Source organism: Corvus cornix, chromosome 1, assembly GCF_000738735.6.
Source record: "Corvus cornix cornix isolate S_Up_H32 chromosome 1, ASM73873v5, whole genome shotgun sequence".
NCBI lineage: Eukaryota > Metazoa > Chordata > Aves > Passeriformes > Corvidae > Corvus > Corvus cornix.
In genome coordinates, this window is record NC_046332.1 from 5,322,271 (window position 1) to 5,391,867 (window position 69,597).

At 47.3% G+C, this 69,597-nt stretch overlaps 2 protein-coding genes across 8 annotated transcripts in view; one reads left to right on the top strand and one right to left on the bottom strand.

Annotated features, from left to right (window-relative positions):
• Positions 1-297: 297 nt before the first annotated feature.
• BCL9 (BCL9 transcription coactivator) lies at positions 298-58,183 on the top strand. 6 transcript variants are annotated; one of them, XM_039555886.1, is made up of 10 exons: positions 403-464; positions 26,887-27,067; positions 43,456-43,538; positions 46,542-46,848; positions 48,426-48,739; positions 49,650-49,839; positions 50,308-50,407; positions 50,812-53,041; positions 54,652-54,912; positions 55,985-58,183. In XM_039555886.1, the coding sequence occupies exons 4-10, from the start codon at positions 46,796-46,798 to the stop codon at positions 57,100-57,102; spliced, it is 4,266 nt and encodes a 1,421-aa protein (XP_039411820.1). In that variant the 5' UTR covers positions 403-464; positions 26,887-27,067; positions 43,456-43,538; positions 46,542-46,795; the 3' UTR covers positions 57,103-58,183. The 6 variants fall into 6 exon arrangements, with proteins under 6 accessions (XP_039411802.1, XP_039411820.1, XP_039411792.1 ...); XM_039555858.1 differs by having other exon boundaries at positions 404-464; positions 48,423-48,739; XM_039555868.1 differs by lacking the exon at positions 26,887-27,067 and having other exon boundaries at positions 298-464; positions 48,423-48,739.
• Positions 58,184-63,329: 5,146 nt separating this feature from the next.
• ACP6 (acid phosphatase 6, lysophosphatidic) overlaps positions 63,330-69,597 on the bottom strand; it is an 8,313-nt gene continuing 2,045 nt past the window's right edge. For both annotated transcript variants that reach the window (XM_039563104.1, XM_039563096.1), the window contains exons 2-10: positions 69,486-69,597; positions 69,262-69,392; positions 68,576-68,655; positions 67,751-67,838; positions 66,193-66,325; positions 65,370-65,470; positions 63,989-64,084; positions 63,623-63,788; positions 63,330-63,508 (exon numbers count right to left, since the gene is read on the bottom strand). The exon at positions 69,486-69,597 is cut by the window's right edge and continues 17 nt beyond it. In XM_039563104.1, the coding sequence (XP_039419038.1) occupies positions 63,368-63,508; positions 63,623-63,788; positions 63,989-64,084; positions 65,370-65,470; positions 66,193-66,325; positions 67,751-67,838; positions 68,576-68,655; positions 69,262-69,392; positions 69,486-69,597 (1,048 nt within the window). In that variant the 3' untranslated portion in view covers positions 63,330-63,367. The remainder of the gene's footprint in view (positions 63,509-63,622; positions 63,789-63,988; positions 64,085-65,369; positions 65,471-66,192; positions 66,326-67,750; positions 67,839-68,575; positions 68,656-69,261; positions 69,393-69,485) is intronic.

The following is a 69,597-nucleotide window of genomic DNA, read 5'->3' on the forward strand; positions in this document are numbered from 1 at the left end:
CCTGGAATCCCCCGATCCCTCCCGGCGAGGGGGAAAGCGGGAGCCTGCCATGTTCGCGGGGACGCGGCGGGCGCCCTTCTCCCTGCCCCGCGCCTGTCACCGGAGTTGGGAGTTCGCATGGAGGAGGCCGGCGGAGGAGGAGGGAGGCGGGAGGCGGGAGGAGGAGGCGGGAGGAGGAGGAGGAGGAGGAGGAGGGAGGGGGCCGCCTTGTTTGTGGCTTGTCAGCAGCCGCTGGAGACAAGCCTCCATGTGTGAAAGCCGCTTGGCATGAATGCCTGGGCCGTACCAAGCGCCGCGGCGCCCGCGGGGGGAGGCGGCCCCGCCGCCCCGCCGCCCCGCGCAGACAAAAGGCCCGGCACGGCTTCCCCGTGAGTTGCCCCGATGCTGCCGTAGCGCCCGCCCGGCGCAGCGCCCGCTCCCCGCCGCCCCCGCCATGCCGCCCCGCGCCCTCGCCGCCTGAGCAGGTAAGCGCCGGCCGCGGGCGGGCGAGGGTTCGCAGCCGGCGCCGCCGCCCCCGGGGCCGCTCCCCGCCCGCCGCCGCTCCCCCGGCGCGGCTGCCGGCGGCGCGGGGCGGCTGCGTGTGCGGAGCGGGGGGCGGCCGCGTGTGCCGCCGGCAGCCCCGGGCCGCTGCCCGGCGCCCCCGCCTCGGCGGCGGAAAGTTTTGCGGCGGCCGTGGCCGCGGCGCCGTGCCTCAGTTTCCCCCCGTCTCGGTTTGCCCCCGGCGGCGAGGCGCGGGGAGGGACCGCGCCGGCCGGGGGGGATCCCGGGAGCGGGCGCGGAAGGGACAAAAAGCGCCTTCCACCTGTTGGCTTCTGTCCCGGTGGCTTTTATGGGGGTGGCGGGCCGAGGAAGGGCCGGGGGGAGAGCCCGGGGCGGCCGCCGGCCCCGCTGCCCCGCGCCGGGGAGAAGCCCCGCGGGGGAGGGTGGAAGCCGGGGTCTTTTGTCAGCCCTCCATCCCGCTGCCTCCGGAGGCAGGCAGATCGCCGCGGGGATGGGAGACGTTTTTCCCTCCTGGATGTCGGGAGATTAGATGAGATGTATTTACAGTTGCCGTTTATCAGCAAGTAAATACCGAGCTCGGCGTGAGAGCAGCAATATGAAGCCTGCTTGCTTGCTCTCTTGCCGGAGGTTTTGTAGCTGTTATCCTACTGTTGGTGAGGTGATAATGTGCAAGAGCCAAAAAAAAAAAAAAACCAAAAAAACAACAAACCAACCCCCCAAAAAAGGCAAAGGGGAGAGAATCCCTGCTCCTCACACCCGGGCTTATCACAGTATCGGTACTGGGTTTGGTTAAATTTGGAGGGTTAATTTTTCCTTTTGCCATGAGACACAGAAAGCCTCCTGAAATGCTAGGTGCATCCTCACGAGGTCTTTTAAGTTTGTCATGTGCCATCATTCAGGTTTCATTGATTCTAGTTGTTTTGTTAAAAAATAACCTACAAGAATCTGAGCTGCACAAATGTTCGTCATCCTAATGTCCTGACACAACCTATGCGAGGCAGGAGCTGGAAGAGGGGGAGAGAGTGAGGATATGTGCTTTCCCAGTCAAGGCTGGGAGGAGAGCATCATGTGTTGAAGAATATGAGCAAGAATGGGAGATGGGGGAGGGAGTCTAAATTGTCCTGAGACCCTATTCAATCCAGCAAGGAAGATGGAGGATCTTGCTGCTGCAAAAAAATGTACGGCAGAAATCTCAGCCAGCTTCTCTCTGACTTGTTACCTCCCTTCAAAAAAATAAATAAATAAGCAGAAAAAGAATCAAAGCAAAACCCTGTGATTTGCTGTAACGTTTTCCATGATACCTTTATCCCACATGCCTTACAGTCAGTCCAGTGATGGAGGTATGTGAGAAGCAGGGAGAGAGACTCTGAGGTTTATCGTCACAGGAGGGGGAGAAGTATCAGATCATGTTTGAAAGGAGACTTGTCAGGCAATGAGGTAGGGAGGAAAAATGCCTGTTCTAGGCAGCTGGACCTGGGGAGAAGAAGGAGGTGGCTCCAGCACCTACGGTTCTGAAGCTGGGTGGAAAATCTGTGGAGAGGGGATGTAGACAGATGGGGGAGCGGGCAGGAAGGATGTCTAAGGAAGACCTTGGACCGTCTCCTTGGAGGGCTTTAAAAAGAGGGGAGATTTTGAACTGAATCAGGGCACGAGCAAGGCTAAAGCACAGCTAAGCTAAGTGTGATGTAGCAGGACTTCTCAGTATGGAAGAACACAGAGGCTGAGTTTTCTGACTTGGTGGAGTTTGGGGCATTTGGTAAGGGGAAGAGATTTTTGTAGCCGGGGTGATTGTGACTTGTGCAAGGATTGCAGCTGAGAGGATTGAGGAGAGAGCATGTGGCTTGCCTTTTGCATAGGTGGCTTCTCTGGTAGAGGGGCCTTCTGTTAAAATGTCTGTAAATTTCTGTTAATTTTGCTGGACTCTGTCAATAGCAAGGAGAAAATCAACTGTCCCTTGTGAAAGTAAGTGTGGGGATGAAATAAAGCTTTACCACTTTACTGATGTTTCCATGCACCTAGCACCTCCACACACATGGAAACAGCAAGTTTGTGCAAACACACCTGCTTGTGTCGCACATCCTTCCTCTTGAGGGCCAACACGCTCACGTTGTGAGCATGGTTCCTGCACAGACATGGCCCAGCTCTTGTGTTTTCCTCAGTTTACAGAATAGTTTATTCCATCAGCCTGGTAGCAGTAGTATTTGACAGCTGACTTTGTGTTAGCACAAACTGCATGTGAGGTGGCTGAGGCTTGAAACCAGTATGTGACATGTTTTAGCTTTTCCACTCATGGCAGCATTCCCATGATGGAGCAGGGACACACCACAGGCATCTCACATGCACAAATAAAGTGTTACACACATGCAGATGCAGAGGACAGGTCTCAGGTCAAATGTACTCCAAGTCACTCTCTTTGAGAAGAAGCTGAAGCAGCACCAGCTCGTTGCAGGCAGAGCTCACACGCTGCTCCCACACACACAGATCACACGCATGCACGTTACACCTCTCCTCTCCAGGATCACCTGTTTGAATTCCAGCTGGGCTGGCAGCACAGGGAAGTTTTGCACCCTCCTGGATGGGGATTTGATGGCCTTTCTTTTCCAGCTTGGCACTGGACGGGCTTGAGCCACAAAAGCTTAACAACAGGGAACACTAATGAGCCCCTGCTTGGCATGCTGAGAAGAAAGGCCAAGGGCTGAGTGGGCATAAAAACAGTGGCATGGAGCCCCTTGGCCAGAGTCTGAGCCTTGGAATGAAGGCTGGGGAGGGAGCAGAGCCTCTGGAGTCGGGAACAAGACGGCAGCACTGCAGCAAAGGCACGAGAGGAGACCATGTTGGGGGGAGGAGAGCAGGCTGCTGTTTCCACATCATCTGAAAACTCAACCTGCTGTCAGGACAGAAGGAAGGCTTGTGCATATTTTATGTCACTTTTCTCCTTCTAGGACAAGCTGCTGATCTGATCAGCTATGCACTTTAAAATCCTTGACGCGCCAATCAGCAAGTATGACTCGAGGCCAATAACCAGCCTTGGCCTCCTGCCTCCGCTCCTTTGTGGACATCCCATGCCGCCCTTCCCCGGAGAACGTGTGCACAATTAAACCCTGCACAGCGTTCCTCAACTACGGCATGGGATGTGACGAGCTGCATGGAGACGGGGACAGAAAATGGCAACGTGTCAGGGCTGGGGGGGTGGAGGCGGGGAGGGGAGTTGGCCATTTCTTCTGCTGTTTGCTGATGTCTGGAAGGAGACTAAGTGGGTAAATTGGTTTTCCTTTGAACTGGTGGTGTGGTGTTCCAGTCAGCTGCTCTTTCTTCAGAGGTCTTCAGTGGCAGCTCAAGAGTTGGTGGGGCTCGCAGTAAACAAAATGTATTTCACTCCTTCAGCCTGAATTTTGCTGGGGGCTGTCAGACAAGAGGATTTCTCCTCAGCAGTTAGTTATTCAGTGCTGCTTCTGCATGGCAGAGCCACTTGAGCCACTGACATTGCTTCTGCCCACTGGAGATGGGATGCACTGAGGATGCAGGCACTGAGGATGCAGGCAGCCCAGGCACTTTAGTTTTGACAACAGTCTCTCACACACAAACATGTAACTCCTGTGTCCCATAAGCCAACTCACTGCCCTGCACACCATTTTGGGACACATGGGGAAGCAAATGTTTTTGCTATGTGATGCAGAGTTATGACCCTAACTGACTTAACATTGGCCCTGCTTTATCCTTCATTTGTCCTGCTTGAGAAATGGCCATCGGACAAAGAGGTCTCACAGAACTCGAGATCCTGGCACTGATCTGATGGGCAGCCTTAGGGAAATTGCCTTAAAGCTTGTGTGGACCTTCTTGCTGCAGTCTGTGAGATGGGGTAATGCTTGCCCACCTCCCAGGTAGGAGCAGCAGCCCAAGGGTTGTGTGTGCCTGTGCAGACACCACGGCGGGCTCACACGCCAGCCCATGGACAAAGCGTGTGGTTTTGCACCGAGCGTGACTCATGCGACGATAAATTTTGCTCGAAGTATGCGCACACTCGGTGCTCTGTTGGACAGTGAATTCTGTTTTGTCCTTCCAGCAGAAAACAGCACAACTTGCCAGTGACATGGACTGGACATGTATTCCCATAACAACAATATTACAAACATATGGTAAACCTGGTGTAACAACTGCTGTCCGTGTCTCCACGCAGAACAAGGAGCCGGTTAACAAAAACTTGAGGCTGTCTGAGGCTGTATCTCCCCAGACTGTGATCTCATCAGCTTTCCCAAGCTAACCTCAACCTGGTCACTGCTTGGATTGTAAGCTTGGGATGGGTGGGGGGGTGAGAGCAGTTAGCAGGAATGGCTATTCGTGATTCAGACCACTTCCCTGTGACTCAGAACTGAACTATCCCTCGGTAGAGTATTTGGGGATAGTACTCTTCAGATGTTGAACATCAGTCTAGTTCTTAGAAGTTCTGCAGTACCCGGGCTTGCTTGCTTGCACAACTGGGTTTTTCCTCAGCATCTTTTGTGGAAACAAAACCCTAAAAACTACTTCTGACTATTAAAGACGCCATGGTAATTTTTGCCAAAAGAAGAAGGGGGAGTGGTCTTAGCCCTGGGCACTTTGCCAGATTCGAGCTCAGGAAATTGCAGTCTATCTAGGTAAAACTCCCCATAGTTTAAATGAAAAAAAAAAAAAAAAGTATTCATCTCTTACTGTCTTAAAGGGTAAGCACTGCGTTCTCTGGAGCCTTAAACAGACAGTACATTCCGGCTGGAGAGGTGGTTACAGTTGCTTGCTGGGAGAAGATTTTTTTTATGCAAAAACTGGGGCTTTTTTTGCATTTTTGGGATGCTTCTAATCGCAAAATGCTGTATACATTTTAGGTTATTGCAAAGCTTGAATGAATATGTGGCTCAACATACAAATGCAAGGAAATATGCTGGTGTGGCGTTTGCCCAGGGAGCAGGCGCAGCCAGCAAATACACATCTTTTCTGTGGCAGAAAAATAAGGACCAGTTTTTTAGTCTTGCGCCTGTGCATCTGGGGGCTGGATTTTGTATGTTTAGCAGCAACTGCTTTTGTAAGCTGCTGCTAAGGCACGTAGCTGGCTGTGTGCAATTGCAGTGATAGAATGTGAAAATGCAACTACACACAGACCTGTAATCTTGCATGCAAAATACTGCTGGTCTAGTTCTCCAGGTACCAAAAAATGGTCTGAGATTGTACTTGCCTTTCCATTTAACTGTGCTCACCTGCATTTTTCAGGTGACAGCTGTGTGTATGGAGTGCTGAATGATTATCCTTTCTATTTTTGCTCCAAGAAGAAGGAAATTAAATCTTTACTAGTGATCATGGCAGTGCACGTGTTGTGATAAGTCCAGGATGGAGGTGGCTGGGGGGTTGCAATGAAATTCTGTAATGCTTTGAAATCCTGGGGAAATGCACGGGTGGAGAAGGAGAGCAGAGTGAGCTTCTGTTCCCCCTACAGATGAGGAGTATTGAACTGCTGAGTTTGTCAGTGCTGTCAGGATCTGGCCTTGCCTTCTGCCAATCCCAGTACTTCCAGGGCCCCCCAGAACAGAATGTGCATTTGGGCACAGGTGGATGCAGGGCTGAATATCCACGCTGGGAAGGCTGTCCTTGGATATTCCAGCCCAGGACCCCCAAAGTGTGAAACAGGTCTTCTCCTCCTCATTCAGTGATGTGTCTCAGCCCTGCCCCGGTGAGATGCAGGCAGATGGTGGGGGCGGGGGGGACACACACAGGAGAACAGCTCACTTTCTCTTGTGCTTCACTCTCCAGCTTCTCTGGTGACAGTGATAACAAAGGGCTGCTCAGCATTAGGTGATATGGATCTCTCTCAACCCACTAAACTTGAGTCCTGCAGGCTTCTCACTAGCCCTTGGGGCTTGGGTGTCATTGTACCCTCCCATCCTGGGGTGGTCTGGGACAGTACCCCTGGGGACTGAAGGCTGAACTTTCTCCACGAGTTTTGGAAGCATGAATTTCTTCTTACTGAAGCCTGTGATTTTATTTTGAGGTTATTTCTTGCCATCCTGGGTCCTTGACTGCAATCACTTCCATTTTGCATGCTGCTCTTTGTAATTGAATCTATCGATGTATATTTAATCCACTTGGCACCGTGGCTGGTAACTAGGCACTGCTTCCCAGCCTTCTGTCACTTGTTTTCACAATTACTGCCTGAAGTTGGGGTGGCCTGTCGCTCAGCTCTTTGCCCAGTTGCTAGACTGCCTGGGAAGACCTGTGCTTGACAGTCAGGTCCACAGCTGGTACAGCTCCCATCCTTCCATCTGGATGCCAGCCAGGTGTGTAGGACTTGGGTCATAGAAGCTAAGCCTGTTGGGTTTAATTCTCCTCTCTGCCACTGATTTGCTTTGTGTGATCACAGGCAAGTCCTTTAACCTCAGATGGCCTCAGCTGGGTTATCTACTTCAGAAAGGTGTTGTAATGCTTAATTATTGCCAGCTCTTCAGAAACCCATGGTGGGAAAAAACTGCATTTTATTCAGAAATATTGCTGACCTCCCTGGCCTTTCTAAGCCACCTCGGTGGTGCTAGGAGATACTATTTTTCCAACCTCAATAATGTTTCTTCAATTTTTCATCTGTACATTCTCCCACTCTCTCAGCTGCATGTAAAAATGCCAAGCTGTCTGAAGTCATGGAAATATTTTTATAAACTTGACAGCCATGGCAAACATTCCTCCTTGGCAATAAACAAACAAGGTGCACAACCTGCCATTAACATCAATTTATAGCAGAGAGACCTTCGTCACTCATTGATGAGGGAATTCTAGACAATTCTTGTGCTAGCACGCCATAAAGTAGTGCTGTCTGAGATTAGGAAAATGTTGGATCCTTTGGGTTCCTGTGTGCAGGGAGTAACTGGGAAGCTCTGTTTGCCCAAGTGCGTGCAGGAGTTCAAGCAGGCACCAGGTATTTGGTTTATTCAAGGCTCTTACAAATGGTGTTTGGCTTGGGTGTACGTGTGCTTGGGGGCTTGGTGTTTGTTTGTCAAACAACAAAAAGCTTGTTGTCCATAGTGGCAGCTGAGACCCAAAGGTAGTACAAATTAAACTGGATAAATTTTAGACACCCAAAAAAAGAGCTGCAAACAAAAGACATCAGTGAGCACTGCAGGAGCAGAGCCCCCGTCGTGCAGCCTCCTGTGCACCCCCCTTCCATTTTCCTTGCAGCTGGCTGTGGGCTGGTGGGGTCGGCAAGTACCGGAACCCACACTGCAACATCTTCTCCCCGTGGGCACTTCCCCACGTAAGCACTCAGACAGCGCTCGTTTTGGTGTGTTCTAGGTTAATTTACTCTGAATACATCTAAACACACATCTCCAGGGACGTTGGTGATGCTGGCAAAAAAACCCAGGTCCCCCTCTTTTTCTTACATTACTTTGGGTTATCTCTCGCTCTTCTAGCAGGCTCTCTTCCTACCATCTTTGAGTAGTGGATTCTCTGTGGTGTGCTCAGGAGAGAAAAGTCTAGACTGTTCTTCACCTGTGTCTTTGATGGAAAACTCATAGGGAGCTAAGCCTCTTTCTACCACCTCACTCATTCACTGCCTCTCTGTCTCTGTGCCGTAGTTCCTCCCTTCTTCAAATGAGGATGCCAAGTCTTCACTCTGCTTCCACAAAACCTTTGAAAACTAAGGAGAAAAACATGCAGGGCATTTGTCTTCCCTCTCCAGGAAATCATAAATCCCTCCCCTCTCCCCTCACCCCTCTCCCTTCTCCTTTCCACCTTTTTTCCTCTCTCCTCTCTTCTCTCTCCTTTTCCTCTCATTTTAAGAGTTGTTATTATTATATTCTGTCCCTTTAGGTCTCCTCTACTTCCACTGCTCTTGCAATCTGTCTCTCTCTGCTGTTTCCATATCCCCTTCTATTTGCAGCTCTCTTCCTTCTGTTCATGTCATTTTCTTCTCTCACCCTGTATCTTCTACCCTCCCCCACTATTCATGCGCCGCACACTCCTATCTCTTCCCTCTAGTTTATCCTCCAAATTCCTCCCTTATGTGTGTGTCTCCACGGTGGACCCCTTTTTGTTGTTGCCAGCTGCCTGTCCCTGTGGCCTGGCTGCCTGGAAGCTGCCAGAGGGGTGGGCTGGCCAGGCCTGAGGGAGAAGGACAGGGCATGGGATCAGCTGGACAGCCCCCTGCTGCAGCCGTGGCCAGCCAGGCAGGATGGGGGTTGCCCTCTGAGGGAGCAAGGTGAGACTCCCTCCATGTGTGTGCCGCCGGCTCTGGATGGAGCTGCCTGGAGTCTCGTTCTGAGCTGCAGCACAGTTGTCACTTTAATGTCTGAGTACTTTGTTTCTGCCTGGAAGCTTGATGAAGTCTCCAGTCTCAAATGTTGTTTCCTGACGTCACCTTACCTCCTTGGACATGACCTTGTGACTTACTCTGGTCTTGACCTATTGTCTTGTTCCCATTCCCCTGACTTCCCTCTGGCTCTAGACACTCTGTCCTGAAAACATGGATTGTGCTGTGTCTGGCTGTGTGTTGACATCTCTGGTTGTTGAGAGGATGACTGTCCCACTGTGCCACTTCCAGCTGAGTTCAGGACCCCATGCTGTGCCAGGGAAAGCCATGATGGAGGAGGCAGAGGATGAGCACCAAAGGTTTGGGAAGCCCTCTGCATCTTGATGGAGAGTTGCATTGAGCCCACAAGGCAGTACCCAACAGGTCAGGACAGCTGTGCTATGTTCCTGGCAGACCTGTGCTTAGTGTCCTGCTGTTGGAAGAGGACAGGATCAACAGGGTCACTGCAGTAGGGAGAACCCCTCTCCCATCTGCCTGAGAGAGCCACCTGATCCCACAAGGAGGCTGTCCCACTATCTGATGTGGGATAGAGTTTCCTCCAAGTCAGCCAGAGTGGTTGCGGTGTATTTAACCACCTCTCTTCAGGGACAGGATTTTGGCTGTAAGGATCATGTCCAGCAGCAGCAATTGAAAAGTGGTGGTTTTTTTATATCCCCTCATGGATTCTGTTTTCTTCCCACATAGGGAACATGTGGCATGGAGAAGTCCCTTTCTCAGGGCAGGGAGAGGTGGCTGCATCTAGGCTGATGGGAGAGACATCCAAATCAGGGCTCATGAGGTGTTCCTGACGGCAAGGCACAAAGAGATCAAGCAGATGGCCTTGTGCTGAAGTTCATCCAGTGTCCTACAGGACAGGGCATGGTGACTTTTTGGCCTCCAGTGGAGTTTAGCTCTATTCCTGGGTAGCACCACATTTCCCCCTGCCAGATGTCACTCAGTCCCAGGCTCATTAACGTCAGTGAGCCTCAGCTCCCCTGACCAGACAGTTCCTGACTTCTCCCTTCTGTCTCTGCAACACTCTGACCCTTCCTTAGCGAGATGATCTCCCTCATGCTCCATGCGAGGTGCTGTGCACCTTTTCCCATTTTTCCCACAGCCGTTTTTCTCCCTCTCCATACCTGCTTCACCTGTTTTACCTGCTTTTTCTCTCCTGCTCTGCCTCTGGGCTAGGTCTCTCTCCAGACTCTGTCTAAAGCCCTCTGCCTCATTTGCCTTCCCATCTGGCTTCCTTGTCTCTCTGGTCATGCCGTGAGCTGTCAGCACCCAGGGGAGGACCATTGCAAGAGCAGGGCAGAGACTGGAGGGTGTCAGGGAGAGCAGAGCAGGAAGGCGGATTCCTAAACCAGGGTCCATCATTTGCTGGTGCCTTTGGCCTCTGCCAGGTATGTGCTCTTAGCTACATGGCAGAAGTTCCCTTTTCCCAGAAGTGTGATTTTCCCATTGCTTCTACTTCACTATTGGCAAGCTCCTGAAAGGTTAATGAAGTCATTCACTGCAAAAGGAAAAAGCACATCTTCCCATGTTTTGCATAAATTAATCTTGGAGATTATGGAGCAGCCGGTGCACAGGCCACAGGATATGCAGCTATGTCCTTGAATCTTGTCACCCAAAATGCAGCTCTGGGAGTATCACATAGGTGATACTGTCCACTCCAGTCCCTGATATCAGCTTAGGCTAAAATGTAGGTAAAAAGCTGTGGCCTCCTCAGTCATCTTTATTCATGTTTCATTGTGAAACAGGGACTGGGGAGGAGGTACCCAGGAATGCCCACAAGCCCTTCCTCCCATTGCGGTGGATCCTTGTTTCCCACAGATCCTCTTTAGAAAATGCCCTGTATCAGGTTTCATTCCCCCTGGATTTTTTTTCTGCCTGAGAAGTATGCAGAAAGTCATTCAATTGGTTTTGAACCACATGAGTGGGAGCAGGAACCAACCCCAGAAGATAAGTGTTCTGACCTTTACCGCACTCAGATAACAGAAAATAATAACAAATAAATACATCTCGTTTCTAAACCTCAGACTTAGGGATATGTCCCTGCCTTATTCAACAAGAGCCTGAGCCCCTGGGAGGGCTGAGGTTACGAACCTGGTAGCTGCCTGCAGTAAGCAGCAGCCCCTTTGCTTTCCTTTAGTAAATGAAGCTGGAACCAGTCCAGATATTCAGGATGTCAGGGGACAGGGCCAACATCCCCACACTCCTGCCATCTTTCTGCTGGGACCCTGCATGTTTTCCCATAGCTAGTGTACTGGGAAAATGAGAATTTGTTTATTTCTTGCCTGCGTGTGTTTCTTTGCACATTTTGCCTCTTGTTTTCAAATACAGGGTTGACCATTTAGGGCCATACCGGGCTGGCCACCAACTAGACCTATGCATGTATGCAGACCATGGATAAGATTATGGGATTTGCTCAGGAAAAAAAGTGTTAAAACCTCCAAATCAGTGAGTGTTTAAAAAAAAGGGAACCTGTCTAGAAGGAGGACATGCTGAACTGTGGCTTGCAGTGAGCTCCCCAGGTCTGGGTCTTAGGTCACTGACTCAGACTTCCATCATCTCCGCAGATGCCCCTGGGGAGGTCCATCTGAGACAGCCTCTCTCTGCAGGCCGCTGGTGACAGTAAATATTTGTACACTGCATGCTGAAGTGCTGATATGGGGCTGGAGTCCCATTGTGCAGTGTGCTGTCCAGACTCTGGAAAGAGATAGTCCCTGTCCTGAAGGACTTACTGCAATCCCAAATTAGAACATTCTTCGTGCTTTCTGTAGTGGCTGTGACTTGATGTTCCTTCGGCAGGATGTTGCTTCCCTTCCCTCCTCTGTGACGTGGGGAGATTGTTTGCTTGGTTTCTGCCATCCAAACCACCAGCAACTGAAGAGATGCCTGTATGCAGACTGTGGGGAGGATGCTGGGAGGTTTCTGGCACTCTGTCAGTGTAAAGCACCTTATTTATTAGAGTCTAATGCCCGTTTGGGATGTACTTCTGATCTAAAGCTCCTGAATTCCTCCCTTTTAACGCTAAAGAAGCCATTCAGAGGCCCCCTGGGCCCAATGTGTGCTTCTGCTAAAGACTGCCCTGATCATATATCTACCACTGTCTTGCCCAGACTTCGGGTTCAGTGGTTTTGTTTTCATTAGAAGATCTCCTCCAACTCACCTCTTCCTTCAGGGGTTCCAGCAGATACCCAAATAAATATGATATTCAGTGGGCTGTGCACGTGTTTCCACACGCTGTTGCAGTACACGGAAACGTGCATTTTCAACATGCAACCTGATACGTGCCTGGATGTTTGCATTTGTGTTGTGTGGACGCTTGCATTCGTGTCTGCCAGTGTATTTGGGCTGGAGGAGGTAGCAGCAAAGGCTCTGGCAGCTGGGAAGAAAGGAATGACAGGCTTTCTAGGGGAGGGAGGAGAGAGTTTGGTAGCTGAGATGAGGATTGGGTAACAACTGGAGGGGGAGATCAGATTTAGGATCCATGTTGCTCACTTAAGAAAATAGGAGAAGAAGCAGTACATTGTTTATTGGGGATTGTGTTATTCCTGTGCATTATTTATTAGTCTTCTGCTAATGGTACTGCATAAAGAAGTGGCACTTCTACAGAAATTTCACAGACAGCTGGAGGATCAGTTCCAGGAGGTATTGTAACCAGGTCAGGTTGGTGTAGGGAATCCTGCTGGGCTCAGTTTTGACAGGCTTTGGAAAAGAGAAGATTGTTCAGGAGGCATTTGGAGGGGAGAAGGGAGGGGGAAGTGTCTGTGACTCACCAGGGAACAATGATCGCTGTGAGGATAAAGGGGCAGGCTGGAAGAAGACCTGGAGACAATGGTGAATTCCTGGGTTCAGCGGCTTCAGGATTCCAGCCTGAAGTAGAAGAAAGCATGAGAAAATGAAGTGTTTAGAAGGAAGCTTTAGGAGTAATAAAGGCAGCTGGTGAGAGAAAGGCAGAAGTAAGGAGAAAGCAATGCTGCACCTTGAAGTGGGTCCTGTAAGGCTTGATTTTGAGGCAGGGGTTGAAAGAATGGATGTGCAGAAAGAGGTAGCCTGTGCAGTGACTGAATGAACCCTTCCTGAGTTACCTGTAGTGTCTCTTAGCACAGACATGCTGGTTTGCAGCCTCTGCAGACACAACAGGCAAAGCAGAGGTGTTGAGGTACCCAGGGACAGGAGAATGTGTAGGTTTGTGAAGTTTGGAGTGCAGACAGATGGGTGCCAGCATGGATGCCCCCAGCCAGTTCTTGGATACTGGTCCTTCCTTTCATTTGCAAGACGTCCAGTCACTTGGAGAGGTGGGACTGGTATTCTGGTAGGTGGCATTCTTCTTTCACTCAGCCATGAATCTGAAATCAGCCAATACTGGAGGAGGAAATCATGCCACTGGTGCAAACTGTCTTTGGGTGAGAAGCTAACTCATAGTCCCCAAAATACCCAGACAAAATGTAAAGGTTTTATTTTTAAGGTTTGTTTTACCCCACCACGTTCAACCATTGGGCGGGGAACACCCTCCCTACTGCTTGTGACTTGTTACCATGAGCCAAGAGCAGGTCTAAATGGAAGTTGCCTTGGTGACACTTCAACCTGAGAATCTCAGTGCTGAGCTGGTGCAGAATTTTGGGGCTGGGGGGGAGGAGGAGAAACCGCAACATAAACACAGCTTCATGGGCTGTCCTTTCTTTTTCTGCCTGCAGTATGAAGCCTACTTTGTTAGATACAGTCACACCATGAACATGGGGAGTCCTGTAGCACAGACAGTAGCTCCATCGGCGAGAGTCAGCCCCTGCCCTCAGCCATCACAGCTGGGCTACCATTACTGGTGGTGTTGGGATGCTAGTTCTAATTTTAAGCAGGATTGATGCAAATCATTCAATGAGTACCTGCAATAGTTGGTGTGTTTGAGAGTTGTTTTGGTTTTTTTTTTCAGTTATTGTTTTAACACTGCACTGTACCCTTCGACAAACCTCCTTATTGTGTGCAGCAATCCTGGGGGTGTGGGTAGTGCTAAGTGCACTGAGAGCTGTAACAATAACGGTGTGAGAGTGGCCTGGAGGTTTGGAATTAACCAGGCCATGATGGGACACAATTCTGTTAATCCACTATGTCAATTAGAATAGAAGGTGACTTGGGCCAACCAACTGAAATGCCTTCAGAGAGTGTTTCTCCACCTTGGGAGAATGTGTGATCATCTGAGACCGCAACTTGAGTTCTAGCAGGGATTATCCATTCGGAAAAGACAGTCCGTTTTGGAAGTGAAGTGCTGGTGAGTCCAGGAATGATAAAATCACCCTTGGACTTTTTTTGTGTGTGTGTGAACTCCTAGAAGTCATCTATGTTGGTATAAATGAGATCATTTGGCCTAATTAGTTCCAAGCTTAATTAGCAGTAATTATCCCAACATGGGAGTAATACTCGAGTAGGAAGTACTGAGTCCTCGATTAGATAGATCTCTAATTGGTGTTACAATATTGTAATTAAAGCATGCTTGTACGCCTCTGCCTCTGCAAGTGATTTGTTTTATGTCTGATTAAGCAGGGAGTCCGGCAGCCTCAAGGAGGCCAGGACATCACCACTGATTGAAACAGTGTATTATTCTTTGTTATAGGAAAGAAATGATGAATCACATGTACTAGGAAACACTGTGGGCCAAATTAGTCCTTTGAGTAATTGCTACTGGAGTTAGGGAAATTACAACAGGGGTAAATTTGGCCTCAAGTGTATAAGCTCTATCTGTGTATCACACAGTTAAACAAATACTCATTTGAATGTGCAGTCTGGCAATTACACCATCAGACAAATGCAAGTGAGTTAATCTGCATTTGCGATCACTGGATTGCAGGGGTGAGTTTGGCTGCTGGGTTATTAGGTTGCACATTCTGCTCAGATTTTGTGGGAGGTGTTGCCGTACGTCCCGGGATGCAGCTGGCATCGTTTCAGATTGCCACTGCTGGCTGCAGTGTCCTCTCCTTGCCGGGGTGAGACCTGGAAGGTACCGCTAGGGCCACCAGGAGCACCTGGCAACTGGAGGAGATGGACAGATAAAGAGCCCTCTTTTCTTCCAACAGTGTTACCTTCAGTCTGGCCAGTCTGATCCTCCCTAGCAGAAGAGCCTTCAGAATATCAGGTAAACATGTTTTTTGAAGAAGTTTAAAATGAAGAGAGTGAAATGGGAACTTTCTGAAATTAGTCAGCATCAAAACACGAAAGCTTCCTATGTCTTTTTAAGAAACCACCTCCTTAGGAGTTGGCAAGTGTGCTGCTTTATTACTTATCTGTTCGCTACATGAGTGGGCGACTGTACTTCCTGATTTGGTTCTCCAACATAGAGAGATCATCAGCATAGGTCTGTAGAGGACAGTAACTCCTCGCCTACAGAAAGTAACAAATAGGAATGCATGTATCCTCTGGCTGTCACAAAGGATTTCGAAGCACATTCGAGTCATATCCGAAGTAAAGCATCATCTCATTTCCATTTTAAAGCTGCAGAAACTGAGGCACAGATCAGTTACTTCTCTCGCTGCAGCTCATGGAGGTGGTGTACATGGCAGCACCCGGAATGCAGTGCAGGTCTCATCACCTTCTGCTTCACTCACAAAAACATCTTTATTTTCCTGGAGGGAGAGCCCTCCCAGAAAGAAGGAGATGACTTGAGCAAGGAAATAAAGTACACAGAATTCTGTTAAAGCAGTATTAGGGATAAGAATTTAAACACCCTGTACACGGGAATTCAAAGCAAGGTTTCCATAGCAGCGTTGCTTGGCCATATTGTATATACACTGTTTTGCATTGTGCTGGTGATGTCAAAGGCATATTCTAATATCTGTGTGTGCAATATGTCTGCATCAGAGTTGCTATGAAACTTAAGGGTGAATTACACCATGGAGGCATATTCTTGTGTGGTGTTGGGAGGAAATAACAGAACTAGGTTTTGCTAGGATTTTTCTCCAGAGATAATTTTTCTTAGAGAATTGCTGATTTGCCAGAATTGTTGCTATTTTCAGGAAAAGTTGACTCCAGTTTTGTGTTTCATCTTGGAAAAAAAAATGGAGAAAAATTTTAAAGCTGTCAGAATGAAGCATTTCAAGAAGGTAAAATGAAACCTTGCATTAAGTTCATTTAGTCATAGTTTCTAGGTAGAAATTTTGAAAACTGCTTTTTCGGTTTTTTTTTTTGGTTTTTTTTTTAACCTAATCAGAGGTAGAACAGTTATTTGAAATTTCTGAAAATCTTGAAGGAATAAAAGGCTTGTTCTTTCACACTACGTGAGCCAGAACTGTCCTGGGAGTGGCAGGTGACAAGGGAGTGACTGCATCACCCAGCACCGTGTGTGGCTGCCCTGTTGTGTGTTGCAATGGAAGCAGTGGGAGAGGTTTGCCACTGAGTACCTCTCTGACTACCTGGTAAAGGCACGTAGCAAAATATGCCTGCTCAAAAAACTGTTCCAATCTTTCACGAGGCTCAACTGTCTCTAAAAACCCCCAGTATCACCTGGATATCATAAGGTTAAGCCTTTGGACCGGGAGTGTTTTGGGTGGGAGCCACTGTTTCTCACATCGTTAAACCTCCATTCAGCAGATGATGGGATCTCTGAGGGGGAGCTGCCGCCTCTCCCTGCCCCACACTGGGGATAATGGGACCTGTCCTTCTCACCTCCCTGTGCATGGACAAAGGGAGGGCCTCCCGAGTGGCACCACAGCTCTTCCCTGTGCTCATCCGGCTCTGCCCTTCGCTTCCAGTACTTCATCCAGGCTCTGAAGCTCTCTGGGGAAGCAGGAGGGACCTTGCACCCTGAGCTGGGAAGGAGTGCTTGCACTCATGGAAAAGCCCTGTGAGTTATTTTGGCATCACTCTTCCTGCTGGCAGCAATGTTTCCTCACTGCCAGCATTCCCAAATGTTGGTGTAGCCTGTATGCCAACGTCTCCTTTCTCCCTGCCCCCTCATGTTGCAATTGCTAATTTCTGTGCCTGTGCCTGAAGAGCTGTAGTTTAGACTTGCTTTCCCATGCATTGAAGCCATTCTTGTCTAGGGAAGAAACTGCAAAAGGGGTGTGGGAGAGAGGAAAAAAGAAGAGAGCTGTTTTTTTCCCTATGTGGCAGTGACGAATGCTGGGTATTAGAGAGACAAGCTGACAAACATCTGAATGAGTGGAAGAGACTTCTAACCCAAAGGGAGGAGTTGTGGTTTAGGTTAAAGCCACAAAGGAAGTGAAGGAGGTTACCACTTTCCTGTCTGTGGGCAGGAGGTTCTCCTTGTGCTCGTTTGAAGGCTTAGCTCTAGCTCATCCTTCCCTAGGAACATACTCATCTGTGTACTTCTTGAAAGGCATTCGAGCTGGCGTCTGATCTTGGGAGTGACAAACATCCCCTTTATACTCAGAAATCAGCAGGAGCTGGGAGCTAAAGATCTGGGAATCACAGTCTAATTTATGGAGCCAGATATTTTAAAGTGTCTTGTTAAGCCATGTGTCTTGTTTGGTGCTAGATCATGTAGTGTTTTTCTCTGTGCTTCTTCCTCTTGCTGATTCCACTTGGAATTTTTCTTGTAAATATCTGTATGTACCTCCAGGGCCTGTTGGCTCCCCACAGGCCTCACTCCTCTCATGTTCCTGAATGATTGGCAAATTGTGTAGCCATCCTGCCTGGATCTAGCAGTCTAGCATGCTGATACAGGATAGATTCCGAATGTCATTGGGTTCCTACCAACATGGCCTGTGATCAGGATTTTCCTTGATATTCTGTGCTTGCTTTACTTTTAATAGTGCAGAGGCTTCAGCTGTATGCAGTTGTAAAGTTTGTTGTCTCAGCTCTGCAGCTCCACTCTTCATGTGTGAGAAGAGAGTGAGTGGTTAACCCTGGTGTGCTGCAGAAGGCACGCTAGGAGGGAGATGAAAGAATACAGAATTGCTCTTACCAGAGTGTGAGCCTTCTCCTGAGTCAGAGGAGCACGCAAGCCGGCTGTCTTAAGCCGAGCTATCAACTGGTGACTGCACAGTTAGAACCACTGTCAGTGACAGTGACTTTAGTATGTGCTGCCAGTGCCTTCTGATTACTGTGCACTGCTGTACATGAAAAGAGCATCTGAAAGGTGCTCCCTGAAGAGCCGTTCTGTGGTCTCTAACCTTCCATTAACAGCTCACCTCAGACCCTAACCCTGGCCTTGGGATGCAGCAGAGTTATTTCATTTACCAGGTGTGAAAATCATATTTTGCCATGTGAGGATGATTGGTCTCTCAGGTGTGTTACAGCAACTGGGGTTTCTTTTTTTGTTTGTTTGGGTTTTTTAATGCTTTGTTAAAACTACAAGATATCATTAAAGATTTATATGTGGCAAATGTGTCCTTTTTTGCAGAGTGTTTCCTCTTAGAGACCTTCACGGTATTGATTTCAAGTAGATTTTCTTCTGTTTTAAAACGTTTCCTTTGCCTATGGATTTTCAGCATTACTCACTGGAGCTGTGTGCAGTACATTCCCCAGACTATACTATCAAGCCAGAGTCCCTTACTGCTGCTCTTCAGGGACCACTTCTGAAGCTGGAAAGACCATTCATTTGCTGTGTTCACTCAGTCCTGAGTAACTGTCCAGCATTACATCCTTATTACTCCAGGATGTATGCTGTCATCTAACTAAGCCATGGGTCTGCTTTCACTGTATGCCAGAGGATCCCACACCTAATCTGGCAAGAGCCTTGGGCTGGCCCCTCCTTGGACTGAGAGATGTTTGTTTGGATGTTTCTGATGTAAAGGGAAAACAAGCTGTACTACGGGGAGATGAAGAAACCGGAGTGGTAAGCAGCTGCTATTCTAAGGTCAATTGGTTTTGGTGTCAGCATTTCATTTCTCAAACTCATCCTTGTGGCCACTAGAGTGGGGAATGGGGATTTCTTTTTGGAGAGGGCAGAGGACTCAGCAGGGAGGCTGAGATCCTAGAGGAGAGAGGTACCACTGCCCTTTCAAAGAGCAGGCTGATGACCACCAGCCATTTCTGTGCCCTAGGATGAGGCCCTGGGGTCCCTGCGCTGCTGGTGGCTGAAACAGCTCAGTGACAGCCAGCTCTTGGTGTGGTTCAGCCATCTTTTGGTGGATCATATCTGTAAGATGTTGAAAACTTGGATTCAGACCTTAAAGCATCTGGCTTATGGAATTTGGCTTTGTTTACTGTAGTGTTATAGCCTTAGGGCCACAGAAAGTGCAGCTTTATTGAAATCATTGGAGTTGTGCTTGCTTATGGCAGCAGGGAGCTGGGGACGCATTTTTTTGGAACATGTTGCCAGGAGCATAAACCCTTTTCTTTGGGAGATGCTTTGTAAGGATGACTCAAGTAAATGCCCGGGAAACATTGTCCTAATGGAAACAAGACGTTTAAGTGATCAGGTCTCAGAACAACTCTTATTTCTTCCCCACACCTGTGGCTTTCAGAATCCACCATCCTAAGGCTCAGTCCTTCTTCCTTCCTCATTATCATCTTAGTTTTGAACGTCATATACACCACCAAGAGCAGGAACACCATGAGGGACACATCAGTCTCTGCACACGGGGGAAATAGGAACTTGGAAGAGGAAGCCAGTTGACTTGTGTGGGATCCAGGCAGGCTGAAGTTGTGTCACTGGACAAAGCAGCAGCAATCTGTTATCAGATGCTAAAGTGGAAGGTATCTGTGCTTCAGCATTTAAATGTTTACAGGAGATTCTTGCTACACTCTTTGATGCTGGATACTCATATAAAAGCAATTACTGAAAATACAAGTGACTTCTAAGGACACTGTACACAGTATTACCTGCATTTCTTGCATGCTGGATGGACTGCTGGCATTCATTTTGTCTTGGTTTGACAGAGAGGGCAGGCAAAAGATGCAGGCAGTGTGTAGGAACAGCCCGTGTTGTAAGCAAGTCAAGGCACAGGGAGTGTCCCATCAGAGTTACCTTACCAAGGCAGGTCCCTTGTGCAGCACCGGCTCACATGTTAAATGAATGCTCTGAAATAAAAAGATATAGATGGAAAGAAGCATGCTATCCTAGGTGTCTCTCAGAACCTGCAAGGCAGCTATTGTCAGCAGATGTATTCCTGCTAGGGAATAGCCCAGCATGATTTAAAATAAGCTGGCAGATTTTGTGCTCAGATGGACTGGGAACATTCATACAGTCTGTTATTGCAGTTCGGCTGTGAGAGGCCAGCACCATTAGCGGAGAGGGACTAGCAAAATGTTTGGGCAGAAGTATGTCCAGTCGTGACATCTGTTGCTAAAGCGGTCCACCGTTTGCACCATAGAAGTGCATAAGTAAAAATGGAGAAGAACAAGAGTGAAGTGTTTATATAGCTAAGCCAAAACTCCCGAGTGCCCTCTAATAATGAAGTGTCCTGGTTTTGTTGGTGTTGTCCTCCATCATCTAAGGCCTTGCAGATCTGAAAGCTGATGATTACTGTAAAAGAAAGTTAGCACCATACTAATGGTAAGCCAATGTCTAATCTAAACAGCAAGTGGGGAAATCTGCTTGTTTTCTTTGGAGGTATCTCTCTATTTTATGTAATTTTGGTACAACACCTGTAAATCAGTGACTGGTACTTTTGAAATGTATTTCTTTCATCAAAAGCTATTTGAAACAACAGGTTGCACCTATCCATTCAGTCTAAGCTCCCCTGACATTTTTAAATGACAGATAATGAAAACTGTCTTCATTATAACTCAAGTAATTTCATCAGACTGTCACCAGCAAACAATGGCAAACTAAAGACTGAACAACCCTCAACTCTACTCTCCTAGGTAGCTGTGCTAGAGTACGTGGTGTCTTTTCTGCTTCTAGGAAATATAAGAGGTGATTTGTCAGCTGGGAAAGGTTCTGTGATGAGAGGCACTAGAGGTCAACAGGAACATGTTAAAATCTGTCTGGGAGCCAGTGGTCAGATGGCATAAAAATGGAGCACAAACGTGAGAATGATCGTGGGTGAGAGACATGGCTTATCTAACTGAGTGCTGAATTCTGCACTGCCTTCAGTTTATGAATGGATTTAAAGCATGGTGCCAAACAGACCATATTGCAGTTGTCTAATCCTTAGGTGACAGAGGCAGGCATGATTGTAGGCAGAGCTGCATCCAAGAGGACTCATCAGAACAACCCAGTCAGCCTGGCATTATTGCTACCTGATCTATGGGAATCGGTCCAGGCCCTGGATCTAAACTGCCGCAGGGAAACCTGGTTGAAGGAGCAGCTGTTGAGGTACGGCACTGGCTTATCTTCCCCTGCCTGTCTCTCCCCAGCCAACATTGCTGCAGGCTTGCCTGGGCTGAGGATCAGTCACCCAGGTCTTTCCTCCCTTGCCCCACCCCCCACTCCCCAAATTTACAGACTTAACCAAGCTACCCCCCACAGTTAGATTAAAGGGAGAGTGAGAGCAGAAGGGGCATTTCACAATAAAACGTAATTTCTACAAGATGGCCACAGTATGGGAGAGGCTGGCACCAGGGAGTGAATTATAGGGGGCCGGAGCAGTGAGAGGCTGTGGCAGAAAGAGGGTTGTTATTGGAGGACACAGGGAGCAAAGTCACGGAGATAGAGGGTGTAGAGAAATAGTTGGAAATGGCTGCAGTGGTGTGATTTGGAAGGAAAATCAGTCACTACTTCAGTCACCAGTGGCGATTAGTTTAGGGAGCTGAGTAGTAAATTACAGGCAGGTTAGAACTCCAAGAACATCCGTGACCCTGTGAAACGCTGGAGAGAGAAAAGTTGCAGTAACAGTGAGTAAGACTCAGATCTCATCTAACTGAGCATGAGTATCTCAAGGTGAAATAACAGAAGGAGAGGAGGCGGGAATATTGATTTCTGCCTCGCAAAACAGACAACAACGCCTACTTTTTCATAGCAAGAATTTAACCATTCGCTTTAATGGGCCAGTCTGCGGCACAGTGAGGGCTTGGTTTCTTTGTGCACAGTCCAGAGGGGAATTCATGCTGAAGTTGTTTTTATTTTTTGGTAGCCTTGAAGGAGAGACATGAGCAAAATGTCACCCTCAAATAACTCTGTGCTGACTGTAGGGGCAGCATGAGTGGAATCTGTCCATGTTGCTGGCCTTTTGTGCAGCAGGCGGGTACCCTGAGCAGCTGGATGCCGGAGGAGCAGCGCTGGAAGGCACAAAAAGCCCGTTATGCCAAGAGAGCTGTTGTATGTGTTGGCGACAGATGACTTCTTCTGTCTGTCTGAGGGCAGGCTTAGCCTCCTATTTATCCTGTGAGAAGGATGCTTCTAATGAGAGGTGCTTTCTTCATCTGCTCATGGCTTTCTCAGAAATGTTGCTTTGGGAATGAAAATTTTGTTTGCTTGGTTTTACACCATGAAGGTGCACACATATGCCCCAGTGCTGTGGGCAGGCAGCACAGAGAACGTGCCTGTGAGGCTGTGCAAGGGGGCTTGGTGCCTTGCACCAAGCTCAGCAGGTTGCTGAAGGGAAGCAGGAGGTGAGGTTGGGAATTTGTGAGCTGCTGCCATGTCTGTTCTCATTGATGTCAAAGATAGTCATACACATACAAAGGGAATGTAAAGTCATGACTGAGAATCCTAAAAGTCTCAAGGGTCAGACAATTCCACAGACAAATTCTCCTGGCAGCACCACAGCACTCAGTGTGTGTTAGCAGTTCCCTGTAAAGCATGGGGACAGTGTGGTGGAAGCAGTATTCCTGGGCAATCATTGGTTCTGAAGTCTCCTCTATGCCAAAATTTCCCACCTTTGTTTGGTATGAATTCATATTTTTCATGTGTTTCATGAGCATATGCTTCCCCAGATTCTGTTTACCTGATTTCCCTTCTGAATCAGTATCTGTTCTCTCCTGCTTTTTCTTCTCCCTGTTTTTTTTTTTTTTTTTAATCATGGGAGATAGAGCTGAGCATTTATCACTATGGCTGCATGATATTTGCCTCATACCTGCTTACTGACTTGAGAGATGGCTTTCTAAATAGGGCAAGAGCTTCCTGCAACTGGAATGTTTAGTACATGGAATTTGTTCATCACAACAGAGTTTTTGATGTGAGATAATGTCTTCAAGTGGGGCAGATCAACTGTAAGTCTCTCTGGATGTCCGGAAGAATATTTGAACCACAGGCACTGTCCCATGTTCCAGCCCAAACCTGATTAAGGCTCAGATTGTTTGGGTGTTCATGTGAACAGGAAAACACGACATCAACTGTTTCTCTCTTTTCAGTGCAGACAGGAAAGTGAGAGCAGGGCCTTTCTTGCTCAGATGAATTTGCCATCATCTGCACACTGTTGCCTTGGGGTGATGTGCAGCCTGTGCTGGTCCGATCCATCAGCCAGTCTCCTTCCCAGCCCAGCTCCGTGCCCTGTGCAGCCAGGCGGGCAGTAGTCATTGCTGTAGGTGACCTACTGGTCGTTTTTCACCAGCAGTGGGGACAGAGGTGGGGTTTGTATATGTGTGTGTTTTGGGGGCATGTGTGTGACTGTATGTGGATATTGACATTGATAAGGATAGAGAGGCATTTCCCTCCTCTGGGAGGCTGTGAAGTCCCACCCACGATGGGGTGCAGAGGGACTGTTCACCCAAAGCATGTTAAAAATGTTCTCTCGTGGTTTGCAGGACAGAGGCTCAGCAAAACTGAGGAGACTAGGGTTAACGTCTAATACTAAAAGACGCTGAACAAGAAAGAAAGCCACAACAATCTCTCCCCCTCCCCCAGGCCTGATTTCCTAATCTTTTAGGAATGATTTACAATAAATAAAAGACTTTCTGAGAGAAGGTTTTTTTTTCCAAGTTAACAATGGATGTCAAACTACCCCTCCCTGTGGTCCTTTCCCATTTCTTTCACACTGTCCAGCTTTAGACTTCATCCTGCAGGAAGATTCATGAAGGCAACTCCCCTGTGCCCATGCAGAGAGATCACGGCGGTATGCAAACCATAATCACCTGGATTCCTTACAGAAATGGGTTGTTTCCTTTCGAGAAGGCTCATTAGAGCATGCAGCAGTGTAAAACTCAAAGCTTGTAAGAAAATGGTTTCATAGAGCCTGATCTCTCTTGTCCCACAGCTCCTCTGATCATTTACACTGGAGCACAAAAGAGGGCAAAAAAACCCCAAACCTAAGGCAAACAAACAAAGCAAAACATCCTCCTAATGGTGTGTCTTCTTCATTTCCAACTGTGATGGTGTTTTACACCCACTTTGTGCAGGTGTACACGAATGCAGGTCGGGAAGCAGTGTAGAGAGCAAAGCTCTTAAGGAGTTAGTGGAGCTTCCCTGCTGGAAGGTTATAATCGCACTGAAAGAGGGAAATCTTGCCTCGGCAGACAGGAAATATGTGATGCAATTTCAGGACAGAGTTGCTAGAGATAGAATAGCTGTAAACTGAAAAAAGAAATAAATTGTAGGGAACACTTTGCATGGCCCAAATGTGCCATATCAAAGCTAATAGAAGGGGATCCCATGACCGCAGAAGCAGCGGTGTACTGGCTACAGGGTGCATGGTGTTGGCATCCTTTACGTGCAAGGAGAAATGTGTGCCCCCGATCCTGGGTGTAGGGACTGTTGGCCGATTCTCCTTACTGCTGACAGCTTTCCTTGAGGCAAGGTTTTTAAGCATTATTGACTGAAAAGGCCCAATCTGCTGTTGCATTTGAGGTGAAACTGTTTCATGTGGAACGACTGTGTGGTTGGAGAAGGCTCCACTTCAGAGAGTCGATGGTCAGGAGCAGGGTGTGACTTCAGAAGAGGGTAATGTCTCCAGCCTTCACATGCTAAGGATCCATGTCTCCACTTCATCTTCCCTCAGTCCCATCTTCAAAAGTTCCCGTTTCTCAGATATTTCCACCTCCTCCGGTTGTGCCAGTTCAGCCACTTGTGGGGATGAAATCTACATCAGAACTAGTCTGGTGTTAAGGATTTGTTCTTGTTGGTAGGGCTTTAAAAAAAAGAAAGTTGGATCGTTTAAACAGCTCACCTATGAGTGTAGCTACATAAATAGTTTAACTGGCACAAGTGAGCGGCAATAACTGAGAGAGCATGGCAGGATCCTCTAAAACTGGGTCTGCTGCAGATGGAACAGTGAAACAGAGCCACAGCCCTACACGCTCTCAATGTTATTTGCATGAGTAGCTCCATTGTGCTTCAGTGGGACTCTACTTACACATGTAAAATTAAGTGTTTGCAGGGCCAGGCCCTTAAAGAGAATAAAAGCCACGATCAGGGTGTGCCATGCTCTGAACCATGTACAGAAAGTGTCATGCAAATGTATTTTGCTGGCTGGGCTATCTTGTCTGATCTGTCTGCTCCGAAGAGCCAGAGCTCCCGTGGCAACTTTCCTTAGGTTTGGTTTGCTCTAATGGAAGAGAGCCCTGCTTTTGAATAGACAGGCTGATCTCCTGCCCTCGCTGCAGACAGGGAGTTGTGAGGAAAGCGTACACAGTGTGGTGAGAGCTGTAATGCTTCCAAGATGTTCTTGGAATTGCCAGAGTGCTCTAAAGAGCCGGGACAGTGGGCTTCTCTGGGGCAGCTTTTATGAGCTTGGCCAAGGGAGGGCAAGGCCGCAACACAGGGGGCTGTTCTCGAGGCTGGTGGTGACGGTCCCACTATCTGGGGCTCTGCTACCTGAAATCCTGGCTTACAACCTGTCTTCGCAGCTAGGATCGTTTTGGAGCCTGTTGTCAGTTCCCATGGTAAAACCCTTCAAGGACAGCCTTGGGAATTCACTGCTGTGGTGGATTCCCAAAGGTGGTGGGTGAAGTAGCAACTTAACTCTTGAGAGTGAAGCAAAGCACCTTGATCGCTTCTCTCCGGAGCCCCAAAGAGAGGAAGGAAGAGACTTAAAGCCGTTGGAGGGGAGAGGCTTGGTGTGGTTATTTGAGACCGCTGCCTGCAGAGTTGCACAGTCATTTATAACTGTTTGAAATGTGGGGGGATGGGGTCGGGGGGATGGGAGAGGAGTCGGAGGAACCACAGCATCTGCAAACTCGTAGCATTTTGTGCTTGTTTTCCCCGGTCTGACTCCTAAAGGGACAAGACAACAAAGTACTGGGTCAGAGGAGGGGGGAGAACAAAAAGGCAGTTCACTACCTCGTATTTTTTCGCTGCTGTTGCATGTGTCGGGATTGAGGCACAGGGTGGGATTTTCAGAGGTACCTTTGGAAAACGGATGCTGAGTGCCTGGCTTCCTTAGGCTCCACAGAAAAATCCCAGCCTCTACTGCCCAGGGCAAACAACTTCCTTTTAAGCAAACCACGATGGGTTCCTGGGGTAGGTGAGAGTGGGACTGGGTCTTCTGTCGGAAGCATTGTGAAGTACATTCTCTTCCTTACACCGTGCTGGGCTGCCTGGCCAGCATGGTGGGGGATGCTTGAAGGACAGGGGGAATTGTAGGTGTTGCATTAAAAAAGACCCGCATCAATGTAAAAATGGGCAAGGTTTAAACATCAGGTAAAGGAGCGTGTGGAACCGACGGCAGCAAAGGTGGTGGTTCCAGTTCCACCGACACTTCAGCCGTAGAAGGTGCTGGCCGCGATCACTGGAAAGATGCAGGTGGGGCTGGTGCCAGTGGGTGGAAAGACTTGTCAGAGACCAGAGATTTTCACCTTCGGGTCGTGTATCCTGGGAGCTTGTAGCCCCAGGGACTTGTCAGGAAAGGGTGTCAGTGGGCTGAAAGTCTGTCCAGCGGGAACCGCTTCGGGTCTCTGGTCTGCAAATCAGAAGGGACTGAAACCCCACTGTTAAGAAGTATCTCCCTGAAGGAACAGTATCTATTTGGGGTAAGAGGTGATAATTAGCTACTGTTGCAGTGCTCAGGAAACTGTAAAGAGTTCTTTAACAGTGTTTGCAAGTGGGCAGGGACAAGGGGAGGAGAAGAGAGGGACAAAAGGAGAAAAAGGGATTGAGGGCTGAGCAAAGAGAGGAGGTGGTTTTATCTGCCAAGAGCAACGCCCAGCATGAATGTTGCGCTAAAAGGGTCTTCTTCCAAAGACTTGAGTTACTTAAAAGTGGGAGTTGGACAAGATGGGAGTTGGACAAAGAATGGGTCGTTTGAGGATAAAGGGGGAGGGAGGACACTGCATTTCTGTTCACTGATGTTGTATTGGCTAAACAGGTTATTCAGGCAGCGCGGATAAGCAAAACTGATCCGCTGACTTTCTCTGTTCGGCTGCATCGATGTGCCACCGGTGGTTTGGAAACCTCTTCCTCACAGCCACGAGATCGCCCATTTTAAGAACATTTTGTGGAGGTGAAGGAGAAGGATTAGTGGATGTTGAAAGCCGTCTTTTCTCAGAGTAAGTCTCAGACTGAATAGGGCGGGGGATTGCCACAAATCTTCAAAACTCTTCACTGCCAGTTTGAAACCAAACTACATTGATGTCTAATCCCCCAAATACGGAGTATTTGTCCAGGATGGGGCCCTTGGGCATTTTTAGGAGTTGATAGGTTGTGTCTGTTTGCCATTACTGCCTGGTCCCTCCCTGTTCAGTTCCAAGCTGCTGCTTATCCCGGCGCTTTCTCCCACCCGAAGAAAGCCCTCAGGTCACTCGGCGGGAGGGCAGTCGGGGTGCTCAGCCCCCGGGGAGGAGGGACGCGCTCCTCCTCCACAAGATCTCCCCCGCTCTCATCCCGCCTTCCTCAGAAACATGTGGAAGGGACATGTGCCAGCGGCCCGAGCCACTCCACGATAGTCCAGCGGCTCCCCCGGGCCGTGCCACCGGGCAGGCGGGCGATTCCCGGTGCCCGCCTCGGGCGCGTGGAATCCCTCTCGCGGCGGGGCAGCGAGGCTGAGGCGGGGGTACTATGGCACCGGCAGCGGGGTGGGCCTGGGCAGGCCGGTGCCGAGGAGGGCGGGAAGGGCACCAGCTCGGGGCCGTGCGGCGCCATCCCACATCCCGTGTACAGCATCCCCACATCCCCCGGGGGACCGCGCGCAGCCCCTCAGGGGCCCCGCGCGCCGTTTCCGTTAAGGGGGTGCCGCCGTTGGGGGGGCGGGCCCCCCGCGCGCGCCCGCCTCGGGGGGAGCGCGAGGGCCCCTCCCCGGCCCCACCGGGGCCGCCTCCCCTGCGGTACCGGGCGGGCACCGGGAGCACGGGGAGCCTCTTCATCGCCTCCCGGGGAACCGGGGAAGTGAGGGCGACTCTCGGCGCCTGACTCCGCGGAAGGGAGTTTGAGGCGGGGGGGGAGGAGGGGGGGGACGCGGGGGAGGCGGCCCCTTTAAGAAGAGCCCGGGGCGCGCGGTCTCTTTAAAAGGGGAGGAGGGGGCGTGGCCGCCGCGGGGTGGGGGCCGGGCTATGTTAATTAAGGGGCGGGGCCGCGGGGCCGAGGGGAGCCTGTCTCTTTAAGAGCCCGGCTGGTACCACCGTGCGGCGAAGGGGGAAGGGACGCAGTCCCCTCCCTCCGGCTGAGGAGAGGAGAGGCAGGGCGGGGGGGCCGGGCGAGACCACTGCGCGGCGCGGGGATCGAGAGGCGGTCCCGCCGCCGGCCGAGTGAGTAGCGGACGGTACCATTGCCGGGGCGGGGCGCGCGCGACGGGCGGTACCATTCCTCTCTCCGCGGGTTGCGGGACGCGGCGGGAGGGGGGGTGCGGGGGGGGGGGGTAGAACTGGTGTGGGGAAAAGGCGGGGGGGGGGAAGCGGGCGGGGGGAACGGGCTCGAGGGGCTGCGCTGGGCGGTACCATGTGCGCGGGGAGCGGGGGGGGAGGCGCCGGCGGACAATGGAGCCTGTGTGTGTGTGCGGGAGGGGGACGGAGCCGCCGCGCCGCCCCCGCCGGCCCCGGGCTGAGCGCGGTGAGTGCGGGGCGGGCACCGGGCACCGGCACTCGCACCGCCCGCCCCAAGTTCTGGAGTTGGGGGGGCCCCGGGGTGCCCCGAAGGGGGCGGCGAGGGGAGCTCAGGGGTTGCAGGGGGTGCCTGGGGGCTGTGATCCGTGGAGGGATGTGTGGGGAGTAGGGGATGCTCCGGGAGCTGTGCTCCATGGAATGTGTGGGGAGCAGGGGATGCCTGGGGGATGTGCTCCATGGAGGAATGTGTTGGGAGCAGGGGATGCTCCAGGAGCTGTGCTCCATGGAGGGCTGTGTGGATAGCAGGGGATGTGCTCCACGGAGGGCTGTGTGGGGAGCCGGGGATGCTCCGGGAGCTGTGCTCCATCGAGGGATGTGTGGGGCATGGGGGATACTCTGGGAGCCGTGCTCCTTGGGATGCCTGGGGTGCTTTGGGGTGCACTGGGAGCCCTGGAGGTTGTGCTGTATGGAGCGGCACATGGAATGCTTTGCCTCGCGTTGTGGTGCACGGGATGCCCCGGGGGCTGTGATATATGGAGGAATGTATGGGATGCCATAGGGGATGTGCTGGGAGGAGGGATGTGTGGGCTGTCCTGGGTCTCAGCGTGGTGCATGGGATGCTCCAAGAGCTGTGCTTGGTGGAGGGATGTGTGGGATGCTTGGTGGTGCGGGGGATGCGCTGGGGCTCTCTGCTGTGGGAAGGCGTGTGTGGGGTACTCTGGGTTGTGCTGGGGGCACTGGGTCTGTGCTGTGTCGAGGGCTGTGGGGTGCAGCACTGTGGTGATCTGTGCTGCCCTGAGGTGTGTGGAAGTGCCTTCGGAAGTGCTGTGGAAGAGGACAGTGCTGGGTGGACTAAAGAGGTGGTTATGAGATTCCGATCTCAGTGAGGGGCTGGGACATAGGATGGGAGGAGCTGTTGGGTTGGGAGTGAAGACTGTCCTAGGAGAAAGAAGCTGGTGTGAAAGTGGGGTGGGAGCTGCATGTGTGAACTCTGGTTGAGCTGAAGTGAGGGGCTGGGGCACAGAGATCCACAGCAGGGATGCAGGGAGTGGGATACAAGGTGAAACATGAAGTGAGAGGGTGGGAGGTGGTGTATAGGATGTTAGATCACCTGGGACATGCTGTGAGGAAAGGATGGGGGGCTGTGGTGCAGGAAGTACTGAAATATGTGTGTCTGCAGGAAAAATGTGGAGAGCTGGGTGAAGAAATGAGGATGAGGTTTGCTGGGGAGAATGATACATGGAGGGAAGCATGTGAGGAGTTGCAACTTGAGTCATTGTAAGAAAGAGATATGGGAGTGGGATTGTGGTGTGGGGAAGCATTGGGAGCCGGAATATGGGGTAGGAAGTGCTTTCAGCATGAGGGAGGTGGTGCACACGGTCATGAGGGAAATCGTAGGGCTCCAGAGCTGGGAAGCAGTGTAGATAGATCAGGGGAGCAGGAATCCAGGGAAGCTAAGCCTGTAGTATCAAACTGGTAGGTGGGATAGTTGTGCAAGAGGAGTTTGTGGGATACTAAGAGTGTGGGAGGGGATCTCGTATATAGGGATTTTGGGGAAGAACAGTATCTGACAAGGCAGTTTATTTGGAAGGATTCCTACTAGGTAGAGGAGAGGCTCTGTGTGTGTATGCATGAGAAGGAGTCTGTGCTCTGGCTGACTGCAAAGGGGGATGAGAGGCTAAATCTGTAGAAACACTGCAAATTTCATGAGGTTAAGGATTGGATGATGAGAAAAAAAATGAACAGTGGAGACCCCAAATGCTTAGGGAAATGGTGGGACAAGGTGGATGCATGCAGGCAGCAAGGCTCCACTTCTAGGGTGAGAGAGAGAACCCTGTTTTTCTGTGTTGTCCAGCTTCCTGTCCCCAAGTTCTCTGTGTAGGTGATGGGTCTAAAAAGGTCTCTGAAGATGGAGGATTTGGGATGTGGAAGGTGGATGTTACTCAGGGAGAGTAGACAAAGCATGAGGAGACAGATGGGAAGAATCTGATGTGACAGTCCATTGTGGGTTGCTATTTGGGTGTAAAATATTAAGGTGGGATGATTACATGATTAGTGGTTTAATAGTAAACTACATGAGAAATAAAAAAATTGTCATGCAGCAGAGAAAGTAAGAAAGAATGAAATGAGTGTCAGCTGGGAGCTGGTTGTGGAGTGATTCAAAGGCCACCAAGGTGAAAGGGAAGATGCTTTTATTCTTCAGATGCCAAACCTAACATGGACTCTGAAGTTGGTCTGGAAATAACCATGAACCTCACTTTTGTGAGAGGAACATCAAGTCTGGTAGCCCTTACCTGTTTAAAGTAACACCTTCTCCTTGGTCTGGGCAGGGAAGAAAGGCTTGTGCCAAGTCAAGTGTGTCTCCTTAAGCCTCCCTGTTGGTGACTGGTTGCTGTGTCAAAACACAGTTGGAGGAAGCAGGGGAGACAGCTCTCTCAGTTTTTAGGGGTTCCAGTAACATTTTTATTTTCTTTGAAAGTATTTTGTCCTTGATTTCTCTATGAAAAGCCCGCACAGACATAGGATGCTCTGAAGCATCCTTAAATGTATCAAGCTTTAAAAGAATGAGGAAAAAAAAGTGATGTAGATTTTTTTCTTCTGTTTCATTGGATTATTTGATCAGTGATTGCTTGAGATATTACAGATACAAACGTTGGAAAGCTAGGCAAGGCATTATATGAAATCAAATAAAAGGGTATGGAATGAAAGAATTAACATACCTAAACAGCTTTATTCCCACTTCTTTTTGTTTACCTCTCTCCTGCTTCTTCCTATGAGGTCTGTAATGGCCAATTTCTGGCTGAAGTGGGGTGTTACAGGTGTGGAACTGAGGAAATTGAACAGGGGCACACACACAGAGTGGTTTTGTGTCCGTCCTACTGCAGAGGAGCTGTGCTTGCAGGAGTGCTCACGCCTGCATCCCATGGGACAGGGATCTGCTTTCTTACCTGAACTACGGGGGTTGTTTTCCTGAGGTTTTATAGCCATTTTGGACAAGCTGGCATGATGGTGTGGATTTTTTTCTTTTAACAGTGATCTCCAAAGAGATTATTTTTAATGAATGTGTCCTTTTTTTCTTACTCAGTGCATAAAAATGGCTCAGGGGCTCATATTCTTTCCCTGTCTCCCTTGCTGGCCTCTCCTCAAACAACAAAAGAAAGGCATCTTTCTTTTCTTGACTTGGAGTTAGCAACGATGTTAGTTTTGGGATTTTGGAATTTTCTCAGTGGGACGAGTGCGGTTTTGTTTTGGTTTTTTGTTTTATGGGGTTTTTTTAAAATCTGTTTTTTTTGGGTCGGGATTTTATTGTGGAGAAGGGTCTGGGGATCTTGGGTCTCACTGCACTTGTGTGAACTCTTAACACCTTAATTGAAGGGGTGGAGATGCTGAATCACTAACAAAGACCTCCTTTATCCAAAATGTTAATCAATCATTGACGTTAAATAAGTGTGAACAAAACCAAGCAAAAAAAAAACCCCACCCTAAACAAGTTTTTGTGTAAGTCCCCCTCCCATTCAGCTGCTCATCTTTGGTCAGGTTAACGTGATAAATTCTTTTGGGGACGTATTTTGTGTCTGTGCACTTGGTTTTTGCAATGTTTGGTAAATGTCTGTTTATGACTTCCCGGCGTAGTTTTCCCAATACAGATTATTTAGCTCCTAGATATCTAAAGATGTTCTGGGAGAAATTGTGATTTGCTCTGGTGTGGGGGAGTAGCTGGACTATGATGGTACTGTTGTGACCATCTTTTTGTAGGCTAGGGTTTTTTTTTTTCTTGTTTGTTTTGGGGAGGTATTTTGCTTTTCTCTCTTGTGATCAGTTAATTTGTTTATTGGTCAACACAATCTTCTAAGCTAGGCAGGACCTGAATTTTAATGTGAAAGAAAATAAATAGGTTTCTGTTCATACAACCAGAAACTTTGTAGATCTCTTCTGTATATTATGAATACAAAGGGTGTGGACTCTTTCTTCCCTGTGATTTTCCCCTCCTTCCCCCCATCTTGCATTTCATCTTTACAGTTCATGTGCTTGGATTGTTTTCAGTTAGGGTTAGTCCACAGCCAGAGAAACTGCATTTGTCACCAAATATCCAGATATCCAAATATAGAAACCGAGGCAACTATAAGCCACAAGGCTAAAATATTCGTATACGACAGCTTTTCTGAGCAGTTTATATGTTTGATGTGGATAAGAATGGAGTACCTTTGATCCATATTTCCCCGCTATTCAAAGAGTTGCTACTCTGCAGCACACTGACTTCCCATACCTGTTTCTACATATTTCTTTCTAGATGTTGTTTTTTCCTCTTGAATTCTTGACATGCTGTGTCAATTCCCTTGCCTTACAAACTGTGCCTATGGCTTAGGAATTTTGCTGGTCTTTTATAAATTCAATAGGAAAAATACCCAAACCCCAAAAAGCAACAACTTTATCCTGTGAAGCAATTACACTCAAGTGAGTATTCAAACTAATTCCTATCTTAAATGTGAGCTGTGCTACCTTGCAGGGCTTCATCTCTTCTGCTTTGTAGAAGTTTGTCAGAATTTCTTCACAGCAATGCAGGCAGCCTTCATAAAATCCTTCTAACTAGTTTGCATGGCCTTGGACTTCACAGAAATCTCTGTGCCTCACTGAGGTCTGTGGTCTGTTTACATAGATATGAAGTCCTTTAACCCAGCAAGTTTTGCCGTGGGCTTGGATTTCCTGCTTACAAGCTCTGCTGGAGTCCCTCTAGTCTTCCTGCTGGCAAAATAAAGGTGTTAACTCAGGTTTTCAGAGCAATTTGTGAATGGAAGGAGATTTCATTGCTGAATTTTTGTTCAAGCACTGCTCTGCCTATTGAATTTAAAAGAGCTTTCCCCTATGTACCCTTACTTGTCTGTTAGGGGCTTTTTTTACTGCTTTAAAAGTTTGTTTTGGAGCTTGACCTCCTTTGTAGTAGGGACTATACAAGTCCAGAGGAACAGGAACTTTATTCGTAATTAGGAAGTCCAGATAATCTTGAAGAACTTGAACAAAAAACAATCGATCTGTTGGGAAATTTCTGAAGGGTTGCCTTTAAGATCATGCAGGCTCACAAACGCTGGTTAGCAACAATAGGTGACATTTTAATGTGCTGAATCCAAGTGAGCTGTTCCAGTGTTGACTTTTGATTTATATTTTTGAAGAAGCAGGGGTGTCCTTTGTCACTGCACCCTTACCTGCGGGCCAAGCTGCCCTCTGTTCCTATTCCTGTGAGCACTTCCTTCAGTGCTAGAGCTGGGTTTTGAGGAGTCCTTGGTGCTCATCTGTTTTGACTCTGCACCACCCCGCTGTGTGTGCTGGTGCTGCTGTTGGAGCAGCTGGATGCTGGAATGGATCAGGGAGCTGATCTGGATTAGAAATAGCCTGGCAAAGAAATGATGATACTTAGCCTGCATCAGTTTGCCAAATTGGTTCACTGTTTGGCCACGGGCACATCAGACAGTGTGGTGCAGGGGTGGGAGTAAATATTGGTAGCAGCAGTTCTTTGAGCTGGCATTGCTGCCAAAAGGAATGCTCATCTAACTATACCCCAAAGAGTCTGCTAAACTTGCTAAATGTTTTTTACACCTGTTTGTTACAGCTTCCCTTGCCTGAGAACAGTTCCTCCAGCTTACCTTGTTCTTTTTGCCAAAAATCATCTCTGAACATATATGCAAGGTATCAAAAGAGAAGCCCTCTTTAAGAAGCTTTAAGCAGGGCCAACAGAAGAGTGTGGTGGTTTAGCTATGGAAGAGTTTCTGCTGCTTCAAGACTTTCTGATGATACAGAACATGTACTGTAAATTGACGATAGACTATTTAGTATGGTTGCAATTAAGCAGTGAAACTCATGCTGTGAGAATCTTGCTGAGGAGCAAGAATTCAACAAGAGTTAAAAAGCATCAGATGTCTTTAAGAATATGAAGAATATTCAATTATCGTAATCAGTGACAGTAGAAATTTTGGAAGAGGTATTAAGCCTGTGGTCTAAACCTTCTTTTTTATTCTGCTCGAGCAGTTGTGCCTCTATATTGGGAAAGGGAGGGATGGAATAGCCTGTTGTGCCTGGGTTGGCTGCAGGGTTCTCACACTCCTCTCTGGAAACTTGATTGAGAACCCCAATGTATGAGATGTGCCATAGGCTTCTAGTTGGATCCTGGTGAACCATCCTGAAATCTGGTCTGAGTTCCTAAACTATGGCTACTGTGAAGTGAACTGCTGCTTCACAACTTTTTACATTTTCTTTATTCCTACTTCTGTGGGTTGTTCTTACCTACTCTTTTGCAGAGTTGAATCTGAGCGCTCTGATTTTGATCTACTTTGACAACACTAATTGAATTTATTTTAAATACTGTTATGAAATTGCAGTTAACTATATCTGAAGAATGAATGTTATCTCTTTAGAGAGATCCCTTTTTTTCAGACAGACCTAAAAGCAGAAGTGAGATTTTCCTTGTTTGGCCTCCAAGAAGATGCTTGTGAATAGGGAAGGGAGATGGACAGTGGAACTGTAAGGTGGTTGGCCTGTTTGTTTTTTAAAGCAGAGGCAGAATCAATGAAATCCTTTTGAAGGAAGGAAAAAGGAAAGTGCCTTTTACCACTGACATGATTTCTTTCAACAAAGAAAGATGGAGCTCTGAGATTTCACTGAAAATTGGGTGCTGTAGTCTTGAAAACAATGCTGGTTTTAAGTGCTCCTTAGTGGTACAGTCGATGGCATAAAGAGTGGATGATATACACAATAATTTAGCTGCATATGGAATTGAGGGAGAGCTTGCTGTTTTCTGTATTGAGTTCAGAGCAGTTGTTGTTCAGGCACAGATAGCCACACAGCTGCCTGTTCAACTCCTAGCATTAGCAATTGCTCTGAGCTGGGTGTCTTGTTTTCATAGCTGTTTGGCCTCTTAAGAAAGCAGTGCCACTGTGTTTTTCCTTCTTTGCTTTCTGGAGGGGCTCTGTCTGCATAGTAGCAGAGCAAGAGAGCTTTAAATTACTGACCCACCTTGTCACTGGATGGTCTCCGTGTGCCTGTGGTTGTCCTCTCTGCCTTCTGAACGAAGGGTGTTTTACCTTATCAGAGGGGTGGCTGGGGCCCAAGGGCTCTTTTAAAACTGGGGTTGCTTGGATTTGGTGGCAAACTTCAGAACAGAGCTTGGCTCTTAACGTGCCTGTGATTTATCTACTCGACCGCGTTACTTACGCTTTACAAATTGCTTTAAGTCTGTGAGTCTGCCTGTGTATGTTGTGTCAAGCTATCTTTGCCACCTTTGCAGTGTGTACAGAGTTGTGAAGACCTGAACAAAAATTCTGGTTTAGTGGTTCACTGATAAAAACACTGGGTAAGATCAAGCAGTGCAGACCATTTTTCATGTTGCTCAGAGCTCTGCTTTCTGCATTTTGCTAAACTGACTTCTTCAGGTGTCTTGATATCACTGTTCCACTGCCTGTGAAATGGCAGTGTTTCATCTATGTACCAATCTGGATTTGTTTGAGGATTGATTAGAAATGTATTTGCAGTGTAATACGAAACCAAGCTGTAGCCTGTTGAGGTGAGCAGCCACAGCCTCCACAGAGAGAGCTGGTACAATGGACAGTTGAGGCAGTCCTATGTATGGAGAAACTCTTTTCAGGACTTCTGCTAGTGGAATGGAAGTTTTTCTTCCACATTTTATATGTATGCATGAGAAAGGAGTAAAGAACCTCAGGTCAAAATGATTTGACAGCTTGTTAGCAAGAAAATTCTTTATTCTACCTCTTCAAAATAATAATTTTATATATATATGCATATTTACAAAAAAAAAATTTAACCTTCTTGTGGTTGGTGGATAGAAGGCTGAAACTTTCAGGCAAATAGCCACGATCCAGCAGAAATGCTTCTGAATGCTTTAGTGAAAGCCAGCTTTGATTTGACAGTTATGAGGCTTTGAAAATAGTGCTGTGTTTATACAGCACAGTAAATACTTTGAAGTGCGTTAGGCTGTGCTGTACATGCGTGGCTAACTACAGGAATATTAAATGCCTACATCTTGTGTTGAGTGAGGGAGGATCCTGCAGCAATTGGAATTGCATGCTCCTCGTACTTTTATAAGATCGTGTCAAAGCAGTAGATTTGATAATAGACCTGATTATACAATTGCTTAATTTCTTGTCAAAATAACACTTTTACATGCAGTGTTCTGAGATCTTTGAGGTGACCTCATGTTATTTATCAAATGTCAGTTTTTCATCCTAGCAGCTTTGATATAATCATGTAGCATCGTGGAGTACTGTGTACACGCAGTTTTTGCTCGCTGGAGTTCTTTGAAGTGCCTTACTCCTTAGAAGAGTCATTGCTGTGTGGAAGAGCCTACATTTAATGACTGGGAAGCCAGTATGGAATCACTGCACTGTGTCACCAAGGGTCATGCTGCATCTCACGTGCCTAATGTGGTTCTAAAAGCAAAGAAATGAGAGGTTCAGTGCACCAGGAACAAGCACGCCCTGGCACACGTTTCACCCAGCAGTAAGCTGCAGGGGATGTAGTAACTCTTCAGCTCTGCTCCCGTGGGAATGGCAGCTTTCTGGTGTTGAGCTCCCCAGGTGCTTGAGAACAGCAGGAGGGCTTGTGTAAAAGAGCAAAGCAGAGGGATGGCTGGTGGTGACAGTCCTGAATGAAAACTGGTCTGGCAGACACTGCTGGAAGGTAGTGATGCTCAGGGGAGCCTTGGAAAAGTGCTCATTTGGGATGAGAGAGACCAGGGAGCTGTAAAGGTGAAGGTTAACGTGAAGGAAGGTATGGCTCGCCCCCAGCAATTCCGACTGGCATCCTGTGTCGCGTCCCCTTGCAGCAGAGTGGGGAATTACTGCTTGCTGTAGCGCTGGGTTTTCCTCAGAGGAGCTCTGTCCTGTATTGACCCATCCCAGGCCCACTTAGCTTATGAAAACTGACAAGATTGCAGCCCAAGGAGTTACGCCTGAGGATTGCTTCTTATCTTTCATTCTGGAAGCCTGTTGAAGGGATGCTGAAAGGGAAGGAAAAAGCACTTGGGTTTTTTTTTCTGTGCTGAACTGATAGGTGACTTGTTTCTCCCAAGCCTTTTCTTTAAGCAGTGTGGTGTTAATATTTGAAAACAAACTGCTGTCTCCTTGGTCCTGTCTCCCCATCCAGTATTTCAGCATATTTTCCCCCAGCCCCTTTCAACAGATCAGTTTCTAGGGAATGGGCTGCTGGCAAGCTCGATACAGGTGTCTTTTACCTGTGGGTGTTCATGCTGATGTCCTTACTTAAGTTTTTGAAAAAGTAAACCCAGAGAAGTAAGGGGAAAGAGATTGCCTGTGGCTTTTCCTAACTCCTGAAAAGTAAATGAAGTTTTGACAGAAGCCAAAGCTATGAAAGCAGCCCATGGAAAACTATCATTACCCACTAGACTCCTGTGTGCAATGCTGACTGCTGAGGCTATTAACTGCTAACATGATATGGAAAGCTGCAAAAGCCTGTCATGTATTAGAGAAATACTGTTAAAATGCTTCTTGAAAAATCCCTTATTGCTTGAGCATTTGATCTTTATTGGTGTTAACAATAGCTGGAACTCCATGGCAGCCGGGCTGCTGCTCAGGTAAGTGACGCTCCACGTAAGGTGCTCCAAACTCCACTTGTAAAGTACATAGACTGCTCCCAGCACTGCTAACAGAGGTGGAGCTGAAGTGATGTTGGCAGCTGCACTGGAGTGCGCCAGGGCTGAGCTGAGGTCAGTGCGATGTCGTGACGGTGCGCGACGGTGTCCCCAACGTCCCGGCAGCGGCCTGGCTGACCTGCACCTGCCAATACCACTACTGCTGGTGAAGCTGAAGTGGCAGGAACACTGAGGGGAAGCATTCATAATGTTCCTGTACAGAAGCAGATAGTTGCAGCTTAGGCTTTGAGGGGTTTTTAGAAGAATTTTTCTTTTGGCTTTTTCCCCAGACTGATTTCTGGAACTGTGTCAGAATCTGCCAAGAGCTTGTTCCAGTCCCAAGTGAACCAAGTAGTTCAAGTGTTTTTTACATAATAGCAGATGGGAAATTGAAAAGCTCTCCGTGTTTGTCTGTGTATACCTTGAATTTGATCACCTGTGTCCATAAGTGTCTGTCTCCTCCATTACTTTGGGGAAGGAGTTGTACAGAGTCAGAAGCTGTCTAGGACAGCCATTCATCCCCACTGGATTAATAATTCACTGAAGTGTTGTTAGATACATTGAAAATGAAGTTTAACGGGTGTATAGTTTTCTGTTTGACAAGAAGTGTTAGTGTTATTCACAACTCCTAAAAGTTGTGCCTGTGAGAGTAGCGGGCAGCGTGTCTGTTACAAAAGACTCTTTTAGAATGATTTTTTAAAGTACCTAAAAAGACTGATTGCTTATACGGCCTTTATATCATGGCTACTGTTGGTTATCCATGTGCTTGTCAGAAGGAAGAGAATAGTTGCTAGAGATACCATTTTCTCAGAAAAGGGGATAGTGACATGAGAAACTCATAAAACACTTAATTCTCTGAGCCTTTGGGTTTGTTTTGTGCTTTGTCAGTGATTGTCTTCACCGCACACTTTAAGTATGTAGAGCAAAAGGTTGGATTTTCTGTGGCCTTTGTTGTTTTGAATGGACTTCAGGAGAGATTTGTTTTTGGGGAAAGGTCCGCATGTGTGGTGATAGGGGTTGGGAGGAAGTACGGGAGGAAGGATGTCTGTACTGTCTTATTTGAGAGATGGATGGGCAGGCACAGGTAGGCTCAACAGAGCTGTGTTGTGTGACCACAGGTACTGCATTTGCATGGGTGTGATTAAATATATTCTTATAGTTTCTGGGAGGCTTATCCTGTGGCCCTAAATTCTTACATTAAATGAAGCAACTCAAAGGAACTTCCCTCCATGTAATGGCATAGAATCTTGCATGCCCTTTCCATGTCTATGTCTGTAGGTCTTCAAGGTGCTAATTTTAAGTGAGTCTGTCTTTGCTTAGCCCCTTTCTCTGTGCTTCAGGGCTGGAGGTAGTTGTGGGCAATAACCTACTCATTTAGAGTTTAACAGTGAGGTGCTTACACACCACGTGTACAGGAGAAGGTATTTTCCCTGTGGAGGTTGCAATGCTGCTTGGTGGAGATTGTGTAGCCCCCACATTCATGCCACCTAAACCTATTTTGCTATGAGTTCTCAATTATTCTGTTTATTGAGAGTAATTTCTGGCATTAAACTCTGAACAGAGAGGTAATGCTGTGCAGACTTTGGAGTAGCAGTGATTTCTCTGATGTGGGTAAGATGGAAACCTTTGGGAGACTGTGAGGACTTTGTGTATAATTTTTTATTGTCAAGACATAAACACAGGAAAGTCCATACTGTTTCAGGACAAGTTAGGACCCTCTAGAAACTGATGACTGGCTGTGACTTGCTATCTAATCAGCTTAGATGAACAAGTTATTTCTGCCTACCCTTAGGTATCCAAGTTACCTATCCGAAGGTACCTGAGGTATTTTCTGCCTTTGTTTAAGAAAAAGGGCAGAGGTACCTGGCAGAAGATGGGCACAAATATATTTCAACAAGCACAAGTCTATCCATGCCTTTGCCATCAGTCAGTGCTGCCTCCGTTGTGCCAGTGCCAGTGAACACACGGACATCTGGTGGGATGAAACAGGAAAGTTGTCTCCTGAATATTATTCGTATCTTATCTAAAGTTAGTTTTCAGCTGTGTCACAAGTGCTGGAAGGGATAGAGTTGGATATGTTTAGGCTGGTTGAAGTTGCTTTCCTGGGTCCAGCACAGAGCAGGTGTGCAGAAGATAAGGTTGCATTTTTGACAGACCTACTTGAATGCTGATGGGTTTGATCCCAGTTGTGTTACAAGCATGTGCTTTATCCATTCCTGGGAAAGGATGAGGAGGACAGCCTTTGCTAGGAGGTAGAGGCAGATTTTAAAAGTGTATTTAATAGCCCTTGGTAGGGAGCCCTATCTAGAAATTTGGACTGGTTCAAGGGATTGAAGTGTCTTGTGTCCCTATATCCTCGAGTGTTGTAGGGAGATGTATGGGGTGTAGAATACTCATGTCATTTTATCTATTTGCTTTTACATATCTTAAGGAAGTCTGGCAGCTCAATAAAAGCATTGAATAATACTTCCTGTGTCCTCCTTGTTTCCCAGTCACTCTCCTTATCAATGAGGTGTGTAATCAAGTACTTTATTAAACAGCAGCTTATTAAAAAGTAACGTGCAGCTCAGCTGCAAGTGTGTGAAATAATCAAATGCTCAACAAAACTGGTAAGTGCAGCACGTGATGAAAACCAGTGGTAGCTCTTGGGTGTAGTGTAGTCACCTTTTGCCAGTGCAGCTGTTCTTCCTCTCATGTGGTTGAATGAGGGTCAGAGAAATTGGAGGTGCCCTTCCCAGTAAAATTGTGCTGAAGGAGCGCGTTGGCTGATTCATTGCCTTGCCCCACCTCTCAGGTCACACAGGGAATCCACTGGTGGATGCACTTGCAGAAGTTTGCTTCCTGGTGGCTGTCAGGATCAGCAGTTGCTCAAATACCTCCCGCTGTTCTTGGTTCCTCCTAAAGCTTCTGTTCTTTCCTGAGCAGTCTCTTCTCCATTCTCTCTTCTTCCTTACCCACTCCACTGTCACAGATACAATTCGGGGTGCAGGCTCAGCTTGCATTCAAAGTCATCATTTGTTTTCTGCAGCAGCAGGTCTCCAGCCTTTTTTCTTTTTCTATGCTGATTTTGAGCTCTCACCACCCTCAGTCCAGCACAGACTGACAGTCTCAGAAAGGCCACGGGGAAAATAGCAGTGTGCTCTTTCTTGTACGCAGAGAAAGGTTTCTTGCCTTTAATGCTTCATGTCACAGTCAGGCCACAAGTCTGGTACTTTTATCTACTTGGTATGCCTTTATTTCATCTCTCCACATTCTCCTTCTCAAAGAGGGAGAAAAGACTAAACTGAATCAGTGATAACTGCAGCTATTGCTGCTGGAATAGCCATAATGCTGTACACCTCCAAGTAATTGACCACTTGTCACCATCAAGCTTCTTCAGCTTAATGCCACAAAGTAGGAATTAGCTAGTTTGAATTTTTTTTAACCTTCTATTTGCAGTACAGTAATACAGTGGCTGGTTTGTAGAAGTACAGATATACTTAAATACTTCAAACACTTAACTGAAAGGTAAACTATGATGTGCCTTTGCATCTTGTTAGTTACTCTGTGGTAGCTGCTTGTGTGCATGCTCTCAGCCTTTTGCTCTTAAATTCACTGTGAAACAAACTGTCTTGTGCTGACAGGGCTAAGACCATGCAGGTGAGCAGCAGAGATGGGACACTAGGGAATGGAGTTACAGTGCAGTAACTGGGTAGCCTAAAAGATGGATGGTGCTCTTCTTGCAGTCCTGAGCTATGGTCTGCAAGGCTGCCCTTTTCTGCCAAGCTAGGATTGAATGTTGCAAGGAATAGAGCTCTGACCAATGTTTGTGATAGGTTCTCTCCATCCTGATGTGTGCTGGTATTCACATGCTTTCCTCTTGAAGGGAAAAGGTGATTTCTGTCCCTGCTTTTGTAGAGGTGTGTCAGTATTGGCACTGGCATGGCTTAGCCTGTATTGTTTCATTGGGTGGGGTGGGGGAAAGGGGAGAGGAGATATAACTGGGTAATTGGATTCAGGGATGATTATGCTGCTGTGGTGAGTTTTACTGGATGAAGCAGCTTGTTGCGATAGGTGTTTGTTTCAGCTTCTGTCTGCAGGTGTGACCTGGCTAGATAAGGATGGTCTATCACGTTGATGATTTCATTGTTTGATTTGGCTGGACTGGGTGGAGAATGTAGCTGCATTGTTTGGGACTAGCTTTGTAGTTTGGTTTTGTGAAGTGGATTGCATGGCAGCACATTGCTACATTATTAAGGTGAAGCTGCAGTAGATAATAGTTGGAGAATGTTGGAGGGAAGAGAATATGCGCAGGCTTTCACAATGTGTAACTAATTGAGCCTCCAGCTCCTGTGTTTCTATTGGGAGATCTGGTCAGCAGAATGCATTGGGATTACACAGAAAAACTTTGGTAGTGATTTCAGTTTGCAGTTGTACTTTAGCTGCAAGGCTGTCCATGCTGTGTAAATAGCTGAGAGTGCTCTGAGAGACCACGCTGGCCCTGACAGTGTGAGTGTTGTCTGGATTCATACTGTTCTTGCAGCCACTACAGTTTTCACAGCGGGTGAGGGAGAAGCTGGCAGGTCACTGCTCATTTTTATTAACCTCAAATTTACCAGTAAGCCATTCCTCAGAGCCTGTGTTTCCTTATATTGCTGAACTTTCAGGCACTTAAACTTGCTTTGGATTCCCTTCTTCCTGTAGGGTATGCAACGATGTGAAGTAGGAGCTGCCAGAGCAGTAGACAGTGCTTCCTCCTTCTAAAACCTGCCTGGTTTTCCCCTAGATGTGATTGCCTGGCTTTACCTGATACTTCATGTTTCTGTTTATACATTGTCTGGCTGTGGAGGAGGTTGGGTATATGAAGCACAAGGGTTTGGCAGGTGTTGCTGGGCACATTGTGTGGGGAAGGTGAGCCTTTGAAGAGAGATGGGTGCAGAGAAGGGAAGGTGACATGTCCGAGCTTCATGCCAGCTTCTCTAAGCACAGATGAGCTCATAGGTATCCAGTTGGCTAAACGTGGGAGTGATAAAGCAGATCTGCCCTATTTTCCCTCCATGGGCAGCATGGATATTCAGAGTCTTCCATTCTGATGGTGGCTTCTTGGGTGCTGATAAATCTTTCCAGGCTGAGCAGAAGCTTCCCTTGTTGGTGGTTCAGAGCAAGTTTTGATTTCTCTGCTTCTGTGTTTGAATGCATGGAAGAAAGAGGTGTACAGCTTGGCTGTGAGTTCTTGTTGGTGAAACTTTTCATCTCCTTTTTCTAGGTGACTGTTTTTTGTGAGACAAGTGGTTTGCAACTCATGGCCTCCACGATGAATACTGCAGTGTCGTGACACCAGGGGTCTTGGTAAGCTACTTGCTAGAAAAGCAAGGACCTATCATATCTCCACCAACGCAAATCCATCTCTTTTGTCTCTGCAGTTGAAGTTTGAATTAATTTTAAACCATTGAAATTGTAGGCTTGCAACCAAGTGGGGTGGGGCTACATTTTCACCTGTTCTCACCTCCTCTTTTTAGCTTGCAGTGGTAGTGATGTGGTTACATGATCAACCAGATCAGGGGGCAAATCCAGCTGAATAGAAATTTCTGTTGTTTTCCTTGGGTTAGTTCCCATTCAGATCTTTCCCTGATGTGAGGAGAGGTGGTGAGAATGAGTAGCCAGCTGAACCACCCCTTTTCTCTGCAACCTTTGCCTGGCATACCTTAAACCTATCCTGAAAATACAGCCTTGGATGTAGCTTTCCAAAATGTCTTGAGAAGTGGTTTGACCATTCACCGTCACTACCTAAAATTAGATCCTACCTCTAATTTTAAAGCAATGATACAGGCTTTGCTATGGCAGGCAGAGTCCAGCTGCAAAACTACATTTCTCTAGAGCTTTTCCATTATTGAACCCTAGATTCCCAGGCATACATATGTTAGAAGTGCATTGAGAAAAATCATGAGACATTCGATTTCACATTATAAAAGATGGTACATTCCCCGTGTGCAGAAATAAGAAGCTGAGGAAGTTGAGTTGCTGTTGTTCCTCCAATGAATATATTGATGTATCCTTTATAGCTCTCTCTGGTAAGAATAAATTTAAACTGAAATTGGAAAACACAGTTCCCTTGCAGAGTGCATCAGTTCTAATATATGGAAGATGTGTGTATATAGAATAATAAAAAAGAAGGGTTAAAAAATTGGAGGGTTCCCCTCCCACCCCTGGGTGAAGTACTTGAAAGTTTGGTGATGTCAGGAATACTATGTAGCCAGTGTGATTGTGATTCTTCTCTTCATGTTTTCTCATTGCACTGTGCAAGACTGGGACTCTGAGACAATTCTCATCTTGTAATAGAAGGTAACATAATGCATAAATATTCAAGTGGAAAAGTGGAGGATGAAACAACGAGAATACTTAAGTTCATCATGCAGGCATCTACGTCCTGCTGTAAGCATCAAGCTCTGCTCACTTTTACGCTGTTACTCCTTTTTTCATTCTTTTTTTTTAAACCTGGAATTCACTGTATATTCAGTCACACCTTCACCTTAAGTGAGGATGCTGAAATTTCCTGGAGTTCCGCTGACTTTTACAGATGTATCAATCTCTTGGAAAGCAGAGTTGGGTGCTGTTGATAGTGTTACAGTTTTGTTGAACAAAACAGACATAGGAGCCAAATTTTCATGTAAAGATGATACAATTTAGGTATGTGTGAAGAGGTTCTCTCTCCTCTTTAATGTATATGTATAGGACCAGCTCTAATTGCAACATGATAGGAGTAACAATAGTGATAGGGTAACTCCAACATTGTTCCCAAAATCAGTGGGATAACCAGCTAATAGCCCCAGAGAGGCATGTGGGTCCTCTGGAGTGTGTGGATCAGACTAGAGTTCATCTGATTATGCCTGATAAGAAGCCTTTAAAATGAGACATTTGTTGCAGAAACATTCCCCACATTAATAGGTTTGCACAGCACAGTGGAGGTGAGAATAGGGAGTAGGATGACTTCTCTGGCTCATGAAGGAGGTGTGTGGTAGAGAGGAGAATTTTTGGAGGTGATGCAGAACTTCACACAACTACTGCAGTGTGGATCACTATCATGTTAAAGTAGAGCAGTGCAAAGTCACTAAAATGTGTAACAGCACAACCTCACAACTGTACAAATTTGGGGAACTGGAAAACCATGGTGCTCAATACTACGAGCTGCTGATAGCTCTCCTTGGCCAGAGGTGGTCAGAGCGCCCATGTCTTTTAATCCTCTGGTGTCATCAGCACATAAGCCAATTTTTTGTTTTGAAATGCAGTTTGAACAGTAGTTTCTTCATAAAATTCAAGACACTCCCATCCTAGTAAGATTTGTTTCATTTGGTATACATAGGAAGAAACGACTTCTTTGGTGCTGAGAAGGAATATTGGGAATATTTACATTTGAATAATATTTAACTAGCAATGCCTAATACATTAACAATAAATCTTGGTTAGATTCTAAATTAAGTAGATTTGCATCTGAGTAGGTGAGATGAACAGGAGAGATTTTGTTGAAACATAAACAAGACAGACATTTGTTCCAAAATAATTTAGCCCAAAGCAGGTAAACAGTAATGTTCAATAGTTTCCGCCTCCAGAAACAGCTTTATGTGCCTTATTGCCTGCGTCATGCATATTGTTTCTTAGAAAGAAGCTGAAAAAGCTGCTGCTTTTTTTGTGCCCTTTTTTTTTAAAGCCTCAATAATCTGTGGAGTGTTGCTGAGCAAATTTAGATGGGTACTACTCCAGTGCTTTTTTGGCCTTTCTAATAGATACGATGAGTGACTAACCCCTGGTGTTTTCAGAGTAATCACACATAGCTGGTAGCTTACAGGTGGTCAGGAAGGCATTTTATTTTATTTTTCTCCCTTTGTGTAACCCTTAGCACACATCATTGAACATATGTCTAGGTATATTGGACCAAAGAGACAAAAGATTTAGGCAGAGTTTATGTTCTTAAGAAATATCAGATTACGGCCATTCACAGGGGAATTCTGGATAGCTAAGTCATGGTGGGGATTTGTAATTTTGGTTTCCTGCTCACTTGCTGTGAGGTGTCTTTAAGCTGAGCACGGATTTGGAATCAAAGTGTTCAGATACAAGGTGCTTCCCTCTTTTATTGACTCCAGAATTATTTGCTTTGGACAAAGGAAAGATGGCCTCACTTCCTGTAAACTGAACCAGGGCTGCCTCTGGTCTGAAATACACATCTGTCTGAAAGCTCTTCTCCTGTGTCTTCTTGGGGATGGGGGAAGAATTGCCATGCATTGCTTCACACCAGACACATCTGCTTGGGAAGTTCCTCACTGGTTTTCTGTTCTCTCCTCGGGGGGTGGTTTGCAGTGTGCCCTGGAGATGCGAGACTTCCCCTGGGCAGCAGGAGGCACGCGTCTAGAGAATGCTGGAGCTGCAGGAGGGAAGTGCCCAGTGCAAAAGCAGCGAGGAGCAAAGAGAAAAAAGGCAAGCAGGCAGCCAGCACTGAGAGAAGCGGGTGGCAGAAAGTGCTTCAACGCTGCCTCTGGCGGCACGCTCCCCAGAGGAACTTGACAAGAGCCCATCTGCGTGTGTGTGAGACTGTGAGCTCAGGATTTCTGTCAATGCATTCCAGTAACCCCAAAGTGAGGAACTCCCCGTCAGGCAACACACAGAGGTAAGGAGAAGAGTCTGCAGTCAGCTGCTCTGGTTGGTGCATGTTGCCATCCCTGCTCTGCTGCTGGATTAGCCCAAGGACTGGGGCTGTGTGGCTTCCTGGTCCCTCTGTGCTCCCATCGGACCCACTAAGTGCCTGAGCAGTGGCTGCACGGTGCTGATGGTCTCCATGTTTGCAAGGCTCAGGATGAGCTGAAAGCTGTAAAGCCATGAGGTGTGGATTCTCCATTCCTTGTGCTTTCCTCCCTTCCTCCAGGTGCCTGGATAGGCTGTAGGAGAGTAAACATGCTGTTTCTATCTTGGTTTTTTTTCCCTTCCTCCTTTTCTAATTATCTGTTTCCCGAGGGGTAGTTGGGCAGCAGAAGGTCTCTCTGTCTGTACTTTCACACAGAATGCTTTCTCCATATTATTGGCTTGAACAGCCTGGAGAACTGATCAGCTGAGCACTGAGATCCTCTGCGTCACTCACCTGCCAGTGCAGCAGGTCAGCATTTCTTCCCCCCTTATTTGGAAGGGGAAGAATAGGGAAGCAAAGCAGTGTCCAGGGACTTAGGGTGGTTCTGATTGACAGCATTCTTGAGTTGGATTATTTACTCCTAGAGGTCATCTGGAGCTTAATAGTATTTCTGAGGGAATGCTTCTGAGTCAGATGTCTGTCCAAAGGAAGGAACAGCTTGTGTGAGTCCCACAGTGAGGATGCTAGCAAGTACTGCCTTTTGGAAGTGATAGTGATGATGGGAAAACACAATGCAGAAGATCTGATAACAATGGAGTAAGTGGAGGGTGAGGAGGAAAGGGGTGCCTAATATCTGTAGAACCCAGAGGAGCAAAATATTTTTAGGATACAATTTGCTGGATGGAAGAGGAATGAAAGACTCTGAGTCTCCTTTGGCAAGTTGAGGAAGCTTCACTGCCCCATTTTGCAGGAGTGTTCTTGGAGATGGTATCCTTCTCTTTCCTTATTCAGGGGCAGGTTGTAGCTGGTTTAATTGTTTTCACGGTCAGAGGTTTGTGTTTCTCTGGCAGCTCGCCCCAATGTATGACGAATGCTGCAGTAATGCTGGGTTTTCCTTGTGCTCCCTGTAGAACTGGATAGGGAGGTACAAGGGAGGGGGTGTGGGGGGGTCTGCTCTGAGCAGAGCTGCAGCATGGTGGGGTCCAGGAGAATGGTGAGGTGAACTTTATTGTGCCTTGTTTGTTTACTCTGAGCTGGTCTTGGTGTGAGGTGCTTCTCTGTGCACATAGAAACCGTTGTCTTTATTGACAGAAGCACCAGAGGTGGGTCCTCATGTGACAGCAGTTTCTGGGATCTGGCAGGTCTGTGGTTTGCCCTGGTGCCTTCTTGAGCAATGAGATCCCATCTTGGATAATAACCCTTTCAGGGCATGTTCAAAAAAGCACCTGCATGACTCTAAGCTTGCAGGCATTTTTTATTTGTCAGCAATTGTCTTAGCTTGCAAAGGTGACAGTGGTTGTTTCTGCTTCACTCCAATCTGTTCCTACAGGGCTGAATTAATCAATGGTGTGATTTGTCACTTTTTCCTTTTCTTTCTTTTATTTTTTCTCTCTCCCCAGTAGCCCCAAATCAAAGCAGGAGGTGATGGTCCGTCCCCCTACAGTGATGTCCCCGTCTGGCAACCCTCAGCTGGATTCCAAATTTTCCAACCAAGGCAAACAAGGGGGCTCCACCAGCCAATCCCAGCCCTCCCCCTGTGACCCCAAAAGTGGAGGTCACACCCCCAAAGTGCTCCCTGGCCCGGGTGGGAGTATGGGGCTGAAGAATGGGGCTGGAAATGGTGCCAAGGGGAAGGGGAAGAGAGAGAGGAGCATTTCGGCAGACTCCTTTGAACAGAGGGAAGCTGGGACTCCTAATGATGACCCGGAAATCAAAGGTATGTTTGCTAGGATTCATGTGCAAGTGCAGACAATCAGTCTGAATCCTCTGTGAGATGGAGAATTGCTATGCAAGTATTAGTGAAACATTTGTTTGTCTGGGCTTCTGTAAGTTCCAGCCAATGAAGTCTAAAGGTCTTGAAAGCAGGCGAAGAGGAGAGGTTGTCATAGCTGGCATTGGTAAATGTCTTGTTCACGCTCGGTTAGAGTCCAGACCTGACTCTGGTGGGAAAGTTCCTTTGTAACTCTTGAACTCCCCCAGAGGATTTAAAAGTACAAATGCAACCTGTTGGTCTCCTTCTGGCCTTTGGCCTTTCAGGAACGGTTCTGTTGTAACTGGGGTTTTAAACAATATTCAAGTCTGTTTTGTAAACACAGGTACATAACCCGTAGCACCCTGACTGCTAACACAAGCCAGAGAGCTGGGATTTCTGTGTTCTGTTCCTAGCTCCAACACTGGCTCCGTGAGGCAGTGCAAAACCAGACTACATGTTCAGTTGTCCATCTTTGTTGTCCATTTTCTAGGTCACCTAGCTAAGGTGGCTGAGCAAAAAAAAAAGTAAATTTTGCAGGAGTGTTTTCTTGAGGCAGACATTTGTGTTTGTTCCTACATTAAAGTGTAGCTTTTCTGCTTTTCTTTGCGGTCATTAGAGAATTGAAAGAGATCAGTTCTGGGAACTGCCACTTTCCATGGAAAGAGACAAAATGAGCTTTCTCCCAATGTTACTTGAATGACACCATGGCTTTAGAGGAAAGATGTGTGGTGTAATAGAAGAATTGCCTTTAGTGGTACTGGACGAAGAAGCAGGAAATTCCAGAGGAGGAAAAGCTCTGATCAGTTGTCTGAAATGATTTCCAAAGAGCTCCCAAGATAATGATTCCCTTCTTTTCCCCTATGTCGCTTTCCAGACTGCAATTCTGCTGATCATGTGAAGTCCCAGGAGTCTCAGCACACACCACACTCCATGACTCCTTCAAATGCTTCAGCCCCAAGGTCTTCCACACCTTCCCATGGTCTGACTGCCACTTTGGAGCCAGCAAGCGGGCAGAAGACTCCATCCAAAGTGGTTTACGTCTTTTCTACTGAGATGGCCAACAAGTAAGTAGGTAGATGCTTGAATGTCTTCTGGGAGCAGGAATTGTATTTGTGCTCATCTTTTAAGAGATTATCAAGGGCACTTTCTGCATCAAGTAGCAAAAAGTCGTTACTTGTTTTAGGGATGCTGAAGAGGCTGGAGTGGAGAATATCCCTACCTTTTTTCCTCTGAGAAGTAACTGTTTACTTCTCTGAGGTATGGGGATATTTTTTTTTTTTTGCAAATGCTGATAGCTATTGTTTTGCAATCCATGCAATGAATAGCAGCCAGGATGGCTTAAATTGAGACATGAACCCTGAATGCTGATGAGTTTGTAGATGTAAGCATTTTCTTTTGCTACTTATCTAGAGTGAAATGTGTGGTTAAGTCTTTCTCCCTTCTTCCAGCTGAAAGATAGAAGGGAGGCCAGTTAAGAAAAATTGATTTTTAGCTTCAACTGGATATGTGCATCTGCCTGTCTGTCTTTGCAGGGCTGCAGAAGCTGTGCTGAAGGGACAGGTGGAAACCATCGTGTCTTTTCATATCCAGAACATCTCAAACAGCAAGGCGGAACGAAACACTGTACCTTTGGTAGGGAATACCTGCATGGGGATGGGAAGGGAAAATGGTAAATGTGCCTGTGTGTGACTCCGAGAGTCGGATGGTTATTTACACTCTGAAATAAGTTTTAGGAAGTCAGGCAGTTGTTGTTCAAACTTTCTGCACGTAACCTAGTCTTGCAATATTTGGGTAGTATGTTTCCAACTCATTGCTCACGCAGAGCTAGCACAGAAGAAAGGGGTCCCTGCAGTAATGCCTTGAGCAAAGTAGGTTTCTGCATTGCCAAGAGGCTGCTGTGTAATTGCTGCATGAAGGCTACCCTTGCCTGCAAAGTTTGGGCTGGTGGGGTTGAGACTGGGCATTTTGTTTGCACTGCTGCTTATGAGACATGGCTGTAAGAAGAGCAAGTGACCGAGTGTGCCTTTTTCTTGCAGAACCCCCAGATCACTGCACTTCGGACTGAACCCAAACCTCTGCCGCAGCCCCAGCCCCCCGCTGCCCAGGACCAGAACCCTCCCCAGAACGCCAAAATGCAGCCGACTCCACCTGTGTCAGCGCCAGTATCCAAACCCACTGGCCCCCCGTGTCCCATAGATCAAGACAGTCCCAGCGTGGAAAGCAAAGTGATGTCTGTGGGCAGCCCTGCCAACTCTACCCCATTGCAGACAGAAGGATTTGGGCAGAGTTCAACCCCCAATAATCGAGCAGTTAGCCCGGTTTCCCAAGGTAGCAATAGCTCTGCTGCGGACCCCAAAGGTCCTCCCCAGCAGGTGTCTGGTGGGGACCCATCCAGTTTGGGTGAGAATCCTGATGGACTGTCACAGGAGCAGCTGGAGCACCGAGAGCGCTCGTTGCAGACCCTGAGAGACATCCAGCGCATGCTCTTCCCTGATGAGAAGGAGTTTGCGGGAGGGCAAAGTGGGGGGCCACCCCCAAATGCTGGGGTGCTGGATGGTCCCCAAAAGAAACCTGAAGGGCCAATACAGGCTATGATGGCTCAATCCCAAAGTTTAGGTAAAGGGTCGGGGTCTCGGACAGATGGAGGAGCTCCATTTGGCCCTCAAGGACACAGGGACATGCCTTTTTCCCCAGATGAAATGGGGCCACCACCAATGAACTCCCAGTCAGGAGCCATAGGCCCAGACCACCTGGACCATATGACTCCTGAGCAGGTGGCTTGGCTCAAGCTGCAGCAGGAGTTTTACGAGGAGAAGAGAAGGAAGCAAGAGCAGGTGGTTGTGCAGCAGTGTTCCCTGCAGGACATGATGGTCCACCAGCACGGGCCTCGTGGGGTGGTCCGAGGTCCTCCCCCTCCCTACCAGATGACCCCTGGTGAAGGGTGGGGACCTGGGGGTCCAGAGCCCTTCCCTGAAGGCATGAACATGTCACACTCTCTGCCCCCCAGGGGCATGGCCCCTCATCCCAACGTGCCCGGGAGCCAGATGCGCCTGCCTGGTTTTGCAGGTATGATGAACCCTGACATGGAAGGCCCCAATGTCCCGAATCCCACCTCACGGCCTGGGCTTTCAGGAGTTAGTTGGCCAGATGATGTGCCAAAAATCCCAGATGGCCGAAACTTCCCTCCTGGTCAGGGTGTCTTCAGTGGCCCTGGCCGAGGGGAGCGGTTCCCCAATCCGCAGGGCCTGCCCGAAGAGCTCTATCAGCAGCAGCTGGCTGAGAAACAGATGGGCCTCCCTCCTGGTCTGAACATGGAAGGCATCAGGCCTGGCATGGAGATCAACAGAATGATGCCTTCCCAGAGACACATGGAGCCTGGGAACAACCCCATCTTCCCTCGCATGCCGGTAGAAGGACCGATGAGCCCCTCTAGGGGGGACTTCCCAAAAGGAATACCCCCACAAATGGCTTCTAGCAGGGAGCTGGAGTTTGGGATGGGCCCTGGCAGCATGAAGGGGGACATGGGCATGAATGTCAGCATGGGCTCCAACCCACCCCTGGTCCCTCAGAAGCTGAGGGAGGCAGGAGTTGGGCCGGAAGAGATGATGAAGCTGCGCCCTGGTGTCTCGGAGATGCTCTCCTCTCAGCAGAAAATGGTGCCGCTGCCGTTCGGGGAGCACCCGCAGCAGGAGTATGGCATGGGTCCCAGGCCTTTCCTTCCCATGTCTCAGGGCCCAGGAGTCGGTCTCCGGAATCTCAGAGAACAGATCGGGCCTGACCAAAGGACTAACAACCGGCTCAGCCACATGCCGCCACTACCTCTCAATCCCACCAGTAACCCGAATAGCCTCAACACTGCTCCCCCTGCGCAGCGCAGCCTCGGCCGCAAGCCCTTGGATATCTCTGCAGCTGGTCAGGTGCATTCGCCAGGAATCAACCCCCTGAAGTCCCCCACGATGCGCCAGGTCCAGTCTCCCATGATGGGGTCTCCCTCGGGGAACCTCAAGTCCCCTCAGACGCCCTCCCAGCTGGCAGGAATGCTCGCGGGCCCCACTGCCGCAGCTGCTGCTGCCTCCATTAAGTCCCCGCCTGTCTTGGGGTCTGCTGCTGCTTCTCCTGTCCACCTCAAGTCTCCGTCTCTCCCCGCACCTTCTCCTGGATGGACTTCATCTCCAAAGCCTCCTTTGCAGAGCCCTGGGATTCCCCCGAACCATAAGGCGTCTCTAACCATGTCTTCTCCAGCCATGCTGGGGAACGTGGAGTCGGGTGAGTGCTGCCTCTGCTAGCCAGATTTGGCGCTTTGGTTTGTGTCAGGTCATCCAAGATGTGCAGCAAGGGGAGGGAGGAGTGCTCTCGCAGCAGGACAGGAGCTGGATGGCCCTTTCCCCATTCAAGTGGGCTGTGCCAGTGCAGGGTGAGGGCTTTTCCTCCTCCTGTTGTATTTGTGGGTTTTCACCCTGCCTCCCATGTACGGAGCTGAGGGCTGGTCGCTGAAAGGATGTGGAAGGTTGATGGGAGAAATCTCTCCTTGGAGGGGTCTGTGGCTGTTCTTCCATAGCTCATGGTCCCTGTAGCTCAGTCGAGAAGATCCCGTTGATGTTTTTAAAGCACTTTGATATGAAAGGTTCCTACAAAGACATGCTGAGCACTTAACCAGCCCTGTGTCTAGGCATGGGTCAGGAATGGTTGGTCCTTTCTAGGTTTACACTGCAGACGGGAAGTTGTGATCCAGTTGTTCAGGTTTTGAGCATTTTGGAGTGATCTAACCACCACTGTACATAACACTTGGTTGCGTGCTGAGCCGTGCTGTGCCTGGGACCTCGGGGTTCAGGTGCTGGCACACCTCTGCCCTCACCTTCCCAAAGCTCACCCGCCCTTCAGTCCAGGCTTCCACAGCTCTGGGCGACCGACCTTTCTGCCCGGGAAATTCTGGCTGGGAAAGAGGAGCCCTTTGCCCACGTTGCCCTCTAGTGCTACCGCGAGTAACAGCGGGGGCTGGGGACAGGGGTGTGCCTATGGGGTCGGCGGCTCAGGAAGGCACCTCAGTGCTTTAGTCTATGCCTTACGTAGTGCTTAATGAATGCTTTTACATGCGGCTCTTCCAAAGCATGGATCTTTCGGCATTGCAGGATTTTTATATTCCCTATTCTCCTTTCCTCTTTTGGTTGGGAGGGGCTGAGGAACGTGCAGTGAATTTTCAGTGAGAGTGCAGCTTTGGTTAAGCATCTTTCCTTCACATTGGTCTGGGTGGCATAAAATTCATCAGTGAAGAACAAAGGAGATTGGAGGTGCAGTTAAGTTGCCTCTAATTTTGTGAGAGCAAAGGGTGACATTAAGCTAATAGGTGCAGAGAATGCTTCTTTCAGTGGAATAAGCAGCTAATATCTCTATATGAAACATGAAATGAAATATAAACAGGGAGTTTTACTTGTAGCTCCTGATGTAGCTTGTCAGAAATGTTCTCGCATGTCTCAGCATAAAATCTGCTACAGCATTACTTGTGCTGTCTGTGTCTTTTTTGATTATAGATTTTGATTTTTATGGCTACCTCTAAGTCTGTCTTCAGTGTATGGAAATTGAATAATAAGATTTTCAGACTAAACTGGTAATTCTTCATGTGCATTTGTGGAGGCTCAAGATAGTTCTAGTTAGAAGTGTTATCCAGTAGGATAACAGATGTTAATGAACTTGACCAATAGGCTTATTTTTCTGGTTACCTTTCATAGCCATTGACTGCACTAGTCATGTAAAGTCTTGCAATAAAAAAGATTTCTAGTTTTTGAGATTTCTAGGGGAAAAGAATTGGATTTAAGGAAAACAGTAAGAAGGAGAAAAAATTAAGCTCTCTCTTTTTCTTTTCTTTTTTTTTTCCTAAGGTGGTCCACCTCCTTCCACAGTCAGCCAGTCTGCTCCTGTGACTCTCCCTGGAAATCTTCCCTCTAGCAGTCCTTACACAATGCCTCCAGAGCCAACCCTCTCCCAGAATCCCCTCTCCATTATGATGTCCAGGATGTCCAAATTTGCCATGCCCAGCTCTACACCGCTCTATCATGATGCCATCAAAACTGTGGCCAGCTCGGACGACGACTCCCCTCCAGCACGCTCCCCAAACTTGCCACCTATGAACAGTGTACCAGGTAAGAAAATCAAAGGAAGATAAGCACAAGGTATCAGGCAATACAGTGAGGGTGATTTGATGGAAGCCTCATCCAATGAAGACAGTGAGATGGGAAAAAACTTGGAATATGTAGCCATGGGTTGTTTTTGAGGAAGCAGTTGCAATTCTCTGAAATGTAGAGATGGTAATTCTCCTCGCAACTTTGCTTTTCTGTCCAGAAAGTGTGAATTCTTCAGAAAGTGTTTAACATGGAAAACATTTGTGCATGGGAGAGATTTCCCTTCAGGTACACTGGAATTATTTGTGTGACTGAAGGCTGGTCATGGGATTAAGGGTCAGACGTACTATGTGTTATCCAAAAGAAACTTTACCTCCCCTGCCTTAAGGCAGTGCCATAGAAGCTTCACTGTTTTTAGGGGGTTTGTTTGGGGGTTTTTTTGACACTGAATCATCAAAAATGCAAAAGTGGGCTGTAGTACCTCCACCCTATCGAATTAATAGTTAAAAAAGGGGATGAGTGGATGTTTCATGAGAGTGGCAATTGTTAATGAATTCTTAATGAGTTTACCTGTAGCTTTGCTGTGTGTTTCACACAGTAATGATCAGAGGGGCTGAATATATCTGGGGGAAGCTGGCTAATTGAATAAGTTCATGATGGTAACTCATTAACCTCATTGATCGCTGCCTCTTAGTCTTGCAAGGGTTACCTGATTTATCACTGCTGAGCATTGAAAGGAGTTCCGGTCACTTCCCAGTGGACAAGTGTCCATATGCTGATAATCTGTCACAGACATGTTTGTTACTGCCAGAGACATAGTAAAAGTGTGGTTTGGACTGAGATCCTACTTATGGAGCAGGCTTTAGTCACTGCTTCATAGGGCAGTGACAAGCTTAGGGAGTCTGCTCTTCAGGTGACATCAAATTTCTGGTTAAAATAACACTTTTCAGAGCCACTGCTGATGGTTTTTTTTCTAGCACTGCTTTTTTGTGTGTGTGTGTGTACAGGCTTGGTAACCTTGCAGAAAGCTCTCTGATAGCTTTATTGATTATTACTGCTGTTGTCTAAATGTGATTCCTTATTTCTTCCCTAGGAATGGGCATTAATTCTCAGAATCCTCGAATTTCAGGTCCAAACCCAGTGGGTCCAATGCCAACCCTTAGCCCAATGGGAATGACCCAACCTCTTTCCCATAACAACCAGATGCCCTCTCCAAATGCTATGGGACCCAATATACCTCCTCATGGGGTCCCCGTGGGACCCGGCCTGATGTCACACAACCCAATGATGGGGCATGGTTCCCAGGAGTCTCCAATGGTACCTCAAGGACGCCTGGGCTTCCCGCAGGGGTTCCCTCCCGTACAGTCCCCTCCACAGCAGGTGCCATTTCCACACAACGGGCCCAGTGGTGGACAAGGCAACTTCCCAGCGGGAATGGGCTTCCACGGAGAAGGACCTCTGGGGCGTCCTACCAACCTGCCCCAAAGTTCGACAGATCCAGCACTTTGCAAGACTGGAGGCCCTGGCGGTCCAGACTCCTTCACTGTTCTTGGAAACAACATGCCTTCGGTTTTCACCGATCCAGAGCTGCAGGAGGTGATCCGTCCTGGAGCCACGGGAATACCTGAGTTTGACCTGTCCAGGATTATCCCATCAGAGAAGCCTAGCCAGACACTACAGTATTTCCCTCGTGGGGAGGTGCCAGGCCGCAAGCAGCCGCAGGGTCCCGGGCCTGGCTTCTCCCACATGCAGGGGATGATAGGAGAGCAGACCCCGAGGATGGGACTAACATTGCCCGGCATGGGGGGCCCTGGGCCGGTGGGAACTCCAGATATCCCTCTTGGCACGGCTCCGTCCATGCCCGGTCACAACCCGATGAGGCCGCCGGCCTTCCTGCAGCAGGGCATGATGGGGCCGCACCACCGCATGATGTCACCAGCACAGCCCGCCATGCCCGGCCAGCCCGCGCTCATGAGCAACCCCGTGGCCGCCGTGGGCATGATCCCGGGCAAGGACCGAGCCCCTGCCGGGCTGTACAGCCACCCGGGCCCTGTGGGGTCACCCGGGATGATGATGTCAATGCAGGGCATGATGGGACCCCAACAAAACATCATGATTCCCCCCCAGATGAGGCCCCGAGGTATGGCTGCTGATGTTGGCATGGGAGGATTTAGCCAAGGCCCTGGAAACCCAGGGAACATGATGTTTTAAGCTGCTACCATAAGACTGGATGTTGTGATCCTTGTCAAGATGAGATTCCACGTCCTGAGGGCTTTTTTGGGAGCTTCAGGAGTACAGTTTGGCCATGCAATAGGTGAAAAGAGACCAGAGGACGCTTTGGGAAATCTCGAATGTATGGAATTACCTGAAAAAAAAAAAATATTCATTTTAACAGGTTGTTTTTTTTTTAAGATTTATTTTTTAAAAATTATTTTTGTGGACTTGGGTATCCCGTGACGGCACCTGCTTTGAGAATCTGTAGCTGTATTTTGAGAATTGCCATTTGTCACAAGTTGCACCATTCTCTGTATGTTTACGTCCTTTGGACTGGCTTCTCCCAGGACTCTCGGTTATTTTTGGGGTTTTTTGTGTACTGTACTATATTGTAAAAGGGATTTTAGCAGAGACTTTAGTCTTTGGGGTGAGAGGAGAATGGGATTCTAGGCTGTTTACTTTAGGTGGAGAATCCATCTTCAGAACTTCGGACTATTTTCCTTCAACTCCAATGTATAGAAAAACCAAACTACGACCTCAGAGCAGAGTATTAATGAAAAGCACAAAAAGGAACTTAAGTTCAGTGAGGGGAATCTTTTAAAAGAAATAAATAATAAGTTAAGGACATATTTTTCAAATTATGGCGTGCTGTCCAGCACCTTCTGTCTCTCCCTCCCACTCTTTATTAAATAGGCTTCTCTCTCTCTCCGTCCCCTTCTGTCTCCTCCTATGGCAGCTGCAATACATTGTGTTATTTTGGGGAGTAAATCTAGGAGAGCCTCTCCTCACGTGGGGACTCTTCCCACTTTTAGGAAGGGGCTGGACTTGGACACTGTTACATCCTACAGTAGTCTCTCTCACTGTTTCCTATTCTCCTTTTCTTAGAAACCCCAAGTGATTTTATTAATGTGGGAGTGGAACAGACACTAAAAGTTATCCAGGATTTTTTTTTGTGGTTATTTTTTTTTCCTCCCCAGCGTAAAACGTTCTGTGTAACCTCCATTAAATTTGGTACAAAACCACTCGCCAGGGCTGTGGTGTCAGAAAAATAAAATATATTGTTTCTTACAAAAATGAACTGTCTTCTTTATCCAGTCCAGTTGTTTCTGCGGACATCAAACAGCTGGCCAGATGACTGTTTTCTCTTCCTTGTGATCATGGCCAGCCTAGAGGCCAGGTGGGGTAAACTTTGACAGCTCCTTAAAGTCTGGTCAATAGGCAGCTGTGTGCTCCTTTTGAGGCAATTCTGTTAACTTAATCCTGAACTGAGCTTGTTTTCCCTTGGAGGTCTTATTTCAGAACACCCCAGGAACGATTCTTACAGACTTCCTCAATTTGTTGAGGGTCAAGGAACAGATGAAACTTGTCTCTGTCACTTCCTCCCGGAGAGTGTTTGCAGCACACTGCAAGGTACGTGGGTTTGAGCTCCCCCCGAGCAGCAGTGTCAGTCTGCCCTGGCACTGGGATTGTGTCCCTCTCTGGGGACTTTGGATTGGGTCAGGTCTCTGACTGCCCGTGCTGAGAGCCTGAGATAGTGGGGAACAGATGAACTTTAATAACAAAGGTGAGAGAGAAATTGTCAGTGAGCAGATTTTTATCAAGACAACCCTGCTGAGTAAATTGTTGCTTTGCCACAGTTCTCATCGATTGCTTCCTAATCCCCTGTCTTTTCAAACTTGCCTTTTGAGAGGATTTCAGCAAGGAGGTTTTATGGTCTTGCCTATGAGGAGTGAAAGGCTGGATGACAAAACATGGATTGGGAGTTGAGCCCTGCTCCTGGAGAATACCAGCACGAGCCAGATGTGGATCTGCAGGCCAGGGTGTGGGCTCTGTGGCTGGCTGTTCTGTGGTCCCCCAGCACTGTATATGGAGTGTGTAATCTGTTCTTCCTTCCACTTACTGCTACTTGAAATGATTTCAATGAGGAGTTTCCTCAGAGGGCTGGCCATTAGTGTGAAAATTCATGTGGAGAATGAGTATTTTTAACATGCTTGTGTGTGAGAATTTTTTAGAGTTAACTGATCCTTAACGGTGGAAAAAGAATTCCACTTGGTGGTTGATTTACTAAACTTTTGTTGCTGGTGTTATAAAATGACTGAAGCCATGCACCATTGGAGGCACGAAAGCCTCAGAGCCTTCTGTTGTCTGCTTCTAAATTCACCTTTGTGTTGTCATGCAAATTTACAATGATTTTGGGTGAGAATTACTCTTTTGACAAAGTGTAGGATGTCTGTTGTGGTGCTTCCCTCTGACAAGACAGGCATCGTGCCTGAAGCACGGGCTTGTCAAGATTTTAGAAAGAGCTGACAATGACACAGTAAGTGTTATTTCTGTAGAGCGGAATTACCTCTTCTTTAAGTGGTTGCACAGCTCCCTTTTGAGGACCTTGCATGGGAATTGTCACAATGCAACCTTTTTAAGTGTTGCCACTTCTGCCATCACTCCTGAAGGTTTTTACTATGTTGAACAAAGCAAAGTTCTTGATAGACATAGAAATAAGCTGGAGGTTTTGGGTTTTTTTTTAAACTGTCTTTCTCAGTTCCTCCTATGCCTGTTGAGATTTTGAATAGCAAAGGATTTGAGGTGGCTGTGACCTATTCTAGGAAAATTAGCATAGGGGATTCACTGTTTCAAAGCCACTGAACAGCGAGAGGATACATTTTAAATGTGCTGTATAATTAAAGTTCCTTCTGTGTCTAACTTACGATGCTGGCATTTGGTATCTTAATGAGATATTTCTACAGAAAATGCAGACGATGTGGATTCTCCTCAGTCCATGCAGGTACACTTAACTTCAGAGATTGCACCAGCAGGTGGACAAGAGTTGCTAAGGTCTTAGCAACCTCCGTCGTGAAAATGACTCCGTAGATGTACATAGATTAACTTTTTTGTTTCACTCTGATTCTACTTCTTCCCTTTTTGCTTTGCAAATGGAAAAGCTTTCAGCTGTCAGCCTTGCAGATTCACCTGAGGATCTGTAAATCAGGCTCTGTTCCCTCCTGCTTATCAATAGTAACTGTGACTCAGCTTTGGTAGTCATGGTGCAGTTGAAGATGGAAAGTGGGTTGCCATTTTTAGTTTTCTTCCCCTCCCCCCCCCCTTTTTTTTTTTTTAAGCTTTCAAATCATCCTCCTCCACCTTTGTTTGAAAGAATGAAATAGACTTTATTCATACATGCTTGGCTGCTCTTCCTCTCTAGTAACATGGGAGGAAACCGTCTGCTGTTCAAATTATCTCATCCCAGATGGCTGCGCAGCCGGAGTGTGGAGAGACTTAAAAGGTAAACCCAGCAGATGGTGAACTTCTGAAACGCAAAGTAATGTGCCTGCTAAATCAAAAGTTTAAAATATTTGAAATCTGTTTGTTTTAAATTAGTAGACTTGCAATCAGGTCATCTGTGAAGTACAGTGGCAGTTTTAAGCACTGTCCAAATAAACTCAAGATTTGTACCTGTATCATGGGCTAGCTAATGTACCAAAGAAGATGACAGCAAGGAGCCAGCCTTAGGAATTTAGTGCTGACATCCTTGTGGTGTCTAATGGGTCGCATTTTGGAGGACAGACCAGCGTGTGTGGAGATCTGATCTGCACCAGTCTTGGTTGGGATTTGAATGCTGGTAGTGCTTCTGGTACAATACATATATCCTGACTCAAAGTAGATGTGGGTGGCCAAATCTTCCTGAGGGTAAGTTGAAATGCAGCATTTTTTGTCCCCCCAGAGTGTTAGGACTATTAGAAATATGGTATATGCAGGGCTTAGTTTTGTGGTGCTTGGTGTGCTCTCTGCTACGCTGGTTTTCACTCAGGTGGCAGGACAGGCTACATTTTATTGGTGGTGTCCTTCTGCACTGACAATGGTGAAGGCTTTTCTCATGCAGCTTTGCCAGGCTGCGGGCTGAAACATGTTCCCTAATGTAACACTTCTCGAAGAAAATTGATCCATGTTTGATATAGGCCTGTATTTAGTAGAGTGTACTCCAGTGTGTCAATTGGTTGTAATTCATTAACCTAAAAATGGTTAATGACACAGGACCAAAAGTTATGCTGTTTTGTCTGGGATACTGGGAAATTGTTGATTTCTGAGAATTTTTATTCCACATTCTCAGAAATGTCTCAGCTCTTCCATGCTGTGTTTGCAATTCAATAGCTCCCACTTTCCTGTGTCCTTTGGTATAAAAAAATCTTCCACTGTCCAACCAATCCTCTTCTGAAATGATCATTTACACCAGTTGTGGTCAGAAATAACTTCTTCATCCTGTGGGCCACAGGTACCATGGAAGTGCTCAGTGGGATGGACCAATGCATGGCCCAACCACTTCCACACTGAGGGGAAGGGAAAGGCTAGAACAAGGCAGAGGGGGCACTACAGAAACCCTGTAAGAGACAATGAAGTAACCTGTTCCCAGCGGTGCCTTCCTCCTAGCCCCTGCCAAGAAGCTGGCCTGCTTTTCTGAGGTCTTCTGCTGTTACTGAAATGTGTAGTACTCCGCCTAGAGTGATAGGAGGATTTTAACTGTGTGAAAGCAGTGCCCTTTAACAATCTTACCTGCTCTGCAACAACTTGTGCTGCCAAGTGCTCTCGGTTGTGGCTGTGTTGCAATTTTTAACCTGGTTGCTGGTCAGTTTTGTTGGGGATGCTCCTAGTTATTATTTAAGAGTAGGTATGTGAGTTCCCCCTTTCTATGGCCAAAGCTTCCAATGCCTTTTTCCAAGCAGTCCATGCCTCACAAATAACTTGTAATTGTAGACCCAATATTTTCATCACTGTTCCCCGAATACTTGAAACTGTGTATGAGAGCAAGCTTGATTAGAGTAGAACACACTGTTCTTAAGCAGGGGTAGGCATTGATTTTTATATACTGGCATTATGGTTTTAGGCTGTATAAAAACTTGATGGAAAATAACAATGTTTTGTTTGCTTTTTTGACAGCTTCTAATAGCAATTCTGTGAGACCTCCAGCAATGTATTTAGTACTGAAATTATTCTGTTCGCTGTGCGTGGTGTCAACATGTAATTGTGGTGGGGGCAGGCTAATGAAAGAGTGGAGGTAAATCCAGCCCATTCTTCTCAGGGAAAAGGTGCTGTAGTGCCTCCATCACATATCTGTCAATGGCTTACATTAAGTGATTTTTTCACTATGCAAGAAGGGGTAACACAGAACCAACATTGCAGGGCCATTTTAATAAATGGTCCCCCTATTTTAACCTTTGCCTATCCCAAAAAAAGTAGGGACCGTGTTTTATTTACTGACTGAAAAGTGGAGATCTTTTTCAATGAAATAGTGAGATTGAGTTCACCCTCAGCAACTTTGCAGAGGACACGAAGTCAGGTGGTGCAATTGACACAACAGAAGGACCTGGACAGGGGGTTGGAACTATATGATCTTTAAGGTCCCTTCCAACCCAAACCATTCTATGATTCTATGACTTTGGCAGCAGTGATTCCGAGTGCTGTCTTACAGGAGAAACTGTAATCTCAGCCAGAAGCACTGCTGTTGGCTGGTGTTGTATTCCTCTTTCAGCAAGTGCAAAATAGATCACTGCTGTCCAAAGCTGAAGTCGATCGCAGCTCCCCGAACTCCCTTGTTTAAAGCACATAAAGCAGAGTTCACCAAGACTGTGTGTTCTTGTACTTGGCCCACTGTGGTTGTTCTGCATGTTCACAGCAGCATTTCCATAATTAGATAAATGCAGGGAAGAGGTTTGGAGGCTTTCTGTCTCTTTGGAGATGTTTTCTGTGCACAAAAATGCCCTCAAGAAGATGGGGTAGCTAAATGCTATACTATTAGGGAGGCTCATCTGTCTGCAGAGAGCAACCCTCCAACATGCCAAAAGAAAGGGAAAGGCACAATGGCTTCTGCCATTACCAAACATAAAATCAATGCTACGTTAAAGCTTTCAGGTCTGGTAGCACAGAGCGAGCTGGGCTTCATCCCACAGTCCCAGCATATGAGGAAGAGAAATGTTTTGTCTCGCATTCCTGATGCAGAGGGGCAATTTAAAATGGTATGTTCTCTCCCTTGCTGTTTTCAGCCTCTGCTTGCTTTTGTGTGGCCACCTCAGAAGTAAACTTGAGCCATTCTGTCACGTGGCTTCTTTCAGCTTGCTGCTAACAGTGTAAAGTGACACTGTGCCACCCTGTGTCTGGTAGGAAAATATCTGCTCATCTAAAACACCTTTGCAACAGAGAAGGCTAGCAAGGACATAAAGAAAAATAGTCAAAGATTGTGACAATAAACGAATTTTAATTTAAGTCCGCATAATCATGAGTTAGTTTGCTGATTCCTGTCCATTTGGGAGCACAGGTTCTTGTACTCTTCTGGACTGACTGAGTACTGTGAAAGAACTTCCAGAAATCGTTCGAGTGGACAGAGACCTGCTTTACAGCCTTTCACCACTTGCTCCTGCAAGGCAAAGAGACAAAATCACAGCTATTGTGCACTGCCAAAGCCCTTTTTTGCTGCATGGTGAAACCAAAAGCCCAAGGTTTGTAGGCGGGACTTCCCACGGGATCTCACCTCTCCACGGTAAGACACGCGCACAAACCACTCCTTGGAGCGCCGGTGCTGATACAGTTCCAGGATCACATCTGCAGCATAAGGTGGCCACTTGTGATCAAAGGTGCCCAGTGCCAGCAGGAGAGGAATAAGAGTAGAGTCATGAGAAGCATAGAGGAAGAGCTTCCTGGAAAAGAAAAGGGAAAAACAAAACCAGACCTAGAATGTCAGCTGTGTTCCTCCATGGATAGGCAGTAGCACTCATGCTTTTTCCAGCAGGTGAGCACTCCTTTTTATCCCACACAATCAGTATCTTTCTGAACCAGTTTTTCACACTGACATCAAGTTAAAATTTATAACTATCAGAGGAAGAGGTCTGTGCTGTACCGGGCCTTTTCAGCTGGATTTGAGGGATTTATTGCTGCTTTAATGTTCTTCTGCAAGGTATTGAACAGGAGGCCAATATTCATCTGAAGAACTTCTCTAGAAAAGAAGCAGAAATAAATTTATTGGTTTAAAAAACTTTCAAATAATTACACATGAAAGCCTGAGAACCTGCTTTTCTCTTATGATTTGATAACCTGCACTGAACGTAGCTAAGAACTATTAAATGCAATTAATATGGCCAGTTTTTAGTTCAGCTGTTGTGTAGTCACCACTCTAATGTGATTGCAGACTGGGAGGGGAGAGGTGTTAACAAGCAGTCTCATGAGGTGTGGCCATGTAAATGAAAATCTAGAAACTCTTTGATTGTTCTCTGGGCTATTTTGTTTCCCCAATATGATTTTTAAGTGCATGGGTTTCAGCTAGGGAAGAAGACTGCTGCAAAACAGCAGCTGAAGTGGCTGGGGTCTTTGGTGAGGAGGGTCAGGGTTCAAGAAAGTGATGGCTTTATTTAAAAATTAGTTTTTATCCTTTTACTGAACAAAGAGATGATCTTCATACAGTATCTGGTGGGAAGAAAGCCCCTCTACCTAATGAATACATCAGTGGAAATGGAAGATGAGTGTGACTAACTCTGCTGGGTGTTGTGGGAATGGGGTAAATGAGTCTTTCATTACCTGAGATCTCTAATCCCTAGTAAAGAAAAGACAGCCCTATACCACCACCTGAGAAGAACTGGTGAATGTGGCAGCTGCAAACAAATCTGAAAGGAAAATGACTGCTAGGCTAGCAACTCAGCCAGCCTTTACATACAAGTGTGGAGGAGGTAATTAGCTGCACGTAGCAGCAGATTCTCTTTGCAAGTAGTTACACGTGTGCAGGACCTGGCATCACCTTTTCCGCTAGCACCAGCACTTCTCAGCCAAGCTGTGCAGGTGCCATCCCTGGGATAAACTTCCCAGGCTGGAATTTGGACTGTACTTGTGCAACTGCAAGGGCAGCCTCAGGGCTTGGGCTGGAAGTATCTCTTCTGCTTTTGCCACTGGTTCACTGAAACCCCTGTGGCAACTGAAGCCTTCACTGCCCACCTCAGCGGCTTACTTCTACTCCTGTGAGACCACCCTCTTCATGAGGATCAACAAAACAGGGGGCAAACCCACATCCTGGTCTCCTCAGTGTGCACTCCTTTTTCCTAGCTCATGGTACTGACTCCAGGCACTGAACTTTACACTGAGATGGCTGAGGCACAAACCTCATGAGTGGGCTCTGGTGGAGGACAGCAGCAGATGGGAAAGCACTTCTGTCTGCTGAAGTAAGCTGGTGTAGCACATCCACCCTGGGTAAGACAGCCCCTGAAGCCAGAGGCATGGACACAGGCAATCACCTGGAACTGTCTTCCAGAAGGAAAAGCATGGAGTCAACAGATCGGCGCTCCACTGTCTGCTGGAAGCTCTTCAGCACAGGGCAGCTTGGCAAATTGTGCACCTGGAAGGAGATGTAGCAGAGTGGTAGGGTCTGACCCTTTCTGAACCCAGCCTGAAGACACATGGATGGCTGCCCACAGAAAACAGCTGCTCATGTCACACCATTTGTACTACAGCATTGTACTGTGGCATTCATGTGAGGATTTTTAGGATGGTTTTAAACACACAGACTTGCTCTGTGTACCAAAAGGATAGCTGTATGTTCTTTGGGATGCAGTTCTATGGGGAGTGTAACACATTGAGCCATTCAGCCAACAGACACACCAGTTATCATTAGCTCCAGCAAAAAGGGGGTGCTAAGATGGGGTACAAATGTGCCCAACTTCCTTCCAGTAGCAGAAGCAGTCTGGCTCACAGGTAGCTTGCTGGAACTGGGATTAAGATGACTGTTAGGTGCTGAGTGCCAAAATAGGGAAAGCACTTTGTAATGGGTAAGCAAGGCCCAACGCCTCTCTTAGCTCTTCGTTACACTTGAAAGAAATACTGGATTACAAGGTAAGAACAAAAATACTGGAGATGAGTCTTTATCCATCATACAGCAAGGCTGACCTCATGTCTTGCTTTTTCAAAAGGCCATGCTATTTCTATAAACATTCTGGGTTGCATAGAAAGGTACTGAGTACACATTAGTATTTATGGGTGTTGGCACTCTGTGACTTCCTCCATGTGTGTGGTAAGGGGATGTTTCTTTCTGAGACAGTGCAACAGAACAGCTCAGCTCACCTGCTCAGCAAAAATGTTATCGAGGAGGACTAAAAAATCCACAGATTCATCACCATCAATACCTATCCTCTTCTTAATTTTTTTCAAGTCATCAGAGATACCTGGCTGACGCATAGCATTCCGCATCCTATCCCTGTAAAGGAATTAAGAAAACCAAAAATTTTTCACACACCAGGCTTTCTGTCTTTTGTTTTTCTCATGACCCAGCCCAGTTGTCCCACATCAGTGAGGGGCAGAAGAGAAGCACTGCAGTATACTGAGGAATTCCTGATGTTGGGAGTCTGAGCTGCAGAAAGGACAGACACAGAATCCAGATCTCAAGGCTCAAGCTGGCTCTCTGCTCTAACAGAGGCAGGAGGAAAAATTAGGATGAGATGTGAACACCCCAAAAGTGGTTCCCATAAGCAAGGGCTGTGTATCAGCTAACAGATCTGGTCATACTGGAACAGTACAGGTCTATGTCTTCAGGGAGTAGCCTTTAACTGCCTCATGAAAGAAGAAAGGGTGGCAGCTTTGAACTGATTGCTATATGGTGTGGGAAAAGGGAAACACCTAGCTACTCGTTTGTAGCTTAAATCCACCTTTTGTTTTGTTAGAAGCCATTTGCATCTTCATGCTGCTTTAAATTTTATTTTTAAAAATTTAGCTGAGAATATTCATGCTGGCCACGTACTTCCTAGGTAGCCTGCAAGCTGAGGCAGTGCTTACTGCAGCTCAAAGTCTACCTTGACATGGTCACAAAAGGTGCAGTTGGTAGGCAGAGGGGGACAGGGAGCAGAAGACCCTTTTTGGACAGGTGACATTACTCAAGGAGGCTGAATATGCTCCTTCTAGGGGGCTGTCACCTCACCACTGTCTAGACCAATCATTTGCCTGCAGAGTCGAGCATTACACAGTGAGCTTTTCCAAGTGAATTCTGACAACTCTTGAATTTTGGACAAAAATATGCTAATGTACAATCCAGCCAAGCTAATATATCTGCCTCTCTTTTCCATTTTCCACCCTGTGCCCAAACCTGGCACAGGCATTTCAGAGTACTTGACTCTGCAAACAGGAGTGTTCTATGTAGGATGTTCCTTATTTTATTTCATTAGTCTTCATTAAGTGTGCCAAGGCTGAGTATATTTCAGTTTCTTCTGAAAGGTATGAATGTGACGGGAATGTTGAAATAACCCCCAAACCAAAAGCTGAATATAAAAAGAAGGCCCAATATGTTCACACTTGAAAGGCTTGTTAAGGGATGTAGATGACATTAATTCTGCCCTGCAGCAATGCCACAGACTAGCTGTACATTAGCTAGTAGTGAGTGTTTGCTAGACACAGACTAAATTAAATTCGTCTTTCAAGGAAAAGTCTCTATTTTATTTTCTTCTGCTGCCACTGCCTAGTGTATAATTCCACTTACCAAGTATTTTATACAACTAGCTAACCATTTCCAGAGAACAGTAAGTGGCAGGGGAAGAAATTGGGAAATGGGAAGAAAATGTGCTGTTGTAAATTACTACTGCTGAAATGAAACAGCAGTGAAATTATACGGGGAGATATTGCTGGCAATTACCTGGTCAAGCATTTCAGGCGCTGGCAGTTGTAGTAATTGGGGTAGAGCATTTCAGAGCTTGCTTCATCAGTGACAATGACAACAGATCCTGTGGAACAAGAAGGAAGTTTCTGTGCTCAGTAGCGCATCTGTGTTTCTTTAGACTGCTTTAATCACTCCCACAGTCGTTGTGCTCAAGTCCAGTGTTATCAACTACCAATTCCCCCCGAGCTATCACCTGCAGCACAAGCCACTGTACTTGTTTCTGTGCATTTATTTTCACGGGGATGCCTGCTGTGCACCTTGTAAAGCTTCCTAGCTGTGTGTTCATTTTTCTTAGGGTTTGTATGTGCCAAAAATTAGTCTGTGTGTCATGAAGTGTAAGGAGCTCTGGCAAGTCCCTTCTACTTGTTTGTGGAACTGAATATGGAAGGAGCAGATGTGAGATCTTTAAAATGCAAGCATATTTTTGGAACATACAAGTAGTTACCAACTGCAGGACACAGGTGAAAGTTACTCCAGACACTGAACTCATACCCAAGATACTTGGGTTTCTCTGAGAAACCTTTTTCAGATGTGTGAGCTTTTTGCCTTCTTGATTCTGAAGAGGGTTAACATTAACCTCCTCAGCAGGTCTGAAAGAGCAGCGGAAAGATACACAAAGAGAGGGAACAAGTGACAAGCTAGTAAAGAATCTGCAGGACCAGGAGAAGTGGGGAAGGGGCTCAAGTGCATAGAACCAGGGAAGAAGTAACAACTAGGAGCTGGAGAGAGTTAGGATCTGGAAGCTGGGTGCATCTAGGGAAGACTGAGCAAGGACAGGCACTATTCCAAAGTCTCCCCAACCTTCTTTCTGCTGTTGGTACAGCCCAGCTAGCAGGCACCGTGTGGACTCCAGATTCCGGAAAATATTAGTGGAACGGACGCTGAAAGAGAGAAGGCAGTTTGTGAGGTAGCACTTTCTCCTTCATGTTACCATGGCTGCAGCTGGGGAGGTCTTGCTGGAGCTGAGGGTTCTGCTTCCATCCACTGTGGCTTTGGAAAGCTGTGGTGGGACTCATCTTTTGTCACTATAGATATCTAAGGTAGACACCTGTAATCTGAACTGCTCATCAGAGATAGTGGAGATAACAAACTGGCACTTCTCTGGTGTGATTTTTTCTCTGAAGCCAGATGCTCTCAGCATTACTGATGTGAGCAGCAGGGGTTGCTTCATCTCACTGAACTTCAGCTGTTTACAGTGAGTTAAAGTGTGCTCCAGAAACGCCTGTTTCTCTTTGCTCACCACAGAAGTGCATAGCAGCACTGCCAATGGCTCAGCCTAGGTGAGATGAATCTGTCCCTGGCATCGCTCTCAGGACTGCCAGGCAATTGGATGCTTTGTTTCACGAGTGAGTTCTAGTGCCAGGCTGAGCAAAGATGAAGGCCCAGAAGCCAGGCAGAAGGGTATGCTAGTCAGTTTCCCTAGCACAAGGCTACTTGTGACAGGGCAGGAAGAAAGGGAAGGTCCAGGAGGGACCTGAGAGACTCACAAGACCTCAGCAGGCTTAAATGTTGGTGAAAGAAACTTGGCTTCTTCCACAAAGCTTCTCCTCAGCCTTTCCCCCAGGGCGAATGTCTGCTCCATCCCCACTGTAGTCAGCTGTCCTGCGACTACACCACCCTGAGAGCAAAGAAAAGGAGAGGGCTCCAGTGGACCATGGAAATAAAAAAGTCTACAGAGGAATGAGGAACCCACCAGGAAATACAGCCTCACCTTGAACACAGTCTTTTTGTATTCCTCATCCAAGCGTGAGTGGGGTTGGGGTCCTCCATTTAGGTCTGTCACCACGTAATCAAACTTAGTCTTAGCAGGTACATCTAAGAGA

What these genes read in the sequence shown, in the direction of transcription:
- BCL9 (XM_039555868.1), top strand. Translation starts at nt 46,796, where the DNA reads ATGCATTCCAGTAACCCCAAAGTGAGGAACTCCCCGTCAGGCAACACA. An exon ending in TCTACTGAGATGGCCAACAA is followed by an intron (nt 49,840 to 50,307) that starts GTAAGTAGGTAG and finishes CTGTCTTTGCAG; the next exon opens with GGCTGCAGAAGCTGTGCTGA. An exon ending in GCTGGGGAACGTGGAGTCGG is followed by an intron (nt 53,042 to 54,651) that starts GTGAGTGCTGCC and finishes TTTTTTCCTAAG; the next exon opens with GTGGTCCACCTCCTTCCACA.